This window comes from Natator depressus, chromosome 3 (genome assembly GCF_965152275.1).
Source record: "Natator depressus isolate rNatDep1 chromosome 3, rNatDep2.hap1, whole genome shotgun sequence".
Classification (NCBI taxonomy): Eukaryota; Metazoa; Chordata; order Testudines; family Cheloniidae; genus Natator; species Natator depressus.
The window spans coordinates 127,873,432-127,934,379 of record NC_134236.1 but is presented as its reverse complement, the minus strand read 5'-3'; the positions used below and the strand labels follow the sequence as shown (position 1 = coordinate 127,934,379).

The following is a 60,948-nucleotide window of genomic DNA, read 5'->3' as shown; positions in this document are numbered from 1 at the left end:
GTACAATAGATAGACCGAGAGTTTCAAAGCCAACTAGGAGAATTAACCACTAATTAATTAATTTCCCAGTAATTTCAGTGCAGTTGCCCTGGCTTTGAAAATCTCAGCCACAGCTTCCAGAGTAGACCAGTTAGTTTGCAGCAATGATACAAACATTTGCTACTTTGCATAGAGATTATGACCATGAATAATTCAAGCCTCAGGGCTCCTCTATCTTGTACCAGGCCTAGGGTTGCAAACCCTCCAGGATTGTTCTGGAGACTCCAGGAATTAAAGAATCTTTCATTAAAGATTAATTCATGTCATAAAACCTTCAGGAATATGTCCAAACAAAACTGGCAACCCTAACCAGACTTCCAACATACCCCCTGTGATTGAGGCAAGAAGAACCAATTAGTAACATTTTTAATACACTTATCAAATCAAGGATTTAAAAGGACACATACAAATAATGAATGCAAGCAGAAAAACAGAAACAGAAAAGCTGCTTGGCTAACAGTTATCCTGGAGGGAATCAACATGTTCCACCAGAAGATAGCCAGACTCAAGTCACTGTTAGATTAGTTTTTGCCATTAATATTATTTGGTGGACTTTCTGTCGCTTTTGTACATCTGGATCGTCTGGATACTCTAAGTCTAATTCTGCACTAACTTACAACAAATTCAACCCCCATGAATTTCAAGGGATTTCTCAGTGCAGAATTGGCTCTCCGATTAAATTGATTTTGACAGAGTGGTTAAATAACTGATGGTGCTTCTGGCTGATACCTCCTCAGAATAGTGTAGATGATAATGAACTCTAGAGCTCCTTTCTAAGGCAATGCCATACAATTGGCATCTGCATACATAAAAGATCTATTAAGCATGATGAGGTATCAGATTTAAGGCACACATCTGACATAAATTGCTGGTATTAAGGACTAGAACATAATTATTTACAATTGGATACGCAGAAGTTTAGATGATTTTTCAAGTGTACAAAAACAAGTGAACAGATCCTACTAAGGGAAACAGTTGCATTAGGTTTTGCTCTTTAGGCCTTGCAATACAACTCATATTTCATCTTTTCTCCCAGTTTAGTTCCTGCTAAACACTCTTCAAATTTTCTGTCCATTTCTTTACTCTAAGCTTCAGAAAAATGGTCCTGCCAGTCACCAACCGTTCCTGCAAACATTAAAAAAATATATAATCATTTGTTAGAGAGAAACTCCTTGGTTGAAGTGGTAACTAGCTTTCCATTGCAAGGCTGATTTTTGCACATCACACCCTTCATTCCCCCAGCTATATCCCTTAGAATTGATCCTTTCTTCTTGAGACTCTACATTTGAGGTTTGTGACCGCCGGAGAATATTTTCAGCAATGTATGAGGTGAATTGGTGAAACCATTTCTAAGATGTAGGATTTTTTAAAAATACAGGTAGAGTTCTTGGTATATCTTCTTTTTTTAGTCATAACATATCTCAGAAATAACTGGCCCCAGAAACATCTGTTTTGCTATATTCAAGAGTCATTACACTCATTTATACCAGGTCTGATTTGGCCCCAAGTCTGTAGCTTTTTTTCTTGACCAGATGGTCTTCAAACTGCAAACTAAGCACGTGTATTGTTAGGCGTGGTACTTATTCTTAAATAAATGGAGGGGAAGACATCAGATTCTCCACGCACACTCCCCCATTAGTAGCTCTGTTCTTGTGTGCCACCCTCAGCCTGTGGCAAGCAGAGATCCTAACTCAGGGCCTGATAAGGCCCCATGATTCATGACCCACAGAGGGGAACCTCCATGCACAAATCTGATGTATTCTCTATGGAAGGTGGGGGTGAACTGTCTTCACTTCATCTTCCCCTTTCTCTGGAGCCCATGTGATCCACATATCAGGAGAGGTGGGCCAGTGGTGAGGCTGAGGGAGAAACAGGCGTGGTCTCCCCTCAGTGGACGGGATGCAGTCAAATGCCAATGAAAAATAATAGAGCCCCAGGCTAATGTGAGCTACAGGTAACCCCACTGTATCGCGGAGTACCTTCCTGAACAAACCAGTAGTAGTGCCAGAGTCACTGCAGCAATTGTATTGGACGATCTCAACTTTTGCACTGATTGTGGCACTTCTACGTTAGCCCAAGATTCCACAGCCACCAATGACAGGCATAGCACTAGCCCTGGGACAGTCCGGTTCAACACCTAGAGTTGGATGCACTCTGGATTTTGTCTTTGGCCTGGGAGTGGAGGTGGATGTTACATGCTCATCACAGTAGAGGATATAAGTGCTACTCTAGTGGCATGAGAGAGGTCTTTCCCTGGCCAGCCGCCCAGCAATAAAAGGTTCCTGGATACTATCCCAGCAAGACAGAGGTCCTGTGCCACCAACCCTTGCAGGGGACTGTGCCTTCACATCACTCCAGCAAGCTAGAGTTGCCAAGTCTGTGATGTCACAGAGGACCAGACTTTTACAACAGCCCTGAAAGATTGGGATGCTGGAGCCAAGACCTCATCAGAACCTGCACCTTCAGTTCACCCAGCCAGCTAGAGGTGCTGGCCAATGACTTCACTGCAAGGGACTGGTGATCAGTTATAGGGAGTTTTCAGAAATTTACCTTTACAGAAGATAATTTTCCCAAATGTTCCATGAGTTTTGGAGGATTTCTCTTTCATAGCTTTGAAGCCACTCTTCTCTACAACAGTCTGAATCTCTTCCTCACTCAGGGAGAACCCAAAGAAGTCAGCTATTTTTTTCAGTCCTAAAGTCTGATTCTGAAAAAAAGGAAGATAAGAGTGAATATTATTGAAACAACACTCCATTTGGATCGCACCTGTGGAGTAATTGTAACAGTATCTCTGAAGGGTTCGTACTTTCACAGAGCAGAATTACCATGAAAAATCTGAAACTACTTCATTTTGCATTACCAAGGTAACAGGTTTTAATTTTCAGACAGCTTCTGTACAGTGAGCCTTGTCCCCAACTCCTAACTCATGCAAGTAGGATTCTTTGTCTAAATGAAGACTGGGCTCTATGCTTTTTATATGTGGCTGTGCCCTTCACACACCAAGTGACAGTGCATTTTGACAGATACAACAGTTAGCAGAAAGAGTTGTTCTAAGGGGATTTGACAGTAGTGGACCTAAAAATAATAAGAGGAAAACTAGGAGAATAAAATAAATTAATCAAATAAGGCAGCCCCTTAGAACAGGCCAGGAAACAGAATTTCCATCCCACCAAAAAAATTGAATTTGCAGAACTTTTCATCCATATTTGGGATGAAAGGCCAAACATTTCAAATTCTGTAATATCTTGTTTCGAACATGCTGAAATGTTCCTATAGTGGAAATGTTGTGGTGTTTCCAAAATGAAATATGATCACTGGGATACCCAGATCACCTACCTGGCAGGCAGCCTGGAGACCTGGCCAGCCAAGGAGACCAGTAGCCCAGGGAGCTAGGGAGTCAGCTGCTCAGGGAGCCTAGGATCCCACCTGTCCATTCATGAAGCAGGCATCCCTGGAAGCCAGCCACCCAGACTCCTGGCCAGAGTCGAATTATGGTTTTGTGGGGCCCTGGGCCACAGCTAGTGGGGGCCCCTCCCCACCCCTTCTGCCTGCGTCCCCCTCGCCCCCCTCCAGGCAGTCCTGCTGGGGAAATGGGGTTGGGGCATGGGGGCTTGCCCTGCCCTGCCTGGCACTCCTGCACTGGTGCCCCAACCTACTCCACCCACCTGGTGCTCCTGCCGGGGAGTGAGGTAAGGCCCTGCACCCTCATCATGCTCCCCAGCAGGAGCACCGGGCTGGCGGAGCAGGTTGGGGCACCCTTTTTTCTAGAGCCCCCCAAGTGGCCGGGGCCCCTGGCAGAGGCCCCATTGGCCCAGTGGCTAATCCGCCACTGTTGGTAGCTTAGGGAGCTTGGAAGCCCAGCTCTGCAACTGCTCAGCAGATGGGCAGCAAGGAGCCTGGCTGCTGAGGAACAAGGAGCCTGAAAGCTCGGGACAACCCCAGTTCTACCACTGAGGCTGCCAAGAAGCATGAGAACAGAGAGGTAGGCAGGCAGGTAAGCTAGCAGGAAAGCAGGGAGGCAGGATGGCCAGTTGGCCGGCCTGCCTGGTTTCCGTCAAAAGTATTGAAGCAATCTACATGTTCCCATGGGAACATATAGAGTCCATTGAATCAGCATTTTCTGTTGGAAAGCTGACAGTATCTTAAAGAGCGAGAAAGAGAGATTGCATTAGGATTTTTCTAAATAGATTTAGTGTGGGGCCAAGGTACCACACTGCAGGTGTTGAAGAAATTAGATCACCCTGTTTTTATTTTATTTTTTAAAATCATCTTCCAAACACCTTGTCCAATTTGCAGCAAGCTTTCCAGAAAAAATCTACCCTGCCCTTTTATCACATCTGTGAAATTTCAGGTGAATTCATTTCACTTTAGCAAGGTTAGGTGTCGAAACTGTAAACGGAACACGGTTTTTCCACTTAACCTATTATACAAGTGGTTAGTGTTTCCCCATGGTCACTCTCCATATGCTTTGTGGTAGCTGGGCATAATAGGAAGGCAAGCTAAAGGCAGCCTTGATTTACAAATGGAAATCATTGTTAGGTGGTTTTGTGGATTTTGTCAGTGCTTCACACACTTCATGTTACTGTAATTTAGGTTTTAATGCAATATGTAGAATACATTCCCATCCAGCTCATTCGTGTGAGATTTGGAGACGTCCACATTTTAGTCCACATTGGTTACATATGACCATATCTTATTGTCCTCCATTTTGGCAAAATGTCCCACTGAAGACAATTTAAAGTTCTGACTGAGTGAGGACTGAAAAACTCGGCTGGTTTTATGGTGAAGATGTTTGGTCTGAGTTTCAGAGATGCAGCGCACCCACACGCCCCAGCCAAACCAGTGGGAACTATAGATGTTGAGTGTTTTTTAATATTAGGCCACTGGCTTATGTTGACATACTTACTTACCTTCACACCCAAGGGAGTGTCTTTTACCATTAAATTACACTGTATATCACTACCACAATTGTTTCGTTAAAAGACAGCCTGTCTTTCAGTCTCTCTGAATAGAGAGTTTCGCAAACATGGATAAGAGCAGGAAGAAAGTAGTTGAATAGCTGGTTAAGGTATTGGCTGATAGTGAAAAGGCAACCCCTGAAGACCTGCTATTTTCCTATATGGGAATTTTGTACCCTGCTACTTTTTGCAACCTTGAAACTTTCCAAGTTCTTGATTCTTTTGAAGCCAGGAGTGAAGATGTGATCCTAGCGGGATACCCTAAAAATGGTGAATATTGGTAGCTTGTTACAAAACTAAATGTGAAATGTTACAAAGTAGTATGAATGATTAGGCAGCATTTAATACGATGATTATACATGACTGCAGTTTATAGTAAATGCAGTGCATCATGAAGATACTGTATTAGGGATTGTTCAGATGAATGAGGTGAGAAGAATAATTTCGGCCATTAATGACTGTCAATTAATTTCTTCTCCCTCTGAATATTTACATTTTACATTTTAAGTAACTATATGTCCAGTGTTTATCAGTTTAGAGAAAATGTTCGTGTGTGTCTCATTGTAGATCTGATTCAATGCACATGACAAAGCTTTGCTAATACTTTGCATTGTGGTGATGAAAGAGTTGAGAAGACAGCTTGACTGTCAATTTGACTGAGTTTGAAAGGCTGGTGGTTGAAAAACAATTCCTTCACGTATTAATTGAGCAGGTCTCATATAGAAAAATTGACTCAAATTCTGCTATCAGTTGCACTGCTGTAAATCTGCAAACACTCAATTGAAGCCAATGGAATGATTCCAAATTTACACAGCTGAAATGTGAGAAAAAACACAATATGACTCACAGATATGAGGGTATCTAGATTTCACATAACTATGATAACGAGTGTTTCTATTTCCCCCAAATTGATTTCTTCTTTTTAGAAGCCATTATTGTATATTTTGCTTTTGGTCGAGCTAGTACTAATGGTTTACCCTGGATTGGCAAGTAGGAGCATAGTCAGTGACAATGGTGGTGCTTGCATTTATCTGTGACATGAATTCACCCAGAGAACATAGTTTTTAATTTAGTGATTTATAACCTCATTGTGAGTCGCAAAGAAGTATGTGTTTCACAGACAGGACTGTTCCTGTTTGTCAACAGATTATTTAGCCCAATCATATGACACTTCTGTTCACTCATCGTTTGTGTCATAAACAACAGCAGAATATTTCTGTATCAAAGTATGATTTCAGTTTCGTTAGCTATGATCCTTGAATGTTAATGTTTTTTCTTGCACAGTAATTAATACCATACACAGTTATTTGCAACTAAATACATTCAACACTTGTTGTGGCAATTTTCACTTCCATAGTCTTTAAACCAGTTTCTATCTTGTTTCAGGTACTAACTGGCTTGATCAAATCCTAAATGACTTGGAAATTATAGCTGCAAAACATACAGAGGAGGAAATGAATGAGAGAATTAATATTACAAGTGAATTTCTACGTCTAGAATTTGGGGATCCAGAGAAATTTAAGGTCAGCAAGGGATGATATTAGAAATATTAATATGAACTGTATGACATATTGATAAGAATTGATAAAATGTAATGGCTGAATTTTACAGTTTATAGAGGACTCTTACCTCCCCCAGGGTGTGATCAGGTCAGCACAATCAGAGTGCAGTGCATTTGCATTTCCATGACTGGAAACCATGGAAGTTCAGACAAGGGGTGGAGAATTCATGCAAATGACCTCCCCACCACTGGTTTCCTTAGATTCCAATCTGTCCCCCCTCTCTCCTTTGCACTACTACCGTCCCCATAGAACTGACTATGTGGAGAGGAGGGATTTGAGAGCCTCCACCCCAAAACAGGCAGTTAGCAATGGGACTGGGGGTTGAGGAAAGAGTCTGTTACCCCATCTCCATTTCATTTTCCATGGAGTCTCCCATTCTGGTTGCTAACAGCTCCTTCATAACTCTCAGTCAGCGCCAGGGTTGATTTTCTGCCCCACCGTTTCCCAGGATTTCACTCAGCTGCAGAGACCCCTCCCCTTATTTCAGAGTTATTGGGGGAGGCGATGGGAGGGCACTCAGACTCTGCCTTCGGAGAAAAGGGTAGTAGGGAATAGTTCTATGGCTGGTGCCCATTAGAGTCTTCTACTGGCTTTTCTATGTTACCATTCCTGATGTCTGATTTGTGTCCATTTATTCTTTTACATAGAGACTGTCCGGTTTGGCCAATGTACATGGCAGAGGGGCATTGCTGGCACATGATGGCATATATCACATTAGTAGATGTGCAGGTGAATGAGCCCCTGATGGTGTGGCTGATGTGGTTGGCTCCTCTGATGGTATCGCTAGAGTTGATATGGGGACAGAGTAGGCAATGGGGTTTATTACAGGGATAGGTTTCTGGGTTAGTGTTTCTGTGGTGTGGTGTGTAGTTGCTGGTGAGTATTTGCTTCAGGTTGGGGCGCTGTCTGTAAGCGAGGATTGGCCTGCCTCCCAAGGTCTGTGAGACTGAGGGATTATTTTCTAGGATAGGCTATAGATCACTGATGATGTGCTGGAGAGGTTTTAGCTGGGGGCTGTACGTGATGGCCAGTGGTGTTCTGTTATTTTCCTTGTTGGGCCTGTCCTGTAGTAGGTGACTTCTGAGTACCCGACTCGCTCTGTCAATCTGTTTCCTCACTTCCCCAGGTGGATATTGTAGTTTTAAGAATGCTTGATAAAGATCTTGTAGATGTTTGTCTCTGTCTGAGGGACTGGAGCAAATGCGGTTGTATCTTAGAGCTTAGCTGTAGACAATGGATTGTGTGATGTATCCTGGATGGAAGCTGGAGGCATGTAGGTAAGTATAGCAGTCAGTAGGTTACTGGTATAGGGTGGTGTTTATGTGACCATCACTTATTTGCACTGTAGCTTCCAGGAAGTGGATCTCTTGTGTGGACTGGTCCAGGATGAGGTTGATGATGGGGTGGAAATTGTTGAAATCCAGGTGGAATTCTTCAAGGGCCTCCTTCCTGTGGGTCCATATGATGAAGATGTCATCAATGTAGCACAAGTAGAGGAGGGGCGCTAAGGGACGAGAGCTGAGGAAGCGTTGTTCTAAGTCAGCCATAAAAATGTTGGCATACTGTGGGGCCATGTGCGTACCAATAGCAGTGCTGCTGACTTGAAGGTATAAGTTGTCCCCAAATCTGAAACGGTTGCGGGTGAGGACAAAGTCACAAAGCTCAGCCACCAGGTGTGCCGTGGCTTCATCAGGGATACAGTTCCTGACAGCTTGTAGTCCATCCTCGTGTGGAATATTGGTGTAAAGAGCTTCTACATCCATGGTGGCCAGGATGGTGTTTTCAGGAAGATCACCAATGCACTGTAGTTTCCTCAGAAAGTCGGTGGTGTCTCAAAGATAGCTGGTAATGTAGGGTCTGAGGAGAGAGTCCAAATAGCCAGATAATCCTGCTGTAAGAATGCCAATGCCTGAGATGATGGGGCATCCAGGATTTCCAGGTTTATGGATCTTGGATAGCAGATAAAATACCCGTGGTCTGGGCTCTAGGGGTGTGTCTGTGTAGATTTGTTCCTGTGCTATAGCAGGGAGTTTCTGGAGCAGATGGTGTAGTTTCTTTTGGTACTCCTCAGTGGGATCAGAGGATAGTGGCTATAGAATGTGGTGTTGGAGAGTTGCCTGGCAGCCTCCTGTTCATAATCCGAACCTGTTCATGACGACTACAGGTCCTTTGTCAGCCCCTTTGATTATAATGTCAGAGTTGTTTCTGAGGCTGTGGATGGCGTTGTGTTCTGTACGGCTGAGGTTATGGGGCAAGTGATGCTGTTTGTTCACAATTTCAGCCTGTGCACGTCTGCAGAAGCACTTTATGTAGAAGTCCAGTCTGTCATTTTGACTGTCAGGAGGAGTCCACGCAGAATTCTTTTTCTTGTAGTGTTGGTAGGAGGGTTCCTGTAGGTCAGTGCTCTGTTCAGTGGTGTGTTGAAAATATTCCTTGAGTCGGAGACAGCAAAAGTAGGCTTCCAGATCACTGCAGACCTGTAAAATATGTCTGGGGGTGGTGGGGCAGAAAGAGAGTCCCGAAGATAGGACAGACTCTTCTGCTGAGCTAAGTGTGTGGTTGAATAGATTAACAATAGTGTTGGGTGAGTTTGGGGTACCACTGTTGTAGCCCCCTGTGGCATGTAGGAGTTTAGATAGTTTACTGTCCTTTTTCCTCTGTAGAGAAGCAAAGTGTGCGTTGTAAATGGCTTGTCTGGTTTTTGTAAAGTCCAGCCACGTGGACATTTGTGTGGAAGATTGGTTTTGTATGAGAGTCTCCAGTTTTGAGAACTTCAAAACCAAAACTTCAAAAAGAGACTTCAAAGAGAAACTTCAGAGCTACAATTCATTTGCAAACTTAACACCATCAGTTTGGGCTTGAATAGGGACTGGGAGTGGCTGGCTCACTACAAAAGCAATTTTCCCTCTCTTGGTATTGACACCTCCTCATCAATTATTGGGAGTGGACCACATCCACCCTGATCGAATTGGCCCTGTCAACACTGGCTCTCCACTTGTAAGGTAACTCTCTTCTCTTCATGTGTCAGTATATTAATGCCTGTATCTGTAATTTTCACTCCTTGCATCTGAAGAAGTGGGATTTTTACCCACGAAAGCTTATGCCCAAATAAATCTGTTAGTCTTTAAGCTGTTACCAGACCCCTCGTTGTTTTTACTGAATGGTGTTAGGGCCAGTGTTCCCTCTAATTTTTTCCATCCATGTGCAGAATAAATTTTGTTATGTGCATCATATCAAGGCAATGTGTGGACATGTGCCACCAGTAGAAACAAAAAACCTAGATATAATATATATCTTTAAAGAGTTATCATAGGGATAATTACTCCAGCCAGGACAGGTTAGGTATTTTAGAATTTACTACTCAAAAAGAATTAAATTTAAGCATAAGAGAGAAATAAAAATTATGAAATGCATAGATCACTCAAATAACAGCACTTTGAAAGAAGTATCAAGAAGTAACAACAACAACAATAATACAGATATGTGTTGGGAGATGAGTGTGAAAGACTGTGTGTGAGACAGAGACAAACTGTGCGTGGCGGGGGGAAGAGAGAGACAGACAGACAGAGACACACACACAGTGTGGGTGAGAGAGAGAGAGAGAGACGCTTTGCCCCTTTAAGTACGCTGCCCTTTTAAGTAGATTGGTACTCACCAGTCTGAAGCCTGCTTGTTCAGACACAACAGTAGCCACCTTCAAGCTCCCCCCGTCCCACTCCTGAGCCCTGTTGTGCCCCCCCGCCCCATTCTGTGGAGATGGGGTACAGGGGTGGGAGGGGGACACCCTGACATCACCGCCCCCCTTCCCCCTACTCTGCACAGCAAGCAGGAGGCTCCTGGGAGCAGCTGGCCAGAAGCTCCAAGGCAGAGGGCAGGAGCAGTGTGGCAGTGGGGGGAGGGGCACCTGACGTGTGTGGCACTTGGTAGACTGCTGAGTGGCCACGCAGCTTAGAGGGAACATAGATTAGGGCCATAGTATTGCACCAAATTACTCCAAAAACAAGAGCACACTGAGGCGGCAAACACAGGAGGATGCTAACCCTAGGCCCATGCACAGCTCTTCCACAGAAGACAGCAGTAGTAAACCGCTAAAGAATGAGGGCAGGGAGGGGTGTGAAGGGAACACTGATACTTTTGGGGGCACATATGATGAAACTGAGGGACCATATCAACTATCTGGTTGGACCTGCCCCTGTAACCCCTTCTTGGCTCCGCGTACCTACTGCCGGCAGCATGACCAGTCCATAAATCTGGTGGGAAGCCAGAACTGCAGCAGAGATATTTGGATCTATACTTCCTCTCGGTCTGTGGCTTTTCTGAAGTGTCAATGGGCAAAATGCCCAAACATTAGGGACAAACGTGCAGATCAATGAGTAAATAATAAAGGATAGTGGGAGTATGAATGAATAACAATTACTGAACAAATATTACTTCCGAAGTTATAAGGAGGAGTTTCATTCACTGTCAAATAAAGAGACCAACAGGAGCAAAAATTCAAGAGATAAGTGATTAATCCTAGATGAACAACTTCTAACACCAGTACAGAGCTCACAGAATCTGCAGCTGCTGAACAGCTGATTGATATGCCATGGACGCTCCCTGTAGACAGAATTTGTGTGTGTTATTATTTTATCATTTCTGTAAGTAACTGATTTTATTGCCTGAGAAAGGTGTCATATCGATGACTTCATCTTATAGGGCCCTCTGTTTAGCCAAAAAACTCTCATAACACAAGCAATGCAAATAGCTTCATACTATCCTGTCAAAGGATCTCAAATCCTGACCGAGAAGGCTCTGCTGTAGTAGGGGGGACATCATCCAGTCTCCAGGTCCATTAGATGCTCATTCAGATTAATATGAATTGTTTTTAAAAATCCACTTCTTTCCCCCTTCAGCTTTCCACATTTACCATATTCCATCCTTCTCCACCTTTCCTTCTCTCATCCATCCAAAACACTCCCAACATCAGCTCACTTTTCTTCAAGTAACACTCCTCCTCCCATTGTCACGTTTTCTCTCCTTGATCCCAAAGGGGTAGCATGCAAAGCCTGTGACGGAGCCAGAAAGGGAAGAACCCAGGACTCCTGACTCCCAGTTTTATGTGTTACCCACCCCTTGGATTTCATTTTATCAAACTGGAAAAAAACAGGGTTTGGTTCAAGATTTAGGTTGGCTTTTATTGTGTTTAAACTGGATTTCCCATCTCTAAGGACAATTAGACAGAGCTATGATGATGATTTTTGTGACATGTGACCTGTCCTTTTGGAACTGTAGAAAGATATTCATTAGTCACACATAATAATACCAGGCTCCTATATAGCCTTTTTCATCAGCAGATCTCAAAGCACTTTACAAAGGAGGTAAGTGTTATTATCCCCATTTTAGAGAAGGTGAAACTGAGGCACAGAATGGAGAAATGACTTGTGTACAAGCACGCAGGTCTCCTGAGTACCAGTCTAGTGCTCTATCCATCTGCTTGGCCACAAAGCCACCCCTGAGATGACAGTAAACGCATCCTTAGTGGGAATCACTAGAGGGTGCTATTGCAGAGGGGTTTGCTAGTTCTGTTTATCTGAACATGTAAGAGTTAGGTTTTGGAAAACAGGAGAAGTGCTTACTGTCAGCCGTTAGATAATGAGTGTATCACTGGTTCTACCTAAACTCAGCTGGCCATCTCAAAAGAACAGGCCCCCTATTTCTAGTCAGGCTGGAAATACTGTTAGAACAGGGTCTTGCACAGTATTTCCTCTGGAGGAGCAACATACATGGGACCACATGCACTAGGGGGCATTAGAGGAACATTAATAATTGGGAGCATGGTAGTTAAAGTTTGAAAAAAATGAGAGACTCAAGAAGGACTTGGAAAAATTAATACTAATTTGTCTTAGATTCTGCAGTATGTTAATGATAGTGAAATAGTCACCCTCTAAATTGGCAGGAAATAAATATTATTTCCTATTAAGTCTAGTTTTTTAAAACAAAATTCTTAAAAAGATAGTCTCTTTAATAGACTGTTATTTAAATCTATGTTTCTTTCCAATTTTATTGAAAGAGGATGAAGGAATTACCTTTCAGAAGAATCATAGTAACACATCTCCCTCCTCAAGTCCTGCTGAAATCTATTTTCAAAAGCAAGGCCAAAGTGAGTCCTCATTTACAGTATCATAGAAAATATGCACTGTAATGGCATTTTCAGATCAGTGTGGATTTCCTCTATGTTATATGCAGGGCCTTGTGTTTTCTATGATTTCATCTAGGTTTTATGGTTGTGAAGATAAGATTTCTGCATGTGAACTGATACAGTGTTATGTATTGAGACAGCAAACAGCTGAAAGAATAGCTTTAGGTTGGGAGTAAACTGGCCCCATTCGTCTACAGGATGCATTGACACTGAAACCTAATGCTGACAATTTAAATGTTTACTGTTTCTCTGCTATCATTTCAGCAGAAATATCCTGCTAATGAGCTTAGCCATTCCTTATTTTTCAAATAAGGTAAAATTAATTAAACTCTTTCTACTTATGCTGTGATTGTTAAACAAATATAAACTTTTTCTTACTTAATTATTATTATTTGTATTACCATAGCGCCCAGAGCCCTAGTCATAGACCAGGATCTCATTGTGCTAGGAAAAGTACAAACTGTTTTGTATTGACTTTCAAGCTTTAAACAAATAATTCATTTACTTATATTTTTTAGATACTGCTGCTGGTTCAAAATCTAAAAGACACTGGTGTATCTTACTTCCTTTTCACAACAATATGCCTCCACTTCCCTCCTTCAGCTCATGGGATGAGTATTTTACAGCTTTTATGCATGGAAAATGTACACTCTGTTTTTCTGTTTTTTAGCTATTCTGATTAATTAATAGATTGGCAAAACTGGGCACTGGGATTCAGGAAGACCTAGGGCAGATTCTGATCTCAGTTGTAATGTTATAATTTGAGAAGAACTTCATGGTCTTAGAGTTATTCTAGATTTATAAATGATGTAATTGAAATCAGACTGTGACCACTGAAATCAAGAGATAATTCATTCGATGACACTGACTCCCTCTGCGATCTTGAGTAAGTCATGTAAGCTTTTACAGCCTGACCACCATTACCGTGAACCTTATATAGTCTGAAACACAGATTTAGGAAATTAAATATGAGTTATATTACTGACTATGCTAATACAGTACTTATTAAAATAGACATAATATATTGGCCTAGAAATCCAAACCCAATATTCTAACTCAAAACAACTTCCCCCTAAACTTTTCTTTCTGCTAATCTATGCATAAGCTGAATTCATTTACTGGGTAGAAGGCTAAAATTCTTCCCACTGGTGCACAAAGTAGGGAATAGAGGTGACCAAAATGTTTTCAAATAATTGTTTTTTGGGGGTCAAAAATATTTGCTGACTTCAGGCTGAATTTGGTAAATAGTTTTGTTTGGAAACAAAATTTCTAAACAGACGAAACATTTTGTTTCAATCATTCTGAATCATTTCATTTTGACTGTTTCAGTTTTAAATGTTTTGTTAAACTTTCTATTCAAAATGGCATTTCACTTTCAAATTTGGTCAGTTAAAGAAAAAACTACAAAAAGGGTGAAAAGAATCCAAAACGGCTTAATCAAAATGAATAACTCAAAATAAAACTTGTTTAGCGTCAAGTGAAATATTTTAGTTGATTCTAAACTAATTTTTTTTCTACTTATTTGATTCAGCAAAAACAAAAAATAATTAAAATTAAAACATTATTTTTGGTTCAAATCAAACCAGATTTTTTTTTTTGATTTTTTGGTTCACTGTCTGAACCAAAAATCCATCACCCACTCAGCTGTAATAGGGAACAGTGCAAAGGAGAGCTTCCTTTTCGACGCAGCCAACAGTCAGACAGGAAGTCTCCCTGGCAAACAGGAGTGCACTGGAATGTTCAGCTGGCTAGCTTTCCAGCTTGTACACTATGTCCCTAAGGTGTTTAAGAGGGTGTTTAGTCCTTTCGACCTAGCAGATGTGTGCTCTTCCATTAGTGGCCAGTACTAGCCATCAGATGGAAGGAACACTTATTGCTTCTGTTCAGAGGAGCAGTGGCAAAACGTGTTACTGTAGTCCTCACCTCAAAACCCTGTCTGACCCCATGAAGTCAGACTAAGCCTATAAAAGGAGTCCACGTTCCCTGTCTCAGTTCATCTTAACCTCATTATTATTGAATCATTCTGATTTTCTGGGATTTTTTTCTCCAGTGTGCAGGGGCTCCTATTTCGATTATTTATTTGAATGGAACAAGCATATGGATGATGAAAATATCATGGCGATAGCCTATGAAGAGCTGAAAGAGGTGAAGTTAATGCTGTTTAAAGGAATCTTTACTTCATACTGAAACAGTGCATAGCAAATGATAACAACACATCTACTAAGCCCATGCAAGGCCTATACAATTCATTTTGTTTTTGACAGAAACGGACAAAACAGAAATTTTGATGAAAATGTAATCAAAAAGCCACATTCTATAAAAAAAACCCTCATGTTTCAGTGGAAAATTTTTAACCAGCTCTACTTAAACCCTATGATGAAATAAGTCAGATGCAAATGTCATACCCTCCTGGTGAAGACCTCTGAGTAGGGTGGAATTTCACCTTCTGTGACCACCAATGTGCCAAGAAACTTGACTCTAGGAACAAAGAGACTTTGGAATGAATAAGGCCTACATCTAATAGCATCCATGGGGAATACTTCATGGGGAAATCATTACCAAGAGCCAACATCAGCCTTGCTGTAAGCAGGTGTAACGCCATTATCTTCAAATGGATTTGCATTCACTTACACCATTTAGCCCTAAGATTTTTTTAATATATCCACACCTTCACTTGCAGTGTACCCCAAAATCTCATGCCAGGATCTATATCTTGGTTTGAAATGGCAGGCCACAGCAAGTGTTAGTACAAGTATAGTCCGACACCATTGTTTTTACACAACTAGTGGATAAAATTAATGATATAACTAAGTGATAATTGCTGGAGATCCAATTCTTCCTAACCTTGACTCATGCCCTGAAGTCAGTGGTACTACTCATCTGAATAAGGCAAGTAGGATTTGTCCCCCAAAGGGTGCTGGGTTCCTGGAGTTGTGTGAAAAAAGCAGTGAGAGCCTGTGGAATAGTGTAAAGACTGTTTCTTAACTAAAGTTTGATTGTATTATAGCTATAGCAGTCACAATATCAGTGGTTAAAGATGACACATAAACGCGTATAATGCTTGAGTCTGATCTCCCACCAGTTTTATGCCAGTGTAAGGGCAGGTGTTTGAAATGCAGCATAACAGGCAAGTTTGAGTTAATGTCGCTAAAGTGCCAATATTTCAACACCGGCCCAAAACAGACTTCACAATTTGATGTAGCCATATCCCAAATTGTCACACTCAGCACCAAGCATTTCTCATTAGAGTCAAGGGGAGAATATCTAGGTACTCAGCAATTTTGAATATCAGGCCTAATTTTCAGTGCCTAAATATGGACTTAAGAACCTAACTTTAGGCTCCTATTTTCAAAAATCTTGAAAATTTTAAACCACAGTGTTGTTGTACTGCAGTTTGGCTGAGTTCTGTTCCCTTTTGCAACCCTAACTTCAAGTTAACAAAGTTTGTTTGTTCTTGTCCGTGAATAATAAAAGAAATCTTGTCTTTGAATAAAATGTAGTGTATTGTTTAAAAATAAAGGAAGAACTACATTTACTATAGAGTATTAATATTTATTATTTGTATTATACTAGTGCCTGTAAGCCCCAACCAAAATCAAGTCTCTGTATTACTAGGTGCCGTATAACCAAAGGAAGAGACAGTTCAGTTCCTGCCCTAAAGAGTTTACAATGTAAATAGACCAGACAAACAAAGGATGGATGATAAAACAGAGGCGTGGAGAGAAGGAGTAACTTGCCAAAATTCACAAAGTAGGCCAGTGGCTGAGCTGACAGTAGACACAGATCAACTGACTCCCAAGTTAGCACCCTAGCCAATAAACCTGAAGCAATAGCTAGCTTTTCGTTAACCATGAGTTTCTGGCTGCGGGAATAACTGAGTTCATAGTCCAGTATTTTTAAAAAATTACTGCCCAGAGCTAAAGGGCACGTCATCTTATTAGCTTTGCTGAATTGAACAAAGTACATGAGGCTTGATAATTTACTGCCTTACCCATTGTCTAGTATATCTATAAACTAGTTATTTTATTTTAACATTTTGGTGCCAGGGTGGAGTACTGTATATTTTATTGCTTTATGATGTTGACTTGTACCTTTGGCTTCTGTCCTGGCTTAAACTGGTGTAACCAAGAGCATAATCTGGCTCACTCTATGAATCTTCTTTACACATCAATCCCTCCACCCCACTGATAATCTTTGTTGATCTTATCTGAACTGCACCTAGTTTGTCAATATCTTTTTAGCAATGAAGTTCTCAGAACTGAACACAATATTTCAGACAGTCAAGTAGAGCCACATAGAGGGGAAATATCACCTCTTTGTTTCATTATTATTTTCTCTTTGCACCCTAAACTTGTACTGACCATTTCACAGCAGCCATATAGTATTACAAACTGAAATGTAGTTTGCTGTCCACTTTCATCCCTAAATCCCTTTCAGCATTGCTGTTTCCTATATATTCCCACTGAATATATGTGTTTGAGATTATTTTTCCTTTGGGAAACAATAGGCATTTATTCAAGTTGATCGCTATTTTGCTGTACTCTGGCCATTTTTATCATTTCTCTCTGATCCTCTGTATCATCTCTTTGCACTTGTAGGTGTTCTTGGCTCCAGTATTTGAACAACTGCCTTATCTTGACATCAGGTGAGCAGGCCTGGAATATTATTCTCGTTAACAAATTTTCTGTTGAATTTTAGTGCTTAGGAAAGATGCTGAATTTACAGCCATGGAGATTAAAGTCCTCTCTTTATCCATATAATAAGTAGCACATGGGACAAGGGAGCACCAGTGTCCTTAACCTCCTCTGCCAATAAGCTTTTCCCTGCCTACTGCATGGAAAGCCAAGGGTGCAGGGTATTCAGTTTCCCTGTTCACTCAATTATTACCATAGCCAGTTAGTGCATTATATATTAGGCACACTTCAAACACCTTTTTCTGAAATCCACTATCCCACTTGTGACCCTAAGCATCAGGATGGGCTACCCCAAAACCTCAAGCCAAGTTCTATGTCTTGGAGACCAACAGAATCTGTGAAATAGCGTATAAGTCATTGCTAGACTATAGTTTTAATTGTATTATAGATACAGCAATAACAAAAGCAAGAGTTAAGAATGACACACAAGAAAATGTGTACAGGGCCTGACTCTGCTCTCCCTCGCGCCAATTTTGTTCTGGTGTAACTTTACTGATTTCAATGGAGCTGCTGCTGATTGACACCCATATAACCAAGAGGAGAATCAAGGTAATGTATTTTGGGATACTAACAGTCAAATTCTCTGTGGGTATAAATGGGCACAATGCCTCTGACTCCAATGCAGTTTTCCCCATTTACACCAGCAGGGAATTTGGCCATAAATCTGCAGGCAAATTTCCCAAAGCCATTCAGTCCCAGACTAAGACTCTATTGTCAGAACGATGAAAAGCCTTAAGAAAATATTGTGCTCCCTTTATTTTAATAACTACTCTCTCTGTCCTTCCATTTCATCAATGCTTATTATGGGTCTTCTTATGGAAAGATTTCTATTGACTTGAGCTGGAGATAAATCAGTCCCTGTGTTTGGTAGAAATCCCTTTGTGAAGAAGATGCTTCACTTAAAACATTTTTTGAAAATGTCTCCACATACCAAATGCTGTTAAATATTTTAGCAAGACTGATGGAGTCAAAAGACAATCTGTATAATCGTTACCTGAACACTTCTTCAGTAACCTCACCTCTTTCAGTTCTTCATAGGTTATTGTCATAACATTTTCATCATCAACATGCTTGCTCCATTCACAAATTTAGTCAAAATAGGAGCCCCAAGGCACTGAAGGACACCAAAGAATCATATAGATTAATAATTATTAACATGAATAATGGCGAAAGACTGAGTATATTTCTTAAAACCTAGACTAATAGTTAGAACTTCAGACTGACCCCTCTGCCAGGCAGCATAGTCTCATGGCACTCTTGAAGAAGATTGTTAGAGCTTGATGTTCACTTAGCCCACTAAAGACATAATAGGATTTAGTCCAATTCCGGGTACCGGAATTTTACTTAGAAACCTTTATGTTCCTTTTATTCCTCAAACACTTTGTCTGGAAATTAATTGTCATCCCTTAACTATTAAAATAAGGTGAGAGATGCAGGTAGGTTGTTTTGCCTGGGTTTGAAAGTTTTTGGTTATTTACTGTGATATTTTTAAAAATGCATTTGCTATTTGTTCATTCGCCAACAATAGAAAGCCACCTTTTAATAAACTGATTTGTGGCAGGCCAGACTAAAACAAAAGTCACATCTGTGGACTTTGCAAACAGGGAAAAGGGTTCCCCAGGTGAAGGCAAAGACGGGGGCTTTATTTCAATTCCCCTTCCACTCCCTTACAAGGCAATAAAAATGTGTCCCCTGACATTCTTTGGAGATATCTGCCTCAAAATCCTTACCTACCAGTGAAGGAAATGGGGAGTTCCAGTTTACTCTGTTCACAGAACTTTAGCCTTGGGCCCAAAAGCTTGGGTCAGCAATTTGGGCTTCCTTATAAACTCTAGATTGCTCCTGTGAGACTGTTTCTTCCTTGTCCTCAGTGATTTTTATAAAAATGATACATGTTCCCACAATGAGCCCCTTTTAAAAGAAGATTGTCTGAATTTTTAAAGATCCTTCTATTAATCTCTGTCATTTTTGTGATAAAATAAAATGAAAAAAGAATAATGAATCTGGGTTACAAATTCCATATTTTCAGATTTAGTCTACACATTGAATAATTGGGATAGGTAGAAAAAGGAACAGTACTTTTTCCAGTCATGAAAGCTGTGAAGAACTCATTCCAGGTCTCATAAGAGGGAAGTGGAGACATGCCATTGGTAAAATGGTAAAAAGATGTAGCTATGTCTTTAGGATTTCGAACAAGCACCAGAATCTAGACAACTTATATATATGTATTATTTCTGGAGCTAGAAATAGCAAAAGAGCAGTATCAGAAAAATAATAATGTTTAATTGTAATATTGGTAATTTCTTGGACCTCATATATTAAGCACAGAAATAACAATGTAATCCTATATGCAAATGATGTAATTTTTCATTATTCCTCATTAGATTTCAAAGATTATTGGCTACATTCACTTAAGTGTGCTTGTCCTGATCTCCCCAAATTAATTATACACTATCTGCATGTGCTTTGTCTGAAACAAGACTCCTTCACCCATCTGTGTTAATGAATATTCTTAAAATAAACTGGATTAAAAGTTACGAGGACAAAATCAAAGGCCATATTGGAAAAAATAAATAGTGGTACTCAAGCTCCATCCACACCGAAGCCCCACCCACTAGTGACACCAAAATGAGAGACCACCCACAATAGACTGTGTAGCAATTCCTCTATCAGTGGACAATCCCTCTTCTACTGAGTGATCCTTATGGGGCTGGATACACTCTCAGACTTCATTGTGCTGTGATGTGAAGTATCTATGCTGTACTAGACAGAGGACTAGGCCCTAAAAGTGGCCACAATGAGCACTCTGTACCTATTATGTAGACTTTAAAAATGACAATGGAAGTCTAAAGAGGCCTGAAAATTCTACTGAAGGACATATGTCTACAAGACATTTAAATGAGCACTCACCTTGGCTTTATTTTTGAAGATGGACTCAGGTAGATTGTGCGGAAGGAGATGAGTAAATATAATTCTTCTAGAAGATAATTTCTCCATTCGCTTTAATACAAATTGAAAGAAGAGGAAAAGCAGACAAATCAATTAATGCAACATTACATTTTCTGTAACCCTATGCCAAAATACCCCATTGCTGGTGTATCAGTGGCTCTAGAAAGCTCTGCTGAGCTGATAGCAGTTTTCATGTCTTAGGAGTTCCGTGATTTTTCTGGGATGAGTGTCTCAAATATATAGACACCCCTGAGTGTAGTAGAATTGGGAAGAGACCTGGCTAATACCCAACAGATAAAGTGAAATATGATTTCACACTTCCCCCTACGTCATGGAACACATCTAAAAGTAAGAAACAGAATCTAACTGGGGAATGAGGGAAAAGGGAGATGAGCACTAAAGGACGTTGTTTGGGGTCAAAAGGGGGAGTTATAAAGATGGGGGGGTCTGTTGGGACTAAGAGAGAGGGGGTTGAGAACCAGAAGAAGGAAAGAGGTTCTGGTTGGGTTCTGAGGGGGTGTGAAAGATGGGACAAGGAGAAGAGAGGAACGTAGAAAAAAGTGATAACTCAGAAAGTTCAGGACAACCATCTGAGCTCTGACTCCTCTTGGCTGTATCTTTCAAAGAGTTCCCATCAGTAACTGGCATCCTTGTTTGCAGTCTCAGCAAAAAGGCCAAGGACTGAATAGGCATTGGGGATGGAGCTACTCTGTCACCTCTAGAGCTAGCTCATCTAGGTCATGACTAAGGCACATTGGCAAGACAGCACAGGGAACCTCTCACTAACTCTGCAGAAGTTGTATCTCTTTTCTGGATAAATGAACTTCGCCTTTGACAAACACTAAGCTCACATCAGAAACAAAACTAAGTACATGAATGAAAATGTTAACAAATACACAGACTGGAGGCGGTGAGCAGCAGAGCAGTGATGGATTGAATCAGCCTGGTACTGGTGCAAGAGGGATTTCATCTAGGATTAAGTACCCAGGCCCGGATCCACAAAGGGACTTAGTCATTGCGATGCTCAGTATTGCATTACCTGATTTTTAGGTCCCTAGAAAACCACAGGAACCACACTGTGATCCACAAAGCCTGAATTAGGCAACTGAGGCTCCCTATACAATGGATGGGGAGAGACAGATGCCATACAATGCGATCTGCAAAGCCAGCACCCTGGGGAGGAGCCACCTAAACTAGCCAATGGGAAACACAGGTGAGAAGGTGTATTCTAAGCCCTCAGAGATAGTGCTTAGGTCCGGGCTACAAGGAGGTGCCTATCTCTGCTAGTGATCCACAAACTGGGAAAAGATAGGCACTCCTCTGCCTCAGTCACATGTGATGCTGGCAGACCAGGTGCCAGCTCATGCCAAGGCCCCTATGCCTCGACTGAACACTGGCAAATGCACAGCTGGAAACCAGTCTGGCTCACCTGTGTGTTCGTATTGTTAAAATCGGTATTAGGTTTATAAAAGAGTGTAGTGTTTAGACATTATGAAATGCTTGTAAATTGCTGCCTGCATTAATCTTACTTATAAAATCTGTATCCCGTGGTATACTGTAATATTTAAGTGTTTGTTCGATAACTGTAAAAGTGTTTGCTCTGAAACTGTAAACCCCCACAGTCAGAAAAGAAATATTACCAAGTGTGAAATACTAGTTGCCACAAGAGGCTTTATGTCTTGCCCAGCAAAAGAAGGCCCATAAACACCAGACAAACCATTGTGGAACATCAGAGGATAAAAGACTTTGTTGATTGCTCCCCCCTACATCCATGAACAGGAGATGTACATGTGAACTTGTCCCAACAGCTTGAACTCTGGTGGAAGGGAGTAAAAATCCCTGACAAGAAGAAACTGTATCTTTATGCTGCTTGGACTCTGAGGGGCAAGGATTACTAAACATAAGCAAAAGATCCCTAGTGTTTGGCCTGGGTTAGCCTTAAAGGATATATAGACATTGAATCATAGAATCATAGAATATCAGGGTTGGAAGGGACCCCAGAAGGTCATCTAGTCCAACCCCCTGCTCGAAGCAGGACCAATTCCCAGTTAAATCATCCCAGCCAGGGCTTTGTCAAGCCTGACCTTAAAAACCTCTAAGGAAGGAGATTCTACCACCTCCCTAGGTAACGCATTCCAGTGTTTCACCACCCTCTTAGTGAAAAAGTTTTTCCTAATATCCAATCTAAACCTCCCCCATTGCAACTTGAGACCATTACTCCTCGTTCTGTCATCTGCTACCATTGAGAACAGTCTAGAGCCGTCCTCTTTGGAACCCCCTTTCAGGTAGTTGAAAGCAGCTATCAAATCCCCCCTCATTCTTCTCTTCTGCAGACTAAACAATCCCAGCTCCCTCAGCCTCTCCTCATAAGTCATGTGCTCTAGACCCCTAATCATTTTTGTTGCCCTTCGCTGGACTCTCTCCAATTTATCCACATCCTTCTTGTAGTGTGGGGCCCAAAACTGGACACAGTACTCCAGATGAGGCCTCACCAGTGTCGAATAGAGGGGAACGATCACGTCCCTCGATCTGCTCGCTATGCCCCTACTTATACATCCCAAAATGCCATTGGCCTTCTTGGCAACAAGGGCACACTGTTGACTCATATCCAGCTTCTCGTCCACTGTCACCCCTAGGTCCTTTTCCGCAGAACTGCTGCCTAGCCATTCGGTCCCTAGTCTGTAGCGGTGCATTGGATTCTTCCATCCTAAGTGCAGGACCCTGCACTTATCCTTATTGAACCTCATCAGATTTCTTTTGGCCCAATCCTCCAATTTGTCTAGGTCCTTCTGTATCCTATCCCTCCCCTCCAGCGTATCTACCACTCCTCCCAGTTTAGTATCATCTGCAAATTTGCTGAGAGTGCAATCCACACCATCCTCCAGATCATTTATGAAGATATTGAACAAAACCGGCCCCAGGACCGACCCCTGGGGCACTCCACTTGACACCGGCTGCCAACTAGACATGGAGCCATTTATCACTACCCGTTGAGCCCGACAATCTAGCCAGCTTTCTACCCACCTTATAGTGCATTCATCTAGCCCATACTTCCTTAACTTGCTGACAAGAATACTGTGGGAGACAGTGTCAAAAGCTTTGCTAAAGTCAAGAAACAATACATCCACTGCTTTCCCTTCATCCACAGAACCAGTAATCTCATCATAAAAGGCGATTAGATTAGTCAGGCATGACCTTCCCTTGGTGAATCCATGCTGACTGTTCCTGATCACTTTCCTCTCATGTAAGTGCTTCAGGATTGATTCTTTGAGGACCTGCTCCATGATTTTTCCAGGGACTGAGGTGAGGCTGACTGGCCTGTAGTTCCCAGGATCCTCCTTCTTCCCTTTTTTAAAGATTGGCACTACATTAGCCTTTTTCCAGTCATCCGGGACTTCCCCCGTTCGCCACGAGTTTTCAAAGATAATGGCCAAGGGCTCTGCAATCACAGCCGCCAATTCCTTCAGCACTCTCGGATGTAACTCGTCCGGCCCCATGGACTTGTGCACGTCCAGCTTTTCTAAATAGTCCCTAACCACCTCTATCTCCACAGAGGGCTGGCCATCTCTTCCCCATTCTGTGATGCCCAGCGCAGCAGTCTGGGAGCTGACCTTGTTAGTGAAAACAGAGGCAAAAAAAGCATTGAGTACATTAGCTTTTTCCACATCCTCTGTCACTAGGTTGCCTCCCTCATTCAGTAAGGGGCCCACACTTTCCTTGGCTTTCTTCTTGTTGCCAACATACCTGAAGAAACCCTTCTTGTTACTCTTGACATCTCTTGCTAGCTGCAGCTCCAGGTGCGATTTGGCCCTCCTTATATCTTTCCTACATGCCCGAGCAATATTTTTATACTCTTCCCTGGTCATATGTCCAACCTTCCACTTCTTGTAAGCTTCTTTTTTATGTTTAAGATCCGCTAGGATTTCACCATTAAGCCAAGCTGGTCGCTTGCCATGTTTACTATTCTTTCGACTCATCGGGATGGTTTGTCCCTGTAACCTCAACAGGGATTCCTTGAAATACAGCCAGCTCTCCTGGACTCCCTTCCCCTTCATGATAGTCCCCCAGGGGATCCTACCCATCCGTTCCCTGAGGGAGTCGAAGTCTGCTTTCCTGAAGTCCAGGGTCCGTATCCTGCTGCTTACCTTTCTTCCCTGCGTCAGGATCCTGAACTCAACCAACTCATGGTCACTGCCTCCCAGATTCCCATCCACTTTTGCTTCCCCCACTAATTCTACCCGGTTTGTGAGCAGCAGGTCAAGAAAAGCGCCCCCCCTAGTTGGCTCCCCTAGCACTTGCGCCAGAAAATTGTCCCCTACGCTTTCCAAAAACTTCCTGGATTGTCTATGCACCGCTGTATTGCTCTCCCAGCAGATATCAGGAAAATTAAAGTCACCCATGAGAATCAGGGCATGCGATCTAGTAGCTTCCGTGAGTTGCCGGAAGAAAGCCTCATCCACCTCATCCCCCTGGTCCGGTGGTCTATAGCAGACTCCCACCACTACATCACTCTTGTTGCACACACTTCTAAACTTAATCCAGAGACACTCAGGTTTTTCCACAGTTTCGTACCGGAGCTCTGAGCAGTCATACTGCTCCCTTACATACAGTGCTACTCCCCCACCTTTTCTGCCCTGCCTGTCCTTCCTGAACAGTTTATAACCATCCATGACTGTACTCCAGTCATGTGAGCTATCCCACCAAGTCTCTGTTATTCCAATCACGTCATAGTTCCTTGACATCACCAGGACCTCCAGTTCTCCCTGCTTGTTTCCAAGGCTTTGTGCATTTGTATATAAGCACTTGAGATAACCTGTTGATCGCCCCTCATTCCCAGTATGAGGCAGGAGCCCTCCCCTCACAGACATTCCTGCCTGTGCTTCCTCCCGGTATCCCGCTTTCCCACTTACCTCAGGGCTTTGGTCTCCTTCCCCCGGTGAACCTAGTTTAAAGCCCTCCTCACTAGGTTAGCCAGCCTGCTGGCAAAGATGCTCTTCCCTCTCTTCGTAAGATGGAGCCCGTCTCTGCCCAGCACTCCTCCTTCATGGAACACCATCCCATGGTCAAAGAATCCAAAGCCTTCTCTCCGACACCACCTGCGTAGCCATTCGTTGACTTCCACGATTCGACGGTCCCTACCCAGGCCTTTTCCTTCCACGGGGAGGATGGACGAGAAGACCACTTGCGCCTCCAACTCCTTTATCCTTCTTCCCAGAGCCACGTAGTCCGCAGTGATCCGCTCAAGGTCATTCTTGGCAGTATCATTGGTGCCCACGTGGAGAAGCAGGAAGGGGTAGCGATCCGAGGGCTTGATGAGTCTCGGCAGTCTCTCCGTCACATCGCGAATCTTAGCCCCTGGCAAGCAGCAGACTTCTCGGTTTTCCCGGTCAGGGCGGCAGATAGATGACTCAGTCCCCCGGAGGAGAGAGTCCCCGACCACCACCACCCGCCTTCTCCTCTTGGGAGTGGTGGTCGTGGAACCCCCAACCTCAGGACATCGCATCTCATGCCTTCCAACCAGCGGAGTCTCCTTCTGCTTTCTCCCCCCAGACATATCATCTGGTCCACTCTCCGCAATGGTACCTGTGGAGAGAACATGAAAGCGGTTGGTTACCTGTGTCTGTGTTACTGGAACCCGGACATTCCGCTTACCTCTTCTGGAGGTCACATGTTGCAAAGCTTCCTCACTGGCCTCTTGGCTCCTCTGTGCAACCTGCTCTATATCTTTAGAGCTTTGTGCCCCTAGAAGCCTATCCTGTGTTTTGTCCAGAAAATCCTCAGTTTCTCGTATGCAACGCAGGGTCGTTATCTGTTGTTCCAGACCTTCAATCTTCTCTTCCAATATGGAGACCAGCTTGCACTTTGTACAGACAAAGCCGCTTCTGTCCTGTGGAAGAAAGACAAACATGGCACATCCAGTGCAGGTCACAACAGCTGAACCCCCCCCTTCCATATCACCTACCTACTATGAGCTTCCTCAGAGACGTTTGCAAGATGTAAGCCTCCCTGGGCTCACTCCAGGCGAACTCCCAGGCAAACTCCTGCTGTGAGCTGCTCTGCTGTCCCCGCTGCTCAGCTTATTGCTTATTATAGAAGCTTCTACACCTTTTGGAACCTAAGTGTGTAATTCATTTACCTGCTTTAACCTTGTAAATAACTCTCTCATCTCTTTTTCTTAGTTAATAAATCTTTAGATAGTTTCTTATAGGATTAGCTACAAGTGTTCTCCTTTGTGTGAGATCTAAGGTGCAACTGACCTGGGTAAATGACTGGTCCTTTGGGACTGGTAGTAATCTGAATATTGTTGTGATTTTGGGGGTAAGGGGTAAGGAGCTATGTTTCACAAAAGCAAGCTTGCCTAGGTGGCCAGATAGACTGAAGTGCCCACGGGGACGGTCTGTGGCACCACGTTAAGGCTGTTATAGTGCTTGAGAAGTTCACACTTGATATCTGGTTGGTGAAATGTAAGTATAGAGTTCACAACTAGCTTCGGATTTGTGCCCTGAATCTTAACAATGTGCCCTGAGATTGGGACTCATGCTCTTGAGACACTCCAGACAGCTTGACAGTATGCTGGGCTTGATCTGGTAGGTGTGCTCAGAGTCAGCATTTCTCAAATGTGGCCACCATGGCAGCATGCGGCCACCAGGGTTTTTTCTTGCGGCCACGGCCTCCTGGGCTGTGGGAGATGGGGGGATGTAGCTGCCCGTCCCCCTCCCTTTGCTCCTGGACGCCCTGCCTTGGTGTTGATTGCTGGGGCCACAGTAGGGGTTGGGCCCTGCCCTCCTCTGGAGACACCTGGGCCATAACAGTGGAGGAGCAGGCACCCAATGAGTTCCCCTCCTTCCCGGGGGCGGTGGAGCTCAGGCTTTGGGCTTCAGCCTGGGGTGGTGGGGTGGCAGGCTCTGGCCACAGGGCTTCGGGCTCCAGCTGTGCAGCAACAGGCCCCAGGCTCCGGCGGTGGGGCTTCAGGCTCCATCCCCCTGCTGCCTCCCCTGGAACCCCATCCAGGGCTTAATTTGTTCCCAGGCTTGGCAGGACTGAGTAAGTCTGCAGTTAAAAGTGATACTTGTATGTTTGTTAATATCACTTTTCACAATGGACTTACTAGCTAGCAATAAATGAATGGCAATGATTAGGGTGTGTACATGTGCAATTTATTTGTTTTTCCTAAAGTTAATTATGTATTTTAGGGAAAAGTGCAAGAGCGGCCACCAGCAAGAGTTGGTGGCCGCACTCTGAGGCTACCAAAGAATTTGTCCTCAGAACCCAGATGTACATAAAACAACTGGGGTGGGGTGCAGGATGGAAACAAGGAGGAGAAGGAACACTTCCCTTTTAATCTTTAGTCCAGTGGTGAGAGACCCCTCCTCCCCCCGGTTCAACTCCCCCCTTGTGCCTGATGAGGTGAATGGATTTGAACAAGAAACTCCCACCATTCATGTGAGTGCTCTAATCAGTGGACTATGGAGTGACTCTCTTTTTCTCACCTAATTAATATGTAATTAGTCAATTAAAGTGGAACAACTTCTGTTGGAGAGATTGAAGGAGGCCCACATCAGGAGATCCCATAGTCCAGTGGTCAGAGCACTCACCTGAGAGGTGGCAGATTTCTGTTCAGATCCTTTCTCCTCATCAGGTAGAGGGTGGACTTGAACCAGTGGTCTCTCACATTCTGCTGGGCTAAAGAGTATAAGGGAGGTGGTTCTCTCTTCCACCGCCCATTTTGGGTAGATCTAGGCAGCATCTTGAGCATGCCTACTGGATTGGACTCAGCACACCAGTTAGGCAGAGGAACACCTATTTTCTCCAGTTTGTGGATTGCACAGGAATTAGTGGGGAAGATAGACATCTGGATGCCTAGGGAGGTAGCTGTGCACAGGCCCAGAGGCAGAAACATAGGTGCCTAGAGAATTTTTACTGAAAAAACTTAGGTGACATGTGAGTTTGGGCACATGCAGGGTTAGGTGGCAGCCAATCAGGAGTTTTGTGGATCACAGTGGAGCCTAAAATTGGGACTTACCCACCTAAGAACCTTTGTGGGTCTGGCATTTCCATTCTATTCCATGGTCTTTGTATGGAACTCCTCCGTACACCCTATTTGGAATAATATATTATTGAGTTTTTGTAAGTGTCTCATGTAATTGTTATTCTCCTCCAATTGCATTCTCCTCAACTCTTTCTGACTGCCCATTTACCAGCATTTCCCCCTGAACTGGGTGGCGCATGCAGCATCTATTCTAGTCACAGCAATTGCGGTAGTTGGACAGAGACCTTGCTTTGCAATGGGTATTTCACACACCATGTTGTCATCAATTATATGTGAAACAGTATGTCTTAGCAATTTCAGTAAGTGTTCAGGGCCAGATCCTCAACGGTATTTTGGCACCTAACTCCTATTGATTTCCATGGGAGTTAGGCGCCTAAATACCTTTGAGGATCTGGTCCTCAGTTCCTACCTGATATTTCTCAGCATCTCCAACTTCAAGGTAAGGAAATGCTTCCAGTTCCTCATCATTCAGGCTATTTGTTTCATCTTCATTATTTTCTGCAGATGTTGTTACCAAGTCAGTTAAGATCTGGCCAACCCAATTAGTACCTTAAAAATTCACAGAACTGGTTTAAAAACCTTTGGGAAAAAATAATTTCTCAGATTTGAATGTATATACAGCAATTGGAAAGATCTGTACAGAGTATATTAATGAATGGACAAGAAAAATCAATGAGCTTCAAGGAGCTAAATAAATTAAGTCTGGGCCTGGCAGACAAACTGGGACCAGACTTGATAGCAAGAGCTCCAAGGCTTCCTAAAAGAGTATAATTCAGGTCTGTTCTTTTCCTATTGCGGAAGAGAAGCCTATCTAACTTAGCTTGTAGTGACATGAAAAATACCGTGAGGCTAAATAGGCATATAAGCTGTTTGTTGTTTTGAAATATTTTTTTTTAATGCTTATTCCACTGCAAATAAACACACTGATTTTAAGAAGGCAGTTGGTCACTATATCACTGGTCACAGGCTCCCAAAGGGAAGAAATTCAGGTTTCCAGTTGAACCTGAATGGTAATAAGTGATTGGCATGGATGTGGTGTTGAACCCTGGTCCCCATCGAAGGGTGGGGAAGTTGTGAAATTCAACACCTGAGACAGGTAAGTGCATGAAGCCTAACACCTGAACAACAGGTACACTGAGAGAGACTAGACAGGGGACAGAAATGAACACAGCCTCAGCAGTGTGACACTTACCATACATGAAGTTCAGATGTACAGAATTATTCAGTTAGATAACACAGGAATATTAATCAAAATCAACAAGAAATATTCTGGTTCTGCAGTGCATTGTACTCTCTAGCTGATTCTGTTGTCAAAACTTTGTCAAAACTCCTGTTAAGCCAAATCCATCCCTGATGTGACTCCAAGTTACATCAGGATTGAATTTGCTCCATTAACTTCTGTTCTTGATTACATGTTATACAGTAGAAGCAGTATATGGGAATTATTAAAACCATTTACATCTATTTTAATTAGGGTTGGAAACCAACAGAATGGAGAATACAGCCCCATTTTATACCTATTTCAGTAGTTCTAGATTAGTTATAAGAGAAGTTTTCCTCCTCTTTTTTCTGGTGAAAGTTTCATGCATACTTTTCTAAAGACCTGACTGGGACTTTAAAAATCTAGCCAAGTCTGAAGACTGTGCTGTATAGTAACTTATACTAGTAGGTAAAGTTGTACACAGAACTCCAGTTTGTAAAACTGCCTAGGAGAAAGTGATATTTTGATGCATCAAGTGTAAGAGAGCATAGAGTGACTTCTCACCCTTAGCCTTGCATTTCCTGACATTTGTGTGCTGGATTTCTCAATCTTTATTGTTGCATTAATGACAGTTACCCCCATGCCCATGGAATTTTTGGAAGAATAGGGAGAAATGCCAATAGAGCAGATGTGGGATAATCTGCCTCCCACGTGAAGTCTGATTCTCATCTCTAATAGCTAGAGATTGGCTTAAGCCCTTAATCATCACATTTAATATCTCTTTCAAAAGTTTTATCAGAATTATGATAATTAGATAGTTATGTCTTCCATGTAAATGTCCTATCCCTTTTTGAATCTTCATAAACTCTTTGCTTCAGTGACTTCCTGTGGCAATAAATTCCAGCATTTAAAGTTTCATAGAGAATAATTTCCAGTTTCATCACCCAAGTAGGACTGAGTGAAATCTATGGAAAGAAAAAATTACAAGAATTCAGGGAGAATTATTCACTAATTCACTTTGCATGATTTCACAATCCTAACATGTCAATTTTTCAAGAAGTTTCAGAAAACTGCAATTTTTTTAATAGGAAGAAACTAAAAGAAACTAAAGCGCATGAGAAACCAAATGCTAAATGTTATGCAAAAATACATATTTGTAAATGTTGCAAATATAACAAAATGCACAGTACTACAAAACAATATATATGCACCATAGAAGCAAGTAATGTTTTCTGTAAAAACCATTACTTTGATTTTCCTAACCTGTACATTTAAATTTTTAAATAGCAATGGCATTTCTTTGGCAAGGAATATGAGATAAATCATTTTTCTTCTCTCATTTATATGAATAATTCCCATTGCCATATCTTCCTAACCAAGGTTGTTTTACATAAACTGGAATAATTCATTCACTGTTTTAACTACAGCCTGGTTATTTATAATTATATTACACCTTATATTTTCATAGCAAACACATTATATTCACTGGTTTTAGGATACCCTGCTAGGATCACATCCTCCTGCCTGGCTTCAAAGGACTCAAGAGCCTTGACTATTTCAGGACTGCACACAGTTGTGGGGTAGAGAATCCCGTTGTAAGAAAAAAGCAGATCCTCATGGTCCATTGTGTCACCAACAGCAATTGCCTTATCCACCAGATCAATGAATTTCTTCCTATGGTTTGCCATTCTTCTCTCTCTTGATGTAAAGCTGTATGCAGACAGAGACAGGTGCAGACGACCTTTTAGTAACCCTTTTATGGATTAAGTGAACAACATTTGACTCCTCCCTATTCATCTGTAGACAGCGATAGAGCCCCAGACAAAAAGCCTGATCCAGCTCATGTTGGGGTCATTTACAGTCCTATCATTCACATAAGTGGGAGTTGGAGAAGACCAAAAGAGGAAAACAAGGGAATTAAATTGCTTCTTAAGCCAAAACTCTTATATAATTTCAAAATATCACATGTAAAAGATTGCTGTAGAATGAGTACATAGTGCCCATGTACGTAATACATTAGTGATATGCAAAAAATTACACTGATGCCAGGTTCCTGTTGGGATGGTACATGCCCCAAAATAGGTTTCCCATGATAACCCTGCCGTTTTACATATGCGTTACAATGGGTTTTTTCTTTACACAATCACATCATTCTTTGAGTCCTGAGACCTGAAGAAGAGTGGCTTCCATATAGGGCTTATGGCTGCAGAACTCGCCTGCTAAGGTGGGTCACCAGAGCCTCCATTTGGTGGCCTTCAGGGTACAATGGCTAGCTCCTCCTTTCAGCCATACATTTTCTCAAGTTTGGAGTGAGATGATGGAGTTTTTGCTATCTAATGGTTGGGGGGATGGCTGATTTTTTTCTTTGATGAGTACATAATGTTTTATTAATGATTATTATGTTTGTATTAATATAGATCAATTAGTGTCTGTATCAAGGTATGAAATCCTGGCTCCATTGAACTCAAAGGCAAAACTCCCATTGACTCCAGCGAGGCCAAAATCTCTGCCTTGAGGAGCATCTATGGTCTCAGCCTTTCTGATACTGTATTCCCATGAGCAATAAGTCCCATTCTCCTCATTCACTGAACCCCATTCCCACAATCCCAATCACTTATTTGAAGACTTTGAGTTCCTCCTTAAATTCTACTCCTCTCTGCACAGGACCTTCGTAAATTCTTCAAGGAGAGAACTGAGACCATATTAGGTTTAGGGTGCGGTTTTGGTGGTAGAACCATGGCCCATTTTATTTCAAACCCTACCCCATTGGGATCTTTGAGGGAAATCTTAAGGGATTTCCCTCCTGCAGGTATTTCTTCAGAAAGGGGTGATTGGGCCCTTTGTTTGTTATGGGTGGATTCTTATTATCATAGAACATCAGGGTTGGAAGGGACCTCAGGAGGTCATCTAGTCCAACCCCCTGCTTCAAGCAGGGCCAATCTCCAATTTTTGCCCCAGATCCCTAAATCACCCTCTCAAGGATTGAACTCAAAACCCTAGGTTTAGCAGGCTAATGCTCAAACCACTGAGCTATCTCTCCCACCCAAATAAGCAATGATCAGGCACAACAGTAAGATTAGGTCATGCCAGAATGGAGATTCGTGGTGGAAAGCCAGCTAGAAAAAGTGAGTTTTGAGGAGGGATTTGGAGCAGAATTAAGTGTCTTGGCAAAAGGCCTGATAAAGTCTTAGTAATATGAGCTCTCAGTACAACATTCTGCTATTAAACATTTGCTAAGAGATTGGGAGAGAGCACGATACTTTATACAGATTATATAAAATGTGCAGAGTCACGACGCCATCTGAATCCACCAAATGTCAAAAGGGGAGAATGGCAGAGGAATGCAATTTTGTTTAAAAGCTTCTAAGAAGATGTTTACAAAAAGTGGAAAATTAAAAAGATTAGAGCACTTGGTAGTATCCGGTTTAATGAAATCCATCATTCTGCCCAGCTCACCACCTCCCAAAGGTCTAGGACAACAATGCAGTGTCTGAACTGCTCTTTACTGAACATAGAGTTTTGCAGGGTAAGTTAGTGGGCTTCAGACATGATGCCTACAGAACATTGGCGGCTAATAGCTAGGCTAGTGGTGAGCTGACTACTGCTTCTGATCTTCTGTTTGGCTCCCTTAACAGCAAGCAACAACTGACCTCTCAACCATACCCTCAACACCTACAAATTGTGCACACAGCTAGTCTAACCAAAAAAACCAAGTTCATATTACTGTCATGGTGTTCTGTCTTCTCCCCACACAATCCTGCTCTGGTTTTTTCAACCATCTGTTACATCTGGTCTTAAACTAAGGGTATGGCTACACAGAGCAAGCTGTTCGTGGGCTAGCCCACCCGAGCTAGCTTGAATCCAGTACAAGAGCAATGAAGACAGTGAATAGCAAGCTTTAGTGTAGGCACTACAAGCCCAGCATGGACCATGGATATGTGTTCAGCTCACTAGCCTGCTCTGAAGCCCGTAGTGTGCTGTCTTCACTTCTATCATTACCCATATTAGCTGATTCAAGCTATCCTGGGTAGACTAGCCCATCCACAGCTTTTGCTGTGTAGACACACCCTAAAAGTGTAAGCTCTTTGGGACAGGGATTGTCTTTTACTGTGTGTCTGTACAGCTCCTAGCACAGTGAAGACCCATCTAGGCACTATTGTAATAATAATAATAAGAAGAAGTAAATAATACATAATTTAATAATGAGCCCAATTTGGGAAGGATTAACTTCCATAATCTAAAATCATGAAGATTGTGGGTGAAATCCTGGAGTAACTGAAGTCAATGGGAGCTTTGCCATTCATTGAGGCCAGCATTTCATCCTGTATATTGCCAGTCAAGATTGTGAGGGCCTGCGAGATAACAGGATATCAACAGCAATAGCAGCAGAAAGATTGGGTCCTGAAAAGGGGTGTGCTGGGGAGGGTGGGGTACTAACTGATGTGTTAAGACTCTCAAAATGGTTTCAGAATTTGTGGCAGTCCTAAAATAGCTGAACAATATCAGTCAAATTCTTTTCCAGTTCAAACTGGTGCAGATCCATTGATGTCAATGGAGCTGCCTCTGAAAGAGATGATGAACACCAGCAGAGCGCTGAGTCTATTGTATCAACTTTGTAAATGTGATCTGCATTTTTGTGAGCTAGACATTGGAAGTATGAAAGCTTCGAAGACTATTGTATTGAGATAAGCCGGATGACATGGGCACACAGACTATTCAGAGATCTTTGCATCAATACATGTTATATATATGTGTGTATTCTTGGCTTGCTAGGTGGGTTTTCCATGGAACCTGGAATCACTATGGGGTGATTAATGCAAACTCCCAATCCTTCTTATGCAGATACTCAGCCTTTGAAGCTTTGCAACCTAAAGAAAGGAGCATTGACTGGTTTTATCTGTTTCAGAAGACCTGGGAAAGAAAGGCCCCAAAACTGTATAAAATGTCAGCCTGAGATGACTGAGGGACTCATTTTGATCCAACAGATTGACACAAACTTTTAACCAAGGGGGCAAACCCTGCTGAAGGATTTGACGAATTGGAATTTGCCAGCATTTCCATAAGAAAGATGGAGGATATCAGGTAAGCTTAGTATGCAGTTAGGCCTTTTCTTGCTTTATGGTATGTTTTTTCTGTAATGTTTTTGTCCTAAAATAAATATACTTTGCTTTATGAAGTGTAGGCGTGTAGGGGCGTGTGGCCCTCCCTCTCTGCCAGTCTCCAAGGGAGGCCACACCTCTTTTCTGTCATGTCCCTGGAGTAGCAGTATATCAAAGTGGGAAAGTTAGCAGTCTCAGCTCTCAGTCAGTGGAGAGCAGCCAGCAATTCCAGGGCCCAAACAGTCTAGAGTTCCAGCCCTCAAGTGGGGTACAATAGTTAGGGAGAGTTCAGGGGCCCAGTCCCTTGGACAGGGTGGGGCGCCTTGCAATCTAGTGCTCTGGCCCTTGAACAGGGGCGAGCACCACCCACAGTCTATGGGGTGCCGGCAGGGGTTAAGCACCCAGCGAACAGTCTAGGGCGCCGGCAGGTGCGAATGCCCCCCAGTCTATCATCCTGGCTCTGGGCAACAGACAAATGCAGGCCTCTTGGCTTAAGGAGGGGGAGTATTGCCACCCCAAGGGTGACATGACAGCAGGGATGCGGGCCCACCCAACTCCACCGCATCCCCGCCCAGGGTCCTTACAGTGGTGTGCTCCTGTTGGAGTCAGTAGGACTACTCACATGTTAAACCAGGCTTAACTATTTGCAGGATTGAGCCCTTAGATGGTTTGTCCCACTTGTGCTCTCAAGGGTACACTTCCAGAAGAAAGGCCACTATGCCCTAAAATGGTATACAGGTTGTCACATGCTTTTTCATGAGGAGAGAGAAATGTTCATTTCAAGAATGTCAGCTTGTAAAATCCCCAAAAGAGATAAGGCAATACAAGTTCAACTTATGTTAAACTAAAAAAAAAAAAAAGTGTTTATAGGCAGTTTACATAAGAGAAAGTAAATAAAAAAATGTTAGATATTAACCACCCTTGTGTGTTTGATCTTGTTGCTTATGTGGTAAAAAGCTCTTGGCCTTCTAACAGTAAAAACTTTCTTTCTCCATCCAGGGTGTCAAAGCAACCTCTGTGAGTGACGTCTGCTGAAAGATTGTGAAATCCGCCAAAAACCCATAGACCAACCTAGCCTCCAGCCTTTGAAGTAAACTTGTCACAGTTTACAATACAAGTTAGCATTTTGTTAACACAATGTCTTTTCAAGACAATAACTAACAAAATATCATTTCCTCCTTCATAGCATGTGGGTATGATCAGCAATCAATCATTTCCCAGGTTCCTGATTATTTATGTCCATTTCAAATGGAATTTGAACATGCAGAGGTTTTCCCAGAACTCAGTGTGCAAAGCTGATTGATAATTCGTAGAAAGTTTATGGTTTCACTAAAACTGAATTCTTTTCCAGGAATTTATAAAATGCAACATTTTTTTTGTTCTTACTTGAAGTGTTACATCATTTCAGCTTTTATCTTTAAAATAACCCCAAACAAAATAATATTAAGATTTTTTTTGTTCAAAATTTCTTGCAGGAAAAATCTTGGGTTTTTTTTCAGGCAACTCTAGGACTTTACAACTGTTTGAAAACTTGGTGAATGAGAGAGACCCCCTGGGCCTCTCTGAGGGAAAAGGAAGGTTTAGTGTGGACTAAATGAGCATTGATTTGGTCTTTCTGAACCCAATCTGCCTCAAGTTGTGGCTGTTCACATTATTGCTTGATTAGAGAGGGCTTTCTGCCTTAACCAAGTTCTGCAGTGGGTCTACCTTTTGGCTTTTGCTGTGAGCACTTGGCCATCTTCTGCACACATTATAGAGGATATGTGTATGTGTGTTCTATCCTATGTACACACAGCGGGCCAAGTTCTGCACTATTACCTTGGAACAACTCCACTAAGTTCATTTGGTTGTGTGATGTGAATGGTAAGTGCTGGACTCGGCCATTCAGAAACTGCTGTTCCAGATTTACCAGTGCACCTGCACACAGCCCCTCTCAGACATACCTCAAAGCTCCTTTCATTATTTATTTATTTTATTTAAGCTGAGACTGCAAATCTGTCTGACACAGCCAACTTTAAGCCTTCTATACAGCCTTCTAATTGAGACCTGTATTACTATGGTAAATGTTGAGGACTTGATTGTGGAACCCATACTTTTGGTGAGCACTTACTCTTATACATAGCATCAATGGGTTAGCAGGGCAGTTCACATGAGTAAGTACTCACCAATGTGAATAGGACCTAGTCTGCATTGGGGAACTGTACAAAAAAAAATTCAAACTCTTTTTGGAGCCTCAAAGTAGACCCCGCTCCAGTGAACAAAACAGTTCTTATAACTGATATAGTTAAATCTCCAACAGCTGAACCAGATTTGGTAAACTTCCACTGTGTTGTCAAGGCCTTTGCATTTCACTTTTGGATTCTGATCAGTTAATGATGTGTCATTTATGCTGGGCCTACACTAGAGAAATGAACCAGTTTGAAACGTTTTGCTTAAACCAGTCCAATTGATGTGTCCACACTAACCAGGCTGAATTGGTGTAAGTTTTGACCATGATCACACTGGCACTGGCTTAAGCAATTTCAGATACGCTGACTTCAGAGTTCTTAGCTCACTGTCCCCGGTCAGCTCCCAGAAGCAGTGTATTCTGAGAGATTTTCAAAGGCTACTGCCGCACTGTGTTACAGTAGTAGCAAGGGAACTAGTTCAGATAGTTGACATCTACACTGGCACCCACCCAGTTTAGACTGAACCAGTTCTTACACCTGTGGAAAGCCTAGTTGTCTACAGCTAATTCTTGGAATGCTTGTAAACCAGCTGGAGTCCTTGTGTGCCTGTGTAACCCACACACCTCCTGGGTGTGGTGTTCTGTCCCATCTAGTGGCACCAAGACTGCTTAGAGAGAGAGAAGAATGATTCTGCTCTACAGCCTTACCCAACAGGAAGTTGGCTTTTAGCTCATGTGGTAGAGGCTCATGCATTGAGGTCCCAGGTTCAATCCTGCCCACCCACGACCGGGGTCTGTCGGTGTTACACCTGGACAAACGTGTTTTACAAGTGTTCAAGGCAGTCAAATCAGCTTTTACACTGGCCAATTTCTCTAGAGTAGGCAAAGCTGAAAAAGCACATTGCATCCTAAGAGGCGTTACAACAGGTTTCAGTCCCATGGTCAATAAAATAAACATCTGAAATCTTATCAGAGTTTTCTGGCTGAAGCACCTAGTTTTCCTATTGTGTTTTCTTACTTTCCCGTAGTTTTCCAATCTGCCTCCATGTTAGCTGGTGGGTGCACTTGATATAGTTCAGTTTATGAATGCAAACATAATAACCCAGCGTGAGAATGCACCTTTAGCTTTACATGTTACTTTTTCTGAAAAACAAAGGATAGTAGTACCTGTTTGCCAAAGTGGTTTTATAGATTACTGGCTGCTACTAAAAGTTATGGAGTTCAATGGACTTTGAGAAGTAAGTATATAAATGTGACCATACTGGATCAGACCAATGGTCCATCTAGCCCGGTATCCTGTCTTCCAACAGTGGCCAGTGCCAGATGCTTCAGAGGGAATGAACAGAACAGGGCAATTATTGAGTGATCCATCTCCTGTCCTCCAGTCCCAGCTTCTGGCAGTCAGAGGTTTCGGGACACCCAGAGCATGAGGTTGTATCCCTGACCAAATTGGCTAATAGCCATTGATGGACCTATCCTCCATGAACTTATCTAGTTCTTTTTTTAACCCAGTTATACTTTTGGCCTTCATGAAATCCCCTAGCAATGAGTTCTCCAGATTGACTGCATTGTGTGAGGAAGTGCTTCCTTACAGGGCTCCCAGGCCCTACAGTATTACAGATAAATAATAATTATAGGTGCATTTTTGCACCAATGAATTTTTTTATTTTTAAAAATACCAACATACATTTTAGTTTTATCATCTAGTGATAAATATACTGTGAAAGGCTAACTCCAATTATTTTTGCACATTTCTTGCTTTAAAAGAGATTCCAAAATATCATTCTCTGTTCCTCAGAATCACAGAGATAAGAGAAAGGACAGGAAAGCATAAGGCATGGCAGTTTTTAAAGGAATATTAGAAAATCAGCTCCTCTGAAGAATTAGAACCTATAAAGGGGTTCCCCTCTACACCAGGAGCAGGTGCACTCATCGCCAATGGGAAGCTGGACTTGTACAGTACCACTGCCCTCTACTGGCTGGAATTAAAATTACTCACCCATGTCATAAGACCTATGCTTTTGAACAGAAGGACTGAATTGTATCCCCTTTGACTACAGCATAGTGATCATGTGGATGTCCTAGGCAGGTCTGGGAAGCACCTAAGAAGCACTGAGAAGGGTCCTGTGGTTACTCCCCCTCTCTCCTTCTTTCTTCCCCCCCCCTCACTCCCTCCCTCCCCTCAGGCTCTGTCCGTGCAGCACCTCAGGGAGCCAGAGTCACTGCAGCATGCAGGAGCAAAGCACAGCTTGGCCCCACACCCTCCTCCTGCTGCCTCTGGCTTCCAGCACTTAATTCTCTAGCACTTCCCTTTATCTGAACACCTGGTTATCCAAAAGTTTTGGATGGCCCCAGGCCATTTGAACAAACAGGAGCATCCTGTAATACTGTTCAACGTATTGCTCAGTATGGCACTGAGTGGTGACATATGGAGCTTCACGTAGATAATAATGGTATCAAAATATACACTGAAGACAACAGATATGTAAATGCTTTATTTAAATAGCATATATATAAAACATTTTCTTTCAGTCAAAAAATAAGGAAATTCACGAACTTTTGTTTAACAGTAAAGGTTAAGGTTAGTTAAGGTTGCTCTCATCAGTAAACCAAACCATTAAAAAACTAGGAAATCCAAAATCAAGGATTAAAAAGGATTACAGAGTAAAGTACTGTCAAATTAGGAACTTCCAGAATTAAACATTGCCCTTGGAACCTTAATTTGCTCCCCTTGTGCGTGTGTATTATGATACAGCCTTTAATTGCATGCAGAAGGAACTACCTATGAAAAAAATTTGGTGTGAGTTACCCAGCATCACTCAGGAACTTGGTGGCAGAGGCAGTGATAGAATCTGAGTCTTCAAGGCAGCATTCACCTGCCCTAACCACAAAACTGTCCTTTCTCTTCCTGCAATCCCCTGTCTCATTCACCGCAAACTTTACAACTTCTGCAGCAATTTAGGCAGGAGACTTACAGACAACACACTCTTTCACTACACAGCTCTTATTCATCCCCAGAGGAGGTTTGTCCTGGGCACTGAATGAAGCAGGGGTTTGTGTAAATAATAATATGGGATTGTATAATTAAAGGCTGTATCATAATGTATACATACGGGAGGGAGGGAGGGTGAATTAAGGTTGCCAAGCCAACTTTCATTTCCTAACCTGAATATGCTTGACTTTGAAACCTTTTAATCCTTAACTTTGTATTTTCTAATTTTTTATGCTTTAGTTTAATTATGAGAACAACCTTAACTACATTAAATGAGGGGTTTTTTGTTTGTGAATTCTATTTAGGTTCCTATACTGCATCCATCACCCTGCTATCTGAGCAACTGCCAATGTTACAAATAAACTAGGTGACTAAGATAGGTAAAAGTTTTCTCTCCTTTCCTCCCCTAAAGGGGCAGAGTTAAGGTGTGGGGTTTTAGTATCATTACTATAGTAATGAAAATATGTAAGACCAGATTCTCAGATGGTGTAAAAGGGAACCACTCCATTGGCTTCAAGAGAGTAACACACATTGACACCACCTAAGGCCAGTGCTCTATTGATATGTTATTTTATACATTGTGCTGTTTGGCACACCACTTATATTAAAAATATATAGTAAAAAATACACCTTAATTTTTTCTCCTCAGGTGAGGAAAGAAAACCTAACCAGACTAGTATTAGTCACCTCGTTTATTAATAACTAGTGATGAGCTGCAGCTTTGCCACTCAAATCTTTGGGTATGACGATAAGTATGACGATTTCAGGCATCACCCCTTCCACACCTTGGTAGTTTTAACAAAGCTCAGGTTGATGTGCGTGCAACTCAACCAAGCAACTGTTGGCATTGCTTTCCATCTGGCAGCTGGTCAGGGATGTGGTGGGGCTGGAAGGTTCTAGACTCGATGCCCAGGTGGCTCTCCAAGCTGCTTGACTCCACTGGCAGGCAGCTCTAGAAGCCTTAAACAGATGACTTGGGAAAGCATGTGTGTGTTATGCTGGGAGATGTGTGTTGATTTGTGCGAGTGATGAATTAGGTGTGTGCGCTGCAGGAAAGGGCTGTGTGTGTTTGGGGTTATTGTGTGTGCTGCTTGTGTTGTAGTATTGGTGGTTGTGTTGATTTGTGTCGAGGGGTTTGTGCTGGGGGGTGTCACAGTTTCAGCACTAACTGCACAGGTATACAAACCTCACACAGGAGAAGAAGTGGCTAAGGAGCAGCTCTGGGCCCAGGCGGCCCCGCCCAGCTGCACCTACAAAGCCTGCACAAGCTGGCGGTGGAGTTTAAAAGAGGAAGCAGAGCAACTCAGTGGGAGGTAAGCAAGGGAAGGGAGTAGACCTGAGGTCTGGGGAAATAACAGGCCAGGAGCTCTTGTAGCCTTAGACCTGACTACACAGTCCTGCCCAAGCCTGCAGAGGAGAGACTGGTGACTGTTTGAGAAGGTCAGAAACTTTATTTTTGGTTCAATTCTTTCATTTAACCTGTGGGGGGAATTCCAGTAGGAAGTGATCCAGGGAGGCACCTCTTTAACATTTCCAAGTGCAGAACTTAGCTGGTCACCATTCAACCCCGGATCAGAGCCCGGTGGAGAGGGTGGGCCTGGGCTCCCCACCAGCCCCTAAAGGTGGGACAACTATAAGAGTCTACCCTTCGGCAGGGAATCCATCTGGGGAAAACCCTGACTACACAAGGGTCCAGACCCCAAGTCCTAGAGCTGAGGAGAAAGCCCTTATGGGCACCAAACAACTACTCAGTTGTTGAACTTTTCTTCCTGTATACTCTGGAAGGGGTGGATGCATGACCGGGCCTGAGGGCTGACCTGCAAAAGAAGGGACTGGCTGCAAACAGTCTGGAGTTGCAGAAGAAAGGGAAGATGTCTGGAAGGGGAATCCCTGGCCCATACCCCTGCCTGACCACTTTCAGTGAGGGTCACATTTCACACCCCCTGCTTTTGAGTCTTTTTTGAGGGCAGAGGGCACCCATTTAAAGTTTCAGGCTTCCAGCTGCCACCTCTTAGGTGGGGACCTGCATCTCTCTTCCTCCAGATCAGGGTTTTAGGCTTGCAGTCCCTCAGTAGGTCTGACCAGGGTCCAGTATGTGAGGTTAACCTTTCTCTGGGGCTACAACAGTTCATACCAGTTACCAACCAGCCTTCACAAAGCAAAGTACATTTATTTTTAGGGTAAAACCATTACAGAAAAAATATTGAGAACAATAAAAGTTCCTATGCACATGATAAAAGCTTACCAGAACTCACCCATCAGTCTGGGGGGGTCCTAGGAAGCCAAAGTCTTTCCAACCCTTTCACAAGGGTTGGGGACCCCCTGGGACAGAAGGTCTTGTCCGTTTTCTGAATTAAAAGACCCTGTGTCAGTTCAAGCTCAGCTTTTCATACTAAAAGCCCCTTTTTAGTTTGAGTCTCTGGAAAACCCAGTTTGAACCAGTATATGCAAACACCCCTGGGGTTATGCTTCTCAGGAGTTGTTTACCATTCCCAGGGTAATTGTCCCTCACTGTTCGTAGTTCCTGGAGAAGCTGTGGTTACCCTCCCCCATGGAGTAAAACACAATCATACATAAACCATTCATAAATTGACTACAATGGTCCTATGCAATATCTGTCACAAGGGAATTTTGTTTTGGTTTGAGTGTGGATGGTTATGGGAGATATTAGTTGATTTTCTGTGTGTGTGTTGATTTGTGCAGGTGACAAATGAGGCGTATGTGCTCCGGTGAAGGGCTATGTGTGTTTGAAGTTTTTGAGTGTGCTAGTTGTGTTGTTGTGTGGGTGGTGGTGAAGAACTGTGGCAGCTGAAACAAGAAGTCCACCATCTATGTAGTGTCCCTCACAACACTGACTCATACTTGATGGGATAAGTCTCATGACTGGAATATTGGCATAGAAGGGTATAACTTGTTCAGGAAGCTCAGGCAGTATAAAAAGGAAAGAGGCGTTCCATTATTTATCAAGAATACATACACTTGTTCTAAGGTCAATAAGGAGGTAAGGGGCAGACCAGTTGAAAGTCTCTGGTTAAAGATAAAAGGAGTTAAAAAAAAATAGGGGGTGATGTCATGGTAGGGGTCTACTATAGACCACCAAATCAGGAACTGGATGTGGATGAGGCATTTCTAGAACAAATAACAGAAACAGACAAAACATAAGACTTGGTAGTAGTGGAGGACTTTAACTACCCAGACATCTACTGGAAAAGTAAAATGGCAAAACACAATTTCCAATAAGTTCTTGAAATGTATTGGGGATAACTTTTTTTGTTTTGGAAAATGGAGGAAGTAACTGGGAGACAGTCAGTGTAGACTTGATTCTGACCAATAGGGAGGAACTGATAGTGAATCTGAAGGTGGAAGGCAATTTGGATGAAACTAAGTGATCATGAAATGATAGATTTCCTGATCCTAAGGAAAGGAAGGAGTGAGCACAGCAGAATAAGGACTATGGACTTCAAAAAAGCAAACTTTTTAATAAACTCAGAGAACTGGTAGGTAAGGTACCATGAGAAGAAAATCTAAGACTAAAGTTTCCTTGGTCCTGCCTCAGCACACGGGGCTGGACTTAATGACCTCTCAAGATCTCTTCTACAGCTACACTTCTTTGATTCTGTAACAGCCAAAGAAATTGGTGCATGCAAACTACCTGTACAGTAAGGATGGTGATTGGGTGAGTTACCTCTGATATCACAATGGTCTAGGAGTATTGGCATATATAGATACATGTCTTACTGTTTTATTATATATAGATTCTGGAAGGTGTTCAGATACCCTGTTGATTGGCACAGCACAAGCACCTAAAAAGAATATCTAATCTTCTTCATGACTATTTAAGCTGATTGAAGGTAGATTTAAGGGGAAGATTTTCAAAGCACAAAGGAAAGTTAAGTGCCCATCTCCTGTTGAAAATCAATGGGAATAGGGTGACTGACTTCAATTTTGGCCCTAAAAACATCTCCCCTTGTTTGTATGATGTAGGTTATTTCATGTTACTATGATACCATTAAAACTGTCCGTTCATTTCCCAACCCAGGTGCATTTAAATTCATAACCATAGCATTGCACTAATATAGATTGGTTTCTGTTGTGTGGGTAGTTATTTCTGGTTGATTGGTTTGCCTTTTTAGCATTACATTCAGTAGCTATCTATTCATTGTTTTCCATCATGTTGGAGAATCCAGATTTTTACCTTTGTTAAAATGCATAGCTGTGACTTTCTTGGTCTACAGTGCAGAAGATAATGATTAGTGTTTGTGCTGTTGTTCAATAACTTGTGCAAGTAAATGTTTAGCTTGCTTTAATGTTACATACTGAAAGTTGGGGAGGCAGTGTGGCCTACTGAATTGAGACTGGGACTCAAGAGACCTGGGTTCCATTCCTACCTCTACTGCTAGCCTGCTGGGTGACCTTGGGTAAGTCACTTTACTGCTTTATGCCTCAGTTTCCCCATCTGTAACATGGGGCAATGATACGGACTTCCTTCGTAAAACACTTTGAGATCTACTAATGAGAGAGCTAGGTAAAATTATTATTTATTTAAGTTCAGCCATAATATTTGTGCTCTTTTTTTCTGGTGTAGTTAAATTGAAGGAGACTGCATTCAGTGGAGATGATGCTGCAATTCAGAGAGCAAAACCTTCTCCCTGCCCACCACAAAAATTGTTGTTTGCTTAAACAAAATGGTTAAAGATGCCAGAAATTGAAACAAAATGTTTCATTTTGTGTCAAGCAGAATGATTAGTTAGAAAAAAATCGTTTTGGGTCAATCTTTTTGATTCACTGAAAATTCTGAAAAATTTTGGTTTCAGCTTGACCCAATTTTTTTTTCCAGAACTGCCAGTGAACTGAAAAATCAATTATTCACACAGCTCTAAATGAGTCAAATTCTCCTTGCTTCATATATATATATATATAGGCCAGAAGGGACCATTAGTCTGATCTCCTATATAACACAGATAATAGAATTTCACCCAGTGACTCTTGTTTTGAGCCCAAAAATTTTCTGTTGAATCACACCTCCAACATTTGCCATCTACTTTTGAACCATATTTTTTCAGACTGAAGTTTACAATATGCAACATCTTATCAGACATGAGTTTTGATTTCCTTCTCCTGCTAGCTTTCTGTCCATTGTTTAGAAGTTTCATGCTGATGCCTGCTAGTTCATACTATCTGATTGTCTGAAAAGTTTCTGGGGGCACCCCAGGTGTACCTGCTACATGGTTCCTTGCCCCCCCCCCCCCCACAGCCTTCCCTACTCTGGCTCCTGCTTTCCCTCCCTCCCTCCTGATCTCTCTTGGCTCACTGCTCGCAGTCAGTACCTGCTCCCATCCCCTTCCTCCTTTGCCTCAAGCCCCATTTACTTCCTCTTCCCAAAGTTTCTGCTCTCCCAAGTCATCCTCTCCCCTCCCAGCCATCATCACTCCTCAGCCCTGGCAGGTACCTGCTCCCCAGCTTCTTGCTTCCTCACGCTGGGCTCCTCAGCAGGTACCTGCTGCCCTGAGCCCTTCCCACTCCTCAACCCATGCTGCCATTTGCTCCTCCAAACCCCTAGAGCCTGGGTACTAAAGGGCACTCTAATCTAGCGGAAAAAGGTGCAACAAGAACTAGTGGCTAGAAGCTGAAGTCAAATTAGAAATAAAGGCACAATTTTTTAATAGTGAGATGCATTAACCTTTGGAACAAGCTACCAATGGAGAAGTTGTGAATTCTCCATCTCATGATTTTTTGCAGATCAACACTAGATGCTTTTCTGGAAGACATGATTTGGCCCAACACAAATTATTGGGCTTAATACAGGAATAACTGAGTGAAATGTAATGGGCTGTGACATACAGGTCAGACTTCTGGCCTTAAAATCTATGAATTCGGGCAACAATAGTGTTTTCAACAAAACTGAAAGTGATGTAAAGCGAGAAAATTTTAATGTTCTGGGACGCTACAGCTGTGGAACCATTCTGAAGGACTTGATGGCAACATAATGTTTGAAGGGCACTTTATAATTTGTACTCTTTAGTAGATTGTATTTCCACCCAATTCACTTCTGAATTGATTGATACTGGTCCCATATCCATCATGTTTGCCAGAAGCTGGGAATGAGCGACAGGGGATGGATCACTAAATGACTGCCTGTCCTGTTCATTCCCTCTGGGGCACCTGGCATTGGCCACTGTCGGAAGACCGGATACTGGGCTAGATGGACCTTTCTTATGTTCTTATGCCATCTTCATTTCCCCCAAATAATGAACATTAACATTTCTGAACTTTGCAAAACTATATTTTTGTGTTTCTATGGGACTGAGAAAAGACTGTTATGCTGATTCAGCCTCTGGTCAAGTTTTCACTGAAATGAGTGCTTCTTTTCTTAACTTTAATGGGAGGAAGATTGCTGTAGCCTCTGAGAGAGCTGCTTGTTCTAGGCGCTATTGATCACTCTAGTTCGGTCAGTATAAGTTACAATAAGAAGTCTTTATCAAAAAGAGAATCAGGCTCCTTTTGTTTGATTCACCCATATATAGAATAGTGTCTCCCGTGGAGGAAGAAAAAATAAATGAGGATTACAGACTGAATGGAAAAAAATAGGAATGAAGGTTTTATACCTCATATAGGCAGGTTCATCTCACATGAGGGAGAAGAAATGTAGAGTTTCCTGCTCATTTTTCTGTAGGAGCTGGTAAGATTTCCCCACACACAGAAGAGGCCAGGGTGCCTCCTCTTAATCGGCATTTTTCATTGGAAGGGACCTGCTTGAGGCAATTACCATATGAGCTGAGACACTGTGTGTCCACACTACCTACAGGCTTCCACAGCTCCGTGCAGCCCCTTGATAGGGCCTGAAGGGTCCAGATTGCCAGGATCTCTCAGCTGCCATTTCAGAACCCCCTTCGGGCTGGGAGTGGTCCACAGTGCGTAGAAGGAACCTGGACAAACTATGGTGGACTCATTTAGCAGCACCTCGAACAACTTTGCCCTGCAGTTTTGTGAAATAGAGCATACAACAAAGAACAGGCCTAGCCATATCATCAGCCCACCTGCTAATCTGTATTTTTGCAGCGCTTATGTGGAGCTGCTTATTTGGGATCAAGGGAAAAGGGGGAATGCCCAGATTCAGCTCTCAAACACCACACCATAGGCCATAGAACTTCTCTCAATTAGTTCCTGTTTGAACTGGATCATATCTTTTAGAAAAACATCCAATCTTGATTTAAAAATTTCCAGTGACAGAGAATCCACAACAACCCTTGATACCTTGTCCAAATGCTTAAGTACCCTCACTGCTAAAAATTTTGCACTTTTTTTCTAATGATGTATTTATTTTCCCAAACACTGCACAGTTCTTCTCTGGGATGAAAAGGTCTTTAAGAGAGACATAAACCCGTTGGAAATACAACAGCCTTTGTCTTGCTACACAGGCAGCTACAGAGTTGCCACTGCATTAGCAGGCAACGTCCTGGGGCTGATGTGAAACTATATATAATTAAAGTGCGTTCTGTAGAGCGGAAGAAAGGACAAACGTGTTTAAAATATGGGCATCCAGCTGCTGCCAAGCTGCCAAAAACTTAACAAAACAAAGGCTCATGCCTTCAGGCTAGAGATGTTTAGCAGAAAGCCCCTTCTGAGGGCAATCAATACACAAAGAAGAAAATGAACAGCGAACACTGCAGCTTGAGGCTACCAGATGTTAAGTTTCTAGATTTGCCAACCCAGTCATCTTCCAAGACAGTGAATATCTGTCTGAAATAAGGTGGCCCTACTGGCAATTAATTTTTTTATTAAAAAAAAAAATACAGCTCCAGTTTTTAAGTCACTTCTAAATTTCATTCTAGACACCTTTAGAGAAAGAAAAGCATTAACGGTGACCAGCGCAGCACAAATTTAAAAACTGGATGCCAATTTTTGCTGATTTAGGATGTTTTTTAGTCTTAGTAACATAGGAATGTCATGTTTCACCTTCTCTGTTTTTGCTAGAGGACTTTTTAGATAATTCTGAGAAGATGAGTGGCCATTTTCTCAATCTCTGTTAAAGGGTTGAAAGTGCTGAATCTTTAACAAAGAGAGCACTTCTCTCAACTGTTTAACTTAAATAGGTGTTAACAAGAAGAATTTAAGAGTAAGAAAATTACTTCCCATCTGTTACTCAGGTTTCACTTATATGATTTCCCTAATGTCATAAACATGCTAGTTTTTCAGTCATCCATAGAGTCTTCTAAGAATAATGGTAGACAAGACCAGAATTTCTCATCTAGAAATAGACAGGAAAAACAGCCGTTTAAAATAATGTGCAGGTCGTCTTCTTATACTCTATTTTAAGTAGTGTGCAAACCTAATTTTTATTTTGCAAATCACTTTTAGCAAAGATCTGAGAGTCCTCAATACTTAAGTTATATGAGCAGATGATACTACAGTAATGGGCGGGAGGGGATATAAGTACCTAAGAGATTTTCACTGTCTTATTTTTATCACTGAGCATTAATTGCTACCTAGACTTCAGTCCTGGCTCCCCCAGTGCAGGGAGTGGGTTGGGTACAGAAAAGACCGTGGCTAAAACACACTCTGTGCTCCAGCAATTGTGGGACAGCAGAATGGCTGTGGTTACTGCCAGTGCACATTAGAGAAGCCCTACGGATGACTTGTCCTGCACTGGGGACCAAACTGGCTCCTGGCTATCATCTTGTATGTAGTGGGATGTGTAGGAAGGAGACAGAAGGCCACCCCTTCTCCCAGGTGCAACATGGGCTTCTCCAACACACCCAAGGATATGGCCCATTGTGAATATAGGTACTCAAATGCCTTAAGTGTTTGTAAATTTGAGCCCATACAGCATATACCTCCAGGTCTGAACACTTCAAATCTTACCTGAAAACCTATATTCTTACCTGAAAACCTCCAGCCCAACCAGAAACGTCTCTGGACTTTTTTAGTCCCGCAGCCCAAGCCTGAGTCAATTGATGCAGGCTCTGAGGGTATGTCTACACTACAATAAAACACACTGGGCTGGCCTGTATCAGCTGACTGGGGCTCGGGCTGTGGAGCAATAACATTGCCGTTCAAGCTTGGGCTGGAGCTCAGGCTCTGGGAACCTCCCCCGTCATGGGGTCTGAGAGCCCGGGCTCCAGCGCAACCCCGAACATCATCACTGCAGTTTTATAGCCATGTGAGCCCAAGTTAGCTGATACAGGCCTGATGCAGGGGTCTTACTGGAGTATAGATATCTGACTCCATACCATGAGTTTTACTTTGCTGTGTAGAAATGAGTGCTTAGCTATCCCCAGTCAAGCTGCAGCCTGATATTGTACCACTGGGTGTCACTCTGGACCGTGTAAAAGGGATTAACAAACAACTTTTTTTAAATACAAACTCAATAAATAAATGATCAAAACATAGGGCAAATTTTCAAAGACTAATGTTTGTGCTCCAGAAAAGTGCATATGTACCCTTTGCCTGTGGACAGCCAGTGTTTGTGCTCCAGTCTCCATTTTCATGGTGCCAATGCTCCTTTGTGTGCAGAAATACAGGTTTTGTACTCCCAGCAGGAGATCAAGCAAATGTGTTTAACCTGCACCCACAACCAGCCTTTGACATCTTGCCCCCTGTTTCTTTTGTTCAGAAAGGAACATTTCTAAAGTCAGTGGTTCAAGCTTTCCACAACTGCAATCGATGCTCAAACTGAGAAGCAGAAAGTATGGGGAGCACCTGCAGTGCAGTTCTGAGCCTGGCTCCCACATTCAAGGGAAATATAGTAAAGGCAGTGCTTAAAGGGTGTATGGGGTGGGGGGCTGTGGCATGGGTTGCACACTCAGACCCCACCCTCTCATCCCACCAAAAAATTAAACGGTGTCTTACCAAAGCTCAGACTCTCCCACCCCCTCATTTTTTCAGACTATGTTAAGCACTGGATAAAGGGGTGCTCTGCAGAATGGACTTGGATAGAGCAGCTAATTAACTGCTTTCTTGCTTTCCTTTCTTTATTTTTTCTTTTCTAACTTTGTTTCCTTTAATCTTCCTTTTCTTTCTGCCAGTCGTTGCACGTTTGTTCCAAGTAAAACAGTTCATCAGCTTTCTGTGCTTCCCTCAGGAGAAGCAGTTATTACTCTGAACTTGATGGAGGGAGGGAAAAACTGCTAGGGCCTCAGCTCTTAGAGCTTTGGGGGTTCATCCTGTGGCCCATTGACTTCTGTGGGAGCAGGAGCAGGGTTTTTGCACACCTGATTGTCATATTTTTTCCCTGTCACTATGGTATATTGCCTCTTTCTAAACTAAAATGATAGCCCTGCAAGGAGGAACAGAATTGCCTTCTCAAAACAGACCCCCCCCAGACCTCCTGCTGACTTGAACGCATGACTGACACCAGCTAACGATTTTTACTCACCCTGAATTTTTATTTAAAGATAAAAAGCCTATTTCTGATGATGAATTTTTGACCATTGTTATGTGACTGCCATTAATTCAAACCCTGTTTCACAAACTGCTGGAGGTGGGGCATGTTTAAACTAATAACTTGTAATCTAATCAAGAGGATTTCTTTTTAGGCAAACCTGATATGCCTCAGCAAGATGGAACTGGATTCGCTCTTCTTTCTGCTCAAAATGAAACTAAAGAGAGGATTATAAACATAAAAGTTATTATTGGCTCAGCTCTGTAATAGCAAAGCTATTGTTGTTTATATTTATGATAGAGATGGACTAGCCCAAAGAAATTAGGAGATGGGTAACTACAAACCTTGGTGGCCACATACATAATACCCAACCTGCATCACAGTGTGTTGATCTCTGCATCACAATGCCATCCTGGGAGACTCCACACTGGAACTGGCAGCCCTTCTCCAGAGAGATGATCCCAAAAAAGGGCGGGCTGCATAGGGAAGCAAACAGCCTAACCCTCTCTTTTCACCCATCCACCAGAGATGGGTTTCCAGAGTACAAGCTTTGCTGAATGATTTGCCACATGATGAGTATTGCCTTATGTCAAGGGCTCACAGGCTATAACTACACTAGCACTTCTGTCAGTCAGGGGTACTACCGCTGCTCATTGGGATGGTTTCATTATGCCGGCAGGAGAGCTCTCTCCCGTTGACATAGAGCAGCTACACAGGAGACCTTACAGTGGTGCTGCTGCAGTACAGCTGTATGTCGCTGTAAGGTTTGTGGTGTAGACTTAGCCAACGTGTCTCCTAGAGAGATGATAGGTGACGTTGGGAAATCACTTAGTCTGTAGCAGAGCTGGGAAGAGAAGTCCAATGTTTCCAGTCCCAGGCCAGTAACCTATCCACAGACCATCTTCCCCAGGTTGGAGAATGTTCTTCAGGTAGAGGGAGTAGAACTCTGGCATTTCAAACGGAGGTGGCCTGTTTCCCAGGGGGGCCTCAAACCTCTTGCAGTCGCCATCAACCTTCCCACAAGGGCAAGCTTCTGCTGTTTCCTGAGGGCTGTTGGAAGGGGGCACACAGGAGTCTACACTGTAGTTGTACCATAGTCCCCAGAAGGATCTGTGCCTGACTTAGCCAGAATCCCTCCTGGGGCTCCCACGGTGCACACACTTGGCTGGAGTAGTCAGCCAGCCAGCCTGGGAGACAGTGAAGAGCACTCCTCACTCTGTGTCTAGGTGGTGTGGAAAGCGCTGGACCAGGGTCCCAACCTCCCCTTCCCTCTCCTGGTCTACAGGGATACTAGTAGGGAGCAAGGCCTGTGCACTCTAATTACATTCTGGCCAATTAAATATTTCTCTTTGTCCCCCTGAACATCCCTCAGGGGGTTGTCCAGAGTCTGATACAAAATCTTTGCTGCAAGGAAGCCTAATAGCAGATGCTGCCTCATGTCTGTCTGATATGGTAAGAAATAAGGCAGTTACAGTAGCTTCAGTAATGTATAGGGAATATAACAAGCTAGAAAGAGCTTCTATTGTCACTATAATCTAGTGTTCTGGAGGGGTGGCTTATACTGACTTCTAGCCAGGAAAAGTCTTGAACAGAATAGGTTTATTATCACATATGGATGGTACAGAACAGGCCCAGCCTGTCCAAGTTTTCTCTAAGAAGAACTTTACAGGATTTACACAAGAATTTACTTGCAGATCAGCAGAGCCATGTGTCTCTCTCATTTAAAACACCCCATTGTGTGACTAGATTAACTATTTCTTCAGGCACACAGAGACACATAGCTTTTTGCAAGCGTGTCTGTGTTTGCCCTTAAACACAGCAGCTGGAACATCGCTGTTGTTATACCAGCATTAAAAACATCCAGCAGGCTAGTTGCTAGCTAACGTTTCAAACTCTTGATCTAGTGTGGCGATTCTGGGCTCTGCAGCAGGAGATGTTCTTCTTGGTAACAATAAAGACCGCAACTGCATCTGTTTTGTGGTAGAGATAGACAAAATTCGACCCTCGCATCAATGCTTAGACTCAGGGCCAGCATTAGAGGGTCTTGTGTGCCTAGTGAGATCAAAATATATAGTAGTGCCCTATGTGAGGGAATTGGCAACTTCATGCCCTATAATGTCACTTAGGTAGACATGCGGCTCACAAAGGAGTTGGTGTTAACCTTCATCTTTTGCTTAAGTAGTATCTGTGAAGTGACAAGAATTCTAATATCAGCAGTGGGAAATTGTTCCTTCCTGGCTGGTGAGACAAATTCTTTGAAGAAATATGCATTTGCATAGAAGGGAGTGGAAATGTTTGAATGTGTGTCACCTGGCGGGGAATGGTTAAGGAATGGAAATTCCCTGGGGGAAGAAATGGCCTGCGTTATGCCATTCCTTCTCTCAGTAAAGTGGCTGCAGACAGCACAAAGGCAAGAGGGCTTCAATGACTCTGAGGAAGACTTGAAAGATGCCCTTTGCCTGCTCATGCCAGAGCTCCAAGGATTAGGGCAGGAGAATAGAAAATGTAATAGTCTCTGCTATGTGTGACAATTATCAGATCTGAGCTAGGAAAGGGTGAACCAGTCCAGATAGGACAAAGACCAGTCCAATCCTTAAATCCAAAATCAGCCTGGATTTTTTTTTTCTTTTCAGGCTCAGAAAAGTCTAATTAACCATTTAAGTAAATGACAACTTTGCACTTCCTGGTTTTCCTTCCTCTTCCCCACAATTTCATTCTAAGTCACTGATGCTGCTTGTGCCTCCCTGTAGTTCTTTGTCCCTTTCTATCTGTAGGAACACTTCAGGATGGAGACTGCACCCTCACCCCCTTCCTTCCTCAGGTGTCAGCCTAATGAGTACTTAGGGAGTGGCAGCTGGTCAAAAGTCGGCCTAAGTGAGCCAGAATTGCCAGTATGCCATCACCCCAAAATTCAGGGATCGGTACTCACCTACAATTCCTATAGTCTCCAAAAATAAAGATAAGTACTTCCCTATAATGCCATGGGCAGTGACTTGTTTTTGACATTCTAGGGAGGGAGCAATCCATGTCACTTCTTCAGCTATTCAGTCCAACCCTCTTTTAAGAGGCTGTATATGTCAATGGATACCACAGAGTTCATATTTCAAGCAGTGGAACCAGAGCCGCAACAGTTCCAGCACAAGTGCTGCTGCTAATCCCAGTGGAAGAAGGGCAGTTGTCCATAAACCTACTCTCCGGCACAGTTGATTATTTTAAACACAATGAGCCAAATTCACCACCGGCATACACAAGCTCAACTCCATTAACTTCTGTGATGCTGCATCCATTTATATCTGCAGAGATTTTGATCAGATGCTTTTTAATAAGTAAATCATTTGTAGCTGAGGGCAGGAGGATGGATGAAGTGGAGTCAATCCAGTATCTTTCAGAGGATGCTTTGGGTGCATTTCGTAGAGATGGGTTTGGGCTGCCAAGTTCAAAGAGGTTCAGACTTTTTCTGACTCAGGTCCATCTCTCATTCTATTCCTTTACCAGCATCCCCGCTTGTATTTCTGTAATGCATTAAATTACTTATGTCCTTACAGCTGATCACCACCACAGCTGGTGCTAGATGCAATGCATTAGGTTGACCCCCCCCACGATCAGACAAGAAGCAAACGGCTCAAAGCTTGTCAAAATTAACATGTAGAGGGATTTATTATAATCTCTGGATATTGTATGTCTGATTGCAAACACAGCTTCTCATCATGGGTATTGTTTCTCCACCAGCACCATTCATTTTGAAATAATGGAAGTTGCTATATACTTCTAATAGTGAGGAACAGGTTTACCTGATCCCTCAGGCAAGGCGGCTGGGGCACTGAACAAGCAAATGGCTATAACCTCCTTCTCTCCTTTTCCGAGGCTCCCCCAATGGTGCTGTAAGGTATCAAGAAAGCCAAGGGCTTGTCTAGATTGGTAGTTACACCAGTGTAAACCCCAAATGTAGATGCTCTGCACTGGTGTGACTTGACCTGGTAACTTCTGCCAGTTTACACTGCAGCTGCATATCCAGCATTGGCATAGCTACCAAAACAAAAACAAAAAAAAACACCAGTACAGAGAGAGACCAAATGTAGCTTAGGAAGAAGTAAAAAAACAATTAAAATGTCATAGACACATAGACTTTAAGGTCAGAAGGGACCATTATGATCATCTGGTTTGACCTCCTGCACAGTGCAGGCCACAGAATCTCACCCACCCACTCCTGCAATAAACCTCTCACCTATGTCTGAGCTATTGAAGTCCTCAAATCATGGTTTAAAGACTTCAAGGTGCAGAGAATCCTCCAGCAAGTGACCCGTGCCCCATGCAACAGAGGAAGGCGAAAAACCCCCGGGGTTGTGGGCAAGATTCACCAGCCAGATACCCAGGAAAGAATTCTCTGTAGTAACTCAGATCTCCACTCCCACCCCACAAAAATACTCCTAGACATGCTAATACCATCACACCGAGTTATCCATTTTCTGAATTCTGATTCCAACATCCATTGCTCTCTGCACATGCTAATAATCCTTGCCACTGTCTTCTTCTGGGACAGCAACATGAAAAATGTTGGGTCACTTTTCCATTTCCTTGAGCTTCCAGCGATCCCTCATGCAAATATCTTCTATAACTTAATAAAGACTGAACCCCAATCAATGGAATGATACAGCAGGTTTTCAAAGTAATTTCCATAGAAACCCATTTAATTTCTAAAGAATGTTATTTAATTTCAATAGACTGTCCTGTGACAGTAGTAAAAATATAATCTGAATCACTTTCTTCTAACACTGAACAAGAAAGTGCATTAGAAATAAAGAAAGCAGCATTATCCCTACAGCTACTCTGCCTCTGTTCTTCACTGTACAGCTTCTGCCTAGAACCTTCCTTAGCGCCTTCTTGCTTGTTACAGATTTAAAGAAACAGTGCACATACCCACATGTAAAACCCGATTGTTTTTAACCCTACTCAGTGTCATAGCATGTTTTCAGAATGGAGTGCAGCTGGGAAACCTGGTCACCAAGTGCTTGTGTTGAGCAGAGAGAGGCCAGTCCCAGTTCTGCCATAGTCACTCGTTAGTGGAAGGAGAAGGGCAAGGTTGGAACCAGTTTAAGGATGGGCTCAAGCACCACCTCTTCCCTTATTCCAATGAGGAGCAGCAAGGAGGGTAGAGGTGGGAGCCTGCTTCCTTGAGCTCTCAGCAGCCGTGCTTGCATGAGCTCCAATTGTATTGAGGTTAAACTCTTCAGTGTTACCTGTGCTGTGTGAGAGAAGAGGGCAGAATATGGCCGACTAGCCAAATCCGCCCAGATTAATCTGTCACTGACTGTGACAAAGTCAGGCCAGACAGCGGCAGGAGGGTCTGGGAAATAGGTGTTAGCCCTAGAATTCTAAAGGCCCTTTTTCCTACAAGCTGGGAAGGAGTTACTTCAGGTCAGTTAGGGACACCTGAGTCCAATTAAGGGCTGCCTGAAACCTGTTAAAATCGCTGCGGGCGGGGAGACAAACTGCTACAGGGCTGGGGGCAGCAGGGAGATAGCCTTCTCCAGTGTGAGAGACTGCACTCTTCCCCCATAGGGGAGACACTCAAAACCCAGTAGCTGTTTAAACCCCACTGCTTGTAGGCCGGAAGGGAAACTTTTTACCAGGGCATATTTGTGCTGGAGATTTCTCATTTTTTTTTATTTTTTTTTATTTTTAGACAGGAGTAAAGTAAAGAGCATGGAACTCTGGGTCAGGAGCACCTTGGTTTGAATACAGGGTCTCATAAGGAGTATGTAACAGAGCGTGGTTACTCCCACACCTTCTTCCCCACAGAAATTTCACAGGTTCCAGTGGTTGTGCCTTCACCAAACCCTTTTAAGTTCCCCTCAGAATTTCCACAATAAATAGCCTATTTACAGCATCACTGTGCCTTTTGGCCCTCTCCCCAGGACCTGAGGGTAACAGAGGTCTCTTGCCCCCGAAGCCTCCATGTAACTGAGCTAAACTAGCCCTGGCCCCCTCTCTCCCCTTGGCATTTCCTTCCTGCCTTGGGCTGATGGGCTAATTGGCTCCTTATCCCATCCAGCCTGATTACCCCATCAGCTTTCTCAAGGGGAACCCATTAATACCTGGGTGATCAGAGTGTAGGCTTACATGTTCAACCCCTGCACTCTGTCACAGGATATACCTACACAGCAAAAAACCAAAAACAAAGACTCACAGCAGCGAGTCTCAGAGCCCAGGTCAACTGACTCAGGCTAGTGGGGCTCATGCTGTGGGGCGAAAAATAGCAGGGTAGACATTGGGGCTCAGGCTGAAGCCTGGGCTTTGAAACCCTGTAAGTGGGGGGAGGGTCTGGAAGCCCAGGCTGCAGCCCAAGCCTGAACATCCAGACTGCAATTTCTAGCCCCACAGGGTAAGCCCCACAAACGCAAGTCAACTGTTCCAGGCTCTGAGACTCACTGCTGCAGGACTGTTCTTGTTTTGTTTTGGGTGGGTGGGTTTTGTTTTGTTTTTTGTTGTTTTGTTATGTGGATGTACCCACTGACTTCCTCTGTGGTCTTTGGCAAGTCACTTTGATCTCGCTATTTATATTTTCCTTCTGAAAAATAGGGATAATAATGCTTACCTACCTGACAGAGTTGTTGTGGAGATTAATTAAATAAGATCTGTATAGTGGCTAATATTCTTATTCTTCAAAGGGATAGATCATCAGTATAACATAAAATGGATATTCTGATGCAGCAGTCAGGATTAGTAAATGTCAGAGACACTTTAAACCAAAAAAACCCAAGTTGCCTGTAAAGTAAATACTGTTCAGTGCACAGTGGAACTTGTCAAAAACAAAGGAATTTCTATTCTGTGACAGAATCCAACATGTTGACTTTTTTTGTTGTTGTTGTTCCAGTTTGGATTAGAAGTCCCGAGTTAGAAATTTCTTGCAGAAAGGAAATTTAGAAAAATTTCAAATCAGAAACATTGAATCGTTTCATTTTGGTCATGTCAAAACATAATATAATAACTAAGATTCACTTTGTTTAGACTTTATATATTTTGATAATAAAATCTTATTATAAATAAAGTCCATAGAAAATGAATCACAATGATAAAGTCTTAACAAAATGTTTTATCATCTCAAAACTATTTAATATTATTGAAACAAAAATTGTCAGTCTACACATTCCCATTAAATCTTTCGATTTCAATGAAACTCTATTTTCTGATGGAAAACTATTCTGTCAGAAAATGTTGCCTAGCTCTAGTACACAGCATGACTTTTGGGCATTCTTATGCACTTTATAGCAGGTCAGCTGTTACTTGCCTTACTCACTCAAATATTCCCATTTACTTTGGGTCTATTCAGGTAAGTAAGTGAATTGGACTTGGCCCAAACTCTGTGAAAGAACATTTCTGATCTAAGGCCGTTACTGATCTAAGGCAGCGATTCTCAACCAGGGATGCATGTACCGCTGGTGGTACTTAGAGGTCTTTCAGGGGGCACATCAACTCATCTAGATATTTGTCTAGTTTTGCAACAGGTTACATAAAAAATACTAGTGAAGTCAGTACAAACTAAAATTTCATACAGTGACTTGTTTATACTGCTCTATATACTATACACTGAAATGTTAAGTACAATATTTATATTCCAGTCAATTTATTTTATAATTAAATGGTAAAAATGAAAAAGTCAGCAATTTTTTAATATGCAAGACAAATCAGACTCCTGAAAAGGGGTACAATAGTCTAGAGAGGTTGAGACCCGCTGATCTAAGGGATGCTTGGTGAGTTTTGAACCCCATACAGATCTGTGTATTTGTTGTCATCTTTTTTTCTTCTTTTAAGGGGAAATGTCCTTAAAGAAGCAGGCATGTGAGCTTCCACCAAGCTGAGGCTGTGAGATGTTAATGTGCTAAATGTATGAGGCTGCTAGTCAATAAAATGTGTATTACCTTAGTAACTCCAGAAACACAATCACACTTCCATTCTCCATATAGATCTTCATCTCAAAGAAACAAACTGGAACCACGCCCCCCCCACCCCTGATTATCTGCAAATAGTAAACACTTAACAAGAGGAATTTCTCTTCCTGTCTGTCTTCTCCCTAGAAATTGTTAAACCAATTGACCTATTTGTTACAAATGGAATTTCATTCCTTCACTTAGTTTGATGTCACTTAGGTCTCAATCCAAAACACATTGAAATAAATGTAAGGACACCCGCAGACTTCAGTGGGCCTTTGGACCCCAGTTCAACAAGACACTGAAGCACGTACCAAATGTTAAACACATGAGCAGTCCCACTAACTTCCATGGGACTACTCATGTACTTAAGATAAGTGTACTTGCTAAATTGGGGCCTCAGAATTCTCTATCCCACTAAGTCCTAAGAACTTCTGCCATGTTTAAACTTGGAAATGCATAGATGATCTGACATTTTTCTGGCTCTCAGATTCATACTCCTTGCAAAAACAATTTTTGGTGATTTTGCAAGAACTGAGCCTTTAATGCCACCTGTCTTGTAGGATGGGAATGTCTTTTCTTCTCAGGACCTCAGTGTTATTCAGGGGAATTCCCTTTTCAGGGAACTACACTAGTTGGAGTGAGAGGAGAATAAGGCCCCAGAACTGGAGGAGAGTGAGAATGAAAAAGTCTTAGACCAACTGACACGGTATTTGAAACCACAGTGTACAGGAGAGCAGGGAACTTTTTACAACTACTATCAAACATGCACAGTCAATATGATTCCAAAATTATGTAGAGGACAGCTGTATTATGCAGAAAGCAGACAATTCAATGTAAAGATAAGCCTTCCTGGATGTTTTTTAAATCAATACGTGAGAACTGACAGAGTGTATGCGAATAGTATCAGAACTTGGAATCGGTGATTATGGGCTACTTGAATTTTGGAATAAGGCGGCATACCAAAAAGATTGTGGCTTGAATAGGAACATGGTCATTTAGACTGAAAACTTGTTGAAGGGTAATGAAGTAAGCAAATGTAGTAATTAAGAGCAAGTATTGAATTAGCATGAAAAGAAAAGAAAAGAAACTGTGAAAAGAAACATTATACTTTTTTTCCTGGTTTTCATTGCTTACTTTCCAATCTGCTCTCTAGCCCTTTCTGGTCCCCAATCTCTCCAGTCTCCTCCATAAATCTTGTCTTCAGTGCCACTCTGAGCCCTTCTTTCCCCTGATTCACCCTGACTAATGTGACATAAAAATTCTTAAGACTACTCTGGACTTCAGATGTCCCACACTTCCACAATCTCCTGAGCATTCTATGCTTCTCCGGTTCCCCCATCCAACCACTAGGTCTCATATTGTCTCCCTGCTTCCCCCCGCTCCCCCCCCCCCGTGTGTGTTGTATATATTGGTGTGTACTGCTCCCTGTGTGTGTGTGTGTGTACTGTATATATTGGGGGAGCTGTGTGTCATGTTCCCCACGTGTGTGTGTATACTGTATATATTGGGGGGGGGGGTGTATATATATATATATATATATATATATATATATATATATATATATATAACTGTATATATTGGTGTGTGTGGGCACATGTATGTGCATCTTTGCATTATCTGAAATAAGGGCATTTACATGTGGAAAATAAAGTTCAAAAGTGTGAATGGGAAGGAGACAGGAGTGAACAATGGTGTATTTAATGCTGGATAGTCACAATTGTGTGAGAAAACTCATTCCCCTGTTTGGGCTAGGAATGTTGCAAGAGAATCAAACATAACCCTGTGAAAAATAAACAGAAATAATCACAAAAACAGATGGACATCTCCTAACCCCACTAGCCTAGGGCAGGATTTTACTCATGTTTTTAGAAGATTCCCTTTCCTAAACACCTCTATCAACCAAAATTTGTTTTTTCTAGCAGATGCTGTAGCTGCCAGCTATGCTCTGATTTCCTCACTCCCTATCCATCACCTTATAAGCTTCGGTCAAAAAGTCACTGTTTCAATTCAAATCAAATTCACTGAACTCTGACAAGAGGTTGTCTCACCAATTATTGCTTTCTCTCTAACGAGAGGAAGTAATCCTTGCGACATCAGCCGCTTCAGGAGAAATGTTTTCAAAGGCAGCTCTTCTGCCACTCAGATATAATGCTCAGAGATTGTTATTTTACTTACAGTCACTTCACACAGGGATGCATGATAGGGCACATTTGTTGAAAAAGTTTTGTTAACTCAGAGTTAAAGGTTGCCTAACATTGCCTTCTGCCCCTCCAGAACATGCAGGGTGGCTAAATTTACACTTCCTGAAAACCAGCAAATGTCTCCCCCACAGCCTGAACCCTGCAGCTGTTAAGATATGCCCCAACCCTGCTCTGTCCGCTCATAGGACTGTATCTGTCCTGAGCACGTGGGGGGGAGGGAAGTGGGGAACATGCACAAGAGTAGTGCTGGGGAAACTCTTAGGCCTTGTCTTGACTAAGATCCTATTCTCATTATGGTTGTATTACTGTAGTGCCTAGAAGCTTTTAATATGGACTAGAACACCACTGTGCTAGGCGCTGTACAAACACCCTTATCCTAAAGATTCCCTCTAGGACATCACCTTTGGGCTCCTCTGACTGAGCCTTGTGAGGCAGTGCGATGTGTGCCAGTGGACTGCTGGAACTCTCTTAAGCAATGGTGCAGCACAGAGGCTGCATGGCAGTGTGTGAATGCCAGTGCAGTGGTGGAGTTCTGGTGGGCAT

General features: G+C 42.7%; 2 pseudogenes; one reads left to right on the top strand and one right to left on the bottom strand.

Moving 5' to 3' along the window:
- Nucleotides 1–725: 725 nt before the first annotated feature.
- On the bottom strand, nt 726–31,322 carry LOC141984083 (sulfotransferase 6B1-like; annotated as a pseudogene).
- Nucleotides 5,066–35,815, top strand: LOC141984084 (sulfotransferase 6B1-like; annotated as a pseudogene).
- The last annotated feature ends 25,133 nt before the right edge of the window (nt 35,816–60,948 follow it).